The following is a 72,089-nucleotide window of genomic DNA, read 5'->3' as shown; positions in this document are numbered from 1 at the left end:
GGGGGTGTCCGGATGGCCGGACTATACCTTCAGCCGGACTCCTAGACTATGAAGATACAAGATTGAAGACTTCGTCCCGTTTCCGGAAGGGACTTTCCTTGGCGTGGAAGGCAAGCTTGGCGATACGGATATGTAGATCTCCTACCGTTGTAACCGACTTTGTGTAACCCTAACCCTCTCCGGTGTCTATATAAACCAGAGGGTTTTAGTCCGTAGGACAACATACAGAACAACAATCATACCATAGGCTAGCTTCTAGGGTTTAGCCTCTCCGATCTCGTGGTAGATCTACTCTTGTACTACCCATATCATCAATATTAATCAAGCAGGACGTAGGGTTTTACCTCCATCAAGAGGGCCCGAACCTGGGTAAAACTTCGTGTCCCTTGCCTCCTGTTACCATCCGGCCTAGACGCACAGTTCGGGACCCCTACCCGAGATCCGTCGGTTTTGACACCGACATGGTGCTTTCATTGAGAGTTCCTCTGTGTCGTTGCCGTTAGGCTTGATGGCTCCTACGATCATCAATAGCGATGCAGTCCAGGGTGAGACCTTCCTCCCCGGACAGATCTTCGTCTTTGGCGGCTTCGCACTGCGGGCCAATTCACTTGGCCATCTGGAGCAGATCGAAAGCTATGCCCCTGGCCGTCAGGTTAGATTTGGAAGTTTAAACTACACGACTGACATCCGCCGGGACTTGATCTTCGACGGATTCGAGCCACTGCCGAGCGCGCCGCACTGTCACGACGAGCATGATCTAGCTCTGCGGCCGAACAGTACCCTGGAGGCCGCACCCGCATCAGCTTCGACCCTTAATTCGGAGCCAACTGCGCTGATCGAGGATGGGTGGTTGGACGCCGCCTCGGGGGCTGCGATCCCAACGGCGATCGAGCCGAACACCAGCCCCACACTCCGCGAGACTCGTGACTCCAAGGAGCCGGACTCCTCTCCGGACTCCGAACCCTCCACGCCCCTGCCGATCAAATCCGATTGGGCGCTGATCATGGAGTTTACTACCGCGGACATCTTTCAGCACTCGCCTTTTGGCGATATTTTGAAGACACAAAAGTCTCTCTCTTTATCAGGAGAGCCCTGGCCGGAATACGGTCAGCAAGGTTGGGATACGGACGATGAAGAAATTCAAAGCCCACCCACCACCCACTTCGTAGCTACTATCGACGATTTAACCGACATGCTCGACTTCGACTCCGAAGACATCAATGGTATGGACGCCGATGCAGGAGACGATGAAGAACAAGCGACTATTGGGCCCTGGAAAGCCACCTCGTCATACGACATATACATGGTGGACACCCCAAAAGAGGGAGATGGCGATGGAACAGCGGAGGATGACCCCTCCAAGAAACAGCGTAAGCGCCAGTGTCAGCGGCGCCGCTCAAAATCCCGCCAAAGCAAATATGGTGATTCCAGCACAAGAGATAATAATACTCCGCAGAGTGCAGAAGAAAACCCCCTCCAGCAAGATTCAGCACAGGAGGATGGAGAAGCTAGCCCTCATGAGAGAGCGGCAGACAGAGAGGTCGAGGACGATAATTATATGCCTTCCTCCGAAGACGAGGCAAGCCTCAACGACGACGAATTCGTCGTGCCAGAGGATCCCGTCGATCAAGAGCGTTTTCAATGCAGGCTTATGGCCACGGCAAGAAGCCTCAAGAAAAAACAGCAACAGCTTAGAGCTGATCAAGATTTGCTAGTCGACAGATGGACTGAAGTCCTTGCGGCCGAAGAGCATAAACTCGAATGCCCCTCCAAGAGCTACCCAAAGCGCAGGTTGCTACCCCGATTAGAGGAGGAAGCACTTAAACCTACATCACCAGCACTTGATACGGCCGACCGGCCACCTCGTGGCCGTGACAGAGAGTCCTCTCGGCCCTCCACTCAAGCCGCACCCCGTTCCAAGGCATGGGAAAATGCGCCAGACCTACGAGATATGTTGGAGGACAAGGCAAGGAAAACAAGATCGATCTACGGATCGCGTGGGCGCCCCACGACTCGAGACGGTAACCGTCACGCCGGACACAAATCCGGTAGGGTCGAACATAGTAGACAAAGCTCATTGGAGCTACGTCGTGATATAGCCCAGTACAAAGGCACCGCACACCCACTATGCTTCACAAATGAAGTAATGGGTCATCAAATCCCCGAGGGTTTCAAACCCGTAAACATCGGATCATATGATGGCACAACAGATCCTGCGGTATGGATCGAGGATTATCTCCTTCATATCCACATGGCCCGCGGCGATGATCTCCACGCCATCAAATACCTCCCACTCAAGCTTAAAGGACCAGCTCGGCATTGGCTTAACAGCTTGCCAGCAGGATCAATCCGTTGTTGGGAGGACCTGGAAGCCGCATTCCTCGACAATTTCCAGGGCACTTATGTGCGGCCACCAGACGCTGATGACCTAAGCCACGTAATTCAGCAGCCAGAGGAATCAGCCAGGCAATTCTGGACACGGTTTCTAACAAAGAAAAATAAAATAGTCGACTGTCCGGACGCAGAGGCCCTAGCAGCCTTCAAGCACAATATCCGTGACGAGTGGCTTGCCTGGCACCTTGGACAGGAAAAGCCGAAATCTATGGCAGTACTCACGACACTCATGACCCGCTTTTGCGCGGGAGAAGACAGCTGGCTTGCTCGTAGCAACAATATGACCAAGAACCCTGGTAATTCGGATACCAGGGACAGTAGTGGCAGGTCGTGTCACAACAAGCAGAAGCACCGCATTAATGGTGACAATGCTGAGGATACGGGAGTTAATGCCAGATTCAGAGGCTATAAATCCGGTCAGCGGAAAAAGCCATTCAAAAGAAATCCTAGGGGCCCGTCCAGTTTGGACCGAATACTCGACCGCTTGTACCAGATACATGGCACCCCCGAAAAGCCGGCCAATCACACCAACATGGATTGCTGGGTGTTCAAGCAGGCAGGCAAGTTAAATGCCGAAAATACCGACAAGGGGCTGCATAGCGATGACGACGAAGAGCCCCGGCCGCCGAACAACAGTGGACAGAAGGGTTTTCCCCCACAAGTGCGGACGGTGAACATGATATACGCAACCCACATCCCCAAGAGGGAGCGGAAGCGCGCGTTAAGGGACGTATACGCGGTAGAGCCAGTCGCCCCAAAGTTCAACCCATGGTCCTCCTGCCCGATCACCTTTGATCGAAGGGACCATCCCACTAGCACCCGTCATGGCGGATTCGCCGCATTGGTTCTAGACCCAATTATTGATGGATTTCATCTCACTAGAGTCCTTATGGACGGCGGCAGCAGCTTGAACCTGCTTTACTAGGATACAGTGCGGAAAATGGGCATACATCCCTCGAGGATTAAACCCACCAAAATGACCTTTAAAGGCGTAATACCAGGTGTAGAGGCCAACTGTACAGGCTCAGTCACACTTGAAGTGGTCTTCGGATCTCCGGATAATTTCTGAAGCGAGGAGTTAATCTTCGACATAGTCCCATTCCGTAGTGGCTACCACGCACTGCTCGGGCGAACCGCATTCGCCAAGTTCAACGCGGTACCTCACTACGCATACCTTAAGCTCAAGATGCCAGGCCCTCGAGGAGTAATTACGGTCAATGGAAACACCGAACGCTCCCTCCGAACGGAGGAGCACACGGCGGCCCTTGCAGCGGAAGTACAAAGCAGCCTCTCCAGGCAGTTCTCCAGTCCGGCCATTAAACGTCCGGACACCGTCAAGCGCGCCCGGAGTAACCTACAACAAGACCGCCTGGCACGTTCCGAGCAGGCGTAGCAATGCAGCCCCAACCCCAGCCCTCGCAAAAATGCGACGCCAGTGCTTCGCGTACATAACTACGCTCTAGAAATACCATGGGTACAGGGGGAGGGGCACCATCACGGCACGCCCGAAACACGGCTTAAACCGCACCAGGGGCTGCCAATTTTTTAATTTTCTCTTACTTTCAGGACTCCATTCTTCGGAAGGCCTGTTCGGCAGTTCAATTGCCGCACAAACGATGCAAGAACCAGGGAAGCAGACAAGCCATGCCGCATTACGGAACTCCCAAGTGGTCTCTATAACGAGCAGTATACCTGTTTCAAATACCATTCCGCAGCCTGCCCCTGGAACGAACATGTTAAATAGTCCAACATTTTTCTTATCGCATTATTTGTATCATTCTGCTTTGATCGCATCCCTTTTTAATAAACAATGCATAGCTTTTGTCTATTTTGCATTACTCTTTTTTTACAAATATATGTTCCTTAACGACATGTTGCACCTGCACACTTTGGTACGTCCAAAATACGCCAGGGGCTTTAGTACCCCTCAATATGGTGTAAGAAGTCCGAACACTTTAACAAGTGCGGCACCCCGAACTTATAGCATTATATCCATCAGCTCCGAATCATGTCTTGGGTCAATAGTTGGGTTTGCCCGGCTCCTATGTTTTGGTGCCTTACGTTCCGCTATGTCGGCTAAGGTAGCACTAGGAGAACTACTGCGATTGTGCCCCAGTTGAGCTGGGTCGAGCACCTCAGTAGAGAAAGCTAAAACTGACTGTCATGATGAAGCGAGAGCTGGTCGCTGTTCGAGAGGTTTTTCGAGTCCCTAAAGACTTATGCCGCTTAGAGCGAGGAGTCGGCTCTGTCCGGCCAAGGCGTGGATAGCGCCCCGAACTCGGTCTTCCGAATACCAGGGGCTTCGCCGAAATTTAAAATTATAGAATTCTATGGCTAAGTGAGAGTGTTCACGCATTATAGTCCGATTGCCTTGTTCGTTGTGCTGAGCGCCTCCCTCGAAGGACCCAAACATGGAAAAAGAGCGCTCAGGTTTATCCCCGAACACCCCAGCACTAGCGGCACGGGGGCAGAAGCCGACGACTCGCCATCTCTCAGAATTGATAAACAGCCGCACAGAAGGTAATATTTTAAATTCCAACAGCATTGCTTAGCGCATATGAACAAGTTTTCAGCGCACAGGACAAAACGAGCGAGTTTTACTCAAAAATTACATCCCTGGAACATTCATCCACCATAAGGCAGGCACCCTTCAGAATATCCTTATAAAAATTCTCGGGCTTGCGATGCTCCTTCCCCGGCGGCGGCCCGTCCTTCACAAGCTTCTCAGCATCCAGCTTGCCCAGTGCACCTTAGCACGGGCAAGGGCCCTACGGGCACCTTCAATGCAGACGGAGCGCTTGATGACTTCGAGCCTTGGACAGGCCCCCACCAGCCGCCGCACCAGCCTGAAATAGCTCCCAGGCAGAGCCTCTCCAGGCCACAGCCGAACTATGAGGCCCTTCATGGCCTGTTCGGCCGCCTTCTGGAGCTCGACCAGTTGCTTCAGCTGGTCGCTCAGGGGCACGGGGTGTCCGGCCTCAGCATACTGAGACCAGAACACCTTCTCTGTCGAGCTGCCCTCCTCGGCTCGATATAATGCGGCGGCATCGGACACGCTACGGGGAAGATCTGCGAATGCCCCTGGAGAGCTCCGGATTCGGGTAAGTAACAAGTAACTCACGTTTATGTGTTTGCTTTGCATAAAGAATGCCTTACCCGTCGCTATCTTTTTCACCGCATCCAACTCCTGGAGGGTCTTCTGGGATTCGACCTTGGTAGACTTGGCATTTTTAATAGCCACCGCGAGCTCGGACGCTCGCATCTTTGAGTCAAGCTCCAAACTCTCATGTTTTTTCATGAGAGCCTGGAGCTCTTGCCGCACCTTGCCAACCTGGGCCTCATACTTCTCCCACTCGGTGCGCTTCGTGGCCGCCCTCTTCTCAGCCTCGAGCAGCGCTTGCTTAAGGGTCGCCACCTCAGACGTGGCCCCTACAATAGCCACGATAATCCTATCATTTTTTGCAATTGCACCTTTTTTATATATATATTTAAACAAGGTATTTCTTACCTTCCTTGTTCTCGAGCTGCTTCTTGGCATGCCCGAGCTCTTGCTCAGACTGCTCGAGGTTCTGCTTTAGCGTCCACTTCCGCCATCAGTGCGGCAGACGCCAGCAAAGAAGCCTGCATACGCATATTGACTCCTTTTTGTTAGACTCCTACGAATTTTATTTGATCCTCTATTCGGCTTTTCTTCTCGAACGCCAAACAGAGCATCAGGGTCTACTGTCTATGCAGTAATATTATTTACACATTCTTTACTTACCTCAAAGCCTGTTAAAAGGCTAGCACAAGCTTTAGTCATTCCGCTCTTGGCGGACTGAACCTTCTAGACCACCGCACTCATAATGGTGTGGTGCTCCTCATTGATGGAGGCGCCTTTGAGCACCTCCAACAGATTGTTCGGCGCCTCCGGTTGGACGGGGGTCACCGGCACGGTGGGCTTGCTCCTCTTGGAAGGAGGTCGCCCGCCGGACTCTGAAACCTTTGAAGGTTCCGGAGCGGTGTCCGGCCTAGAGCCGGACTTGGAGCCCCGGGGTTTTTTTTCCCCTTTACTCCTGGAGTCCGAGAGGTCGCCTTGCGGCCCCTCCAGGACCACCTCCTCCAGGCTTGGAACCTGTTGGGACAACACTTCGGCATCGTCCGTAGGGCGGGGGGGGGGGGGGGGGGTAGCCGTCGAAAGAGAATTCACATCCGACGAGTCCAGTGAACCGCTCGACGACGCGTCGAGTCGGTCTTTGGGTGGGCAGCATAATCATATTCGACATAAGGGAAAGATGTGCAATAAAGGAATACTATGAATTACTCTGGTATCCAGATACTTACGATTTCGCCAGGGGCTTGGCCCTGAGCGGCCACTCCTCTCTGCCATCGTCGGCGTCGGTGGAGTAGTCCGGAGGAAGGGTTTTCCCCTTCTTGGACCCTTCGGCCTCCCCAGTGAGGGCGGCCTTCCTTTTCTTCCCTCCCCCCGCTGGAGGGGGAGAGGTCTCTTCTTCCTCCTCCTCGTCTTCACGGGAGGAATGCGCCTTGGAGCCGTCGGATGATGAACCCGACACCTCCTAGCGCCGGGCAATTTTTCGAGTCCCCGTGGCCTTCTTTGTGGCCTTATTCTCTGGCACCACATAGGGTGCCGGAACCAGCAGCTTTGCCAAGCGAGCATCGGCTGGGTCTTCGGGCAAAGGAGCCAGACAGTCGATTTGTCCGGACTTTGCCTGCCAATCCTGTCAAAGGTAAGGGAGCTTAGATCCCGCATAGAGTTGAACTATGAAAAACTAATACCCTATAAAAGGTACAAACAACTTACCGCGCTAGCGTGACGCTGCGCCCTGAATCGGCGATCCTCGGTAGCGGATGTGGGAGCCTTGGCGCCGTTGAAAAGCACCTTCCACGCATCTTCGTACGTCATGCCGAAGAGCCTGCTCAGAGTTTCGTGCTACGCCGGGTTGAACTCCCACAGATTGAAGGCCCGTTGTTGACACGGGAGGATCCGGCGGATGAGCATAACCTGGACTACGTTGACAAGCTTGAGCTGCTTGTTCACTAGGGTTTGGATGCATGTTTGCAGTCCAGTCACCTCTTCTTTGCTGCCCCACAACAGGCCCGTCTCTTTCCAGGACGTGAGCCGCGTTGGGGGTCCGGACCGGAACTCGGGGGCTGCGACCCACTCAGGGTCGCGTGGCTCGGTGATGTAAAACCACCCCGATTGCCACCCCTTCAGGGTCTCCACAAAGGAGCCCTCGAGCCATAAGACGTTGGGCATCTTGCCCACCATGGCGCCTCCGCACTCAGCCTGGTTGCCGTGCACCACCTTCGTCTTGACATTGAAAGTCTTGAGCCATAGGCCGAAATGGGGGCGGATGCGGAGGAAAGCCTCGCACACGACGATAAACGTCGAGATGTTGAGGATGAAGTTCGGGGCCAGATCATGGAAATCCAGGCCGTAGTAGAACATGAGTCCCCGGAAGAATTGGTGGATAGGAAAGCCCAGTCCGCGGAGGAAGTGGGGAAGGAACACTACCCTCTCATGGGGCCTTGGGGTGGGGAGGAGCTGCCCCTCTTAGGGAAGTTGGTACACGATGTCGTTAGACAAGTATTCGGCCTTCCTCAGATTTTTTATGTGTCCCTCCGTGACGGAGGAGACCATCCACTTGCCTCCCGCTTCGGACATGGCTGGAGAAGGTTGAGGTGGGGAGTGCAGACTTGGGCGCTGGAGCTCGAGTGCGCGAAAATGGATAGGCAGAGGAGGAAGAAGGTGTAGGTGAAAAGGTGGATCCTTATCCCCTTATATGGGTGGACGCAACTACGTGTCCCCACCAGCCTGGTAAAATTCGCTTATCTCCAAGCGTCGTAATCAATGGCACGGTTGGGTTACCCACGCCCATATTGATGAGAATCCCGGAATAAGGGGACACGATCTCTGCTTCGACAAGACATGCCAAGGAAACCGCCTCGCATGACACGCTGAGGTGGGACAATAAAACGATTCGAATAAAGGCTTGGCCGTGGTGCGATGTCACACTACAAAATACGTCAGCAGATTAGATTTGTGTAAATATTATTCTCTCTATGGCAATATGTGGAAACTTATTTTGCAGAGCCGAACACTATTTTTGTGTTCAAAATCTTCTATGAAGTACTTGGAGGAGCAACCCGCCTTGCAATGCCGAAGACAATCTGCGCGCCGGACTCGTCGTCATTAAAGCCTGGTTCAGGGGCTACTAAGGGAGTCCTGGATTAGGGGGTGTCCGGATGGCCAGACTATACCTTCACCCGGACTCCTGGACTATGAAGATACAAGATTGAAGACTTCTTCCCATGTCCGGAAGGGACTTTCCTTGGCGTGGAAGGCAAGTTGGCGATACGGATATGTAGATCTCCTACCATTGTAACCGACTTTGTGTAACCCTAACCCTCTCCGGTGTCTATATAAACCGGAGGGTTTTAGTCCGTAGGACAACATACAGAACAAAAATCATACCATAGGCTAGCTTCTAGGGTTTAGCCTCTCCGATCTCATGGTAGATCTACTCTTGTACTACCCATATCATCAATATTAATCAAGTAGGACGTAGGGTTTTACCTCCATCAAGAGGGCCCGAACCTGGGTAAAACTTCGTGTCCCTTGCCTCCTGTTACCATCCGGCCTAGACGCATAGTTCGAGACCCCCTACCCGAGATCCGCCGGTTTTGACACCGACAATGAGGCTTATGTGTGATAGAGTGTATCATAGCATGGGGTTTGGATGCACCTGCGAAGTTTGCACCATGTCTCAATGTGAGAAAGGGCAACGCACGGTACCGTAGAGGCTAGAAAATTGCAAAAATTTAAGAGTGTGTATAATCCATGGACTCACATTAGTCATAAAGAACTCATATACTTATTGCAAAAGTTTATTAGCCCTCGAAGCAAAGTACTACTACGCATGCCCCTAGGGGGATAGATTGGTAGGAAAAGACCATCGCTCGTCCCCGACCGCCACTCATAAGGAAGACAATCAAAAATAAATCATGCTCCATCATCATAGCATAACGAGAGACTATATGTGCATGCTTCGGGAATCACAAACCTTAACACTAATATTCCTACTAGAGCATAATTACTCATCAACATAACTCACATATCACATCATCATATCTCAAAACTATTACTAATAATCAAGTTTATTTTGTCCAATGATCTTCATGACATTTTTCTTTCCTTTATCCTTCTTGGATATCTATCACTTTGGGACTATTTTTCATGTGTTGCTTTCATAAGCTCAGAAAAATATAAGTGAAGATCATGAGCATAATATTTCTTTCTCTCTAAATAATTTAAGTGAAGCAAGAGAGAATTTCTTCAAAATTTTACTAACTCTCAAATAAATCTAAGTGAATCAAGAGAGCATTTCTTCAAAAAATACTAAGCACACCATGCTCAAAAAGATATAAGTGAAGCACTAGAGCAAGTCCTAGCTCATAAAAGATTTAAGTGAAGCATAGAGAGCAATTCTAACAAGTCATGACATAATTTTGGCTCTCTTTAATAGGTATGTCCAGCAAGGATTGATGGATTAAAACATAAAATAAAACAAGCAAAGACTCATATCATGCAAGACGCTCCAAGCAAAACACATATCATGTGACAAATATAATATAGTCTCGAGTAAAATACCGATAGTTGTTGGAAGAAAGCGGGGATGCCAGTCAGGGGCATCCCCAAGATTAGTTGGTTGCTCATTTTTGGATAATAGCTTGTGATGCCGGGGCATCCCCAAGCTTAGGCTCTTCCATCCTTCCTTCATCCATCTTAAGATAACCCAAAACTTGAAAACTTCAATCACACAAAACTCAACAAAACCTTCGTGAGATCCATTAGTATAAGAATAATAAACCACTACTATAAGTATTGTATCAAACCAATTCATACTTTTGTTTTTTATTATATCTATTGTATTCCAACTTTTCTATGGCAAAAACTCATCAAAGAAAACCATAGAGCCATCAAAATAAGCACAAAACACAAAGAAAACAGAATCTGTCAAAACAGAATAGTCTATAGCAATCTGACTATTTCGAATACTTATGTAACTCCAAACATTCTAAAAAATTAGGGCGGCCTGAGGAATTTGTATATTGATATACTGCAAGTGGAATGTCTATTTTATCGCTCTCTGGTAAAAAAATGAAAATTAATTTCATGAGTGTAAAGTTTCTGTTTTTTCAGCAAGATCAAACAACTATTACCCAAGAAGATCCTAAAGCTTTACTTGGCACAAAAACTAATTAAAACATAAAAACACAATCATAATAGTAGAATAATTGTGCTAACACACAAGGACAGAAAGCAAAAAGCAAAAATAAATTTTATTCATTGGGTTGCCTCCCAACAAGTGCTATAGTTTTACGCCCTTAGCTAGGCATAAAGCAAGGATCTAAGTTTTGTCTTCCGAAGTTTTGGCAAATTTTGTAAGGGTTTTCTCAAACCCGGGAGGCTCTTTACGCTTCCCTAAATTCTTGGGGAAAGAAACCATCTTAAGATCCAAAATATCCAATCACTTGTTGCAAAGAGTAATCAGGTCATGCCATTGATACTACCATTGAGGTGTTTGAGGGGTTCGTTATATTTATGTATTTCAACCATATGTTTATGCAAATCACTAAGTTTATCCAACATTTGAACTGCCTCAGTGGTAAAAGAAAACCCCTTCTTTTGAGGAGGAATTTCCAAAATCCCTTCCAAAATTTCATAGGCAGCGTTTGCATCAAGTTTAGTAAAATTTCCTTTAGCGGCAAAATCCAGAAGTTGTCTATGATGCAAAGCTAATCCAATGTAAAAATTACAAAGCAAAACCTTAGCATCCCCCTTTAGATTGGAAATACGATATGATTCCACAATCCTATACCAGGCATCTTTTAAATTTTCTCCTTGTCTTTGTTTGAAGTAAAGAACTTCAAAATCTGGTGAGAAAGGAGGAGTAGGGACGCTAGCCATCGGGACTGACAAGAGATCGATGAAAAAGAAAGGCGAATCAAACATCAATTTTTTGTGAAGTGGGGGAGAGGAAAACGAGAGGCAAATTGCAAATAATGTAAATTGCGAGCAGACGAGATTTGTGATTAGGAACCTGGTTGTGTTGAAGATCCTTCCCGGCAACGGTGCTAGAAATTGGCACGTGGCCGGGAGACTATCTTGACTTGATCCTCCGTGGCAATGGCGCCAGAAATTCCTTTTAATTGCTCTCAGACTATAGCGCCAGAAAAGCTCATGTCTGCTAGGACTACGTTAGTATTTACCCAAAGGGGAAGGGACGATGCAGCACAGTGACGGTAGGAATTTCCCTCAGTGAAGAAACCAAGGTTATCGAACTAGTAAGAGAACTAAGCAACACAACATAAACAACACCTACACACAAATAACAACACCTCGCAACCCGACGTGTTAAAGGGGTTGTCAACCCCTTCCGAGTAACGATGCCAGAAAATTGTAGTAGATTCAAATAATAGATCGTAAATAAAATAATGTGCAGCAAAGTATTTTTGTATTTTTGGTTTAATAGATCTAAATAAAAATGCAAAGGAAAAGTAGATCGCAAGCAAATATATTAGGAAGAAGACCCGGGGGTCGTAGGTTTCACTAGTGGCTTCTCTCGAGAAAGATAGCAAATGGTGGGTAAACAAATTACTGTTGGGAAATTGATAGAACCTCAAATAATTATGACGATATCCAGGCAATGATCATTACATAGGCATCACGTCCAAGATTAGTAGACCGACTCCTGCCTACATCTACTACTATTACTCCACACATCGACCGCTATCCAGCATGCATCTAGTGTATTAAGTTCATGGAAAAATAGAGTAATGCAATAAGAACGATGACATGATGTAGACAAGATCTATTTATCTATTGTGTAGATATAGATCCCATATTTTATCCTTAGTAGCAACGATACATACGTGTCGGTTCCCTTTTCTGTCACTGGGATCAAGCACCATAAGATTGAACCCACTACCGGGCACCTCTTCCCATTGCAAGATAAATAGAGAGTAAAATGCATCACAAGTCCTAAAACTATCATAGGTGTGTCAGTTTAGTCCTATAACTTTCAAACTGCACTTTTGGGTCCTAAAACTATCAAAAGTATGTCAGTTTAGTCCTATAACTTCGAAACTGCACTTTTGGGTCCTAAAATTATTGGAGGTGTGTCATATTTAGTCCCATAACTTCAAAATTGCAGTTTTGGGTCTCAAAACTATGTATGTTTGTTCATCTAAGGTCCTAATCTTGCATGGCCACCATCCATGGTGCATTTTTTCAAATGAGCCCTTTGTATGTGTTTATATCCCCCAATGTGGTACATACGCTTCCACGTTGCAGTGTGTCCTGCAACCTGCATGCCCACCACCTCCATGGCCATGAGCTGCACGGTAGCCTCCCTGAGAGGTTTGGCGTGACCGTCGGGGAGACCCCGAGCTAGTCGGCATGGAGGACGACATCCCTCTCCCTCGACGAGGCCGCCGAGGAAATCCCGAGCCAATTGGGATGGAGTACGCCATCCCACCTCTCTCTCTCTCTGTGTGTGTGTGTTTGATGATATCGTCGTTGCCCCGACACCCTTGCCGTAGAGTTGGCCATGCAGGCTGTTGTTTGGGCACGAGCATGGTCATAGGTGGTGAGCTGTCGAGCGACACAGAGGAGTGCGCGGAAACTGCAAAGCTGGCGCAGAGGTCATCGAGAGTGACACAACCCTAGCAGTAGCCATAGGCGGGTAGCAATTGGACATTGTGCGACATGTCGTTCTGCTGCTGTTGGGGGAGGCTGATATGACCGGTCTACTCTCCTCACTGGAGCTCAAACCATCATTCCACTGATGGCCTCTGTATCGTCGCCTCTGAGCATTCTGTGCGTGGGAGAAGATGAGCGCGTGAGAATGAGGCGAGAGAATGCTCTAGTTTTTTTTGCATATTTACCTGGTGGGCCCATTGGGTCAGGTCAATGTGGCTACAATCCAAGCATTTCCAAGTGACTCGTTGGTGGGTCAATGCTAACCATGCAAGCTTAGGACCTAAGAGGAAGAAACTTACATAGTTTTAGGACCCACAACTACTGTTTCAAAGTTATAGGACTAAACTGACACACCTTTGATAGTTTTAGGATCCAAAAGTGTAGTTTCGAAGTTATAGGACTAAACTGACACACCTCTGATAGTTTTAGGACCCAAAAGTGCAGTTTCAAAGTTATAGGACTAAACTGACACACCTCCGATAGTTTTAGGACTTATGATGCATTTTACTCATAAATAGATCAAGTTGGCCAAACAAAACCCAAATATCGGAGAAGAAATACGAGGCTATAAGTGATCATGCATATAAGAGATCAAAGAAACTCAAATAACTTTCATGGATATAAAAAGATATGACTGATCATAAACTCAAAGTTCATCGGATCCCAACAAACACACCACAAAAAGAGTTACATCATCTGGATCTCCAAGAGACCATTCTATTGACAATCAAGAGAGAGAGAGAGAGATGAAGCCATCTAGCTACTAACTATGGACCCGAAGGTCTACCAAGAACTACTCACGCATCATTGGAGTGGCACCAATGGAGGTGGTGAACCCCATCCGAGATGGTGTCTAGATTGGATCTGGTGGTTCTGGACTCTGCGGCGGCTGGATGAATATTTCGTTAACTCCCCTAGGGTTTTTCGAATATTTGGGAATTTATAGAGCAAAGAGGCGGCCCAGGGGGAACCCGAGGTGGGCACAACCCACCAGGGTGCACCTGGGGCTCCTGGCGTGCCCTGCTGGGTTGTCCCCTCCTCGGGACTCCCCCCAGGTGCAACCAGGGCCCAACATGTTCCTTCTGGTCCATAAAAAATCTCCATAAAGTTTCATGGCATTTGGACTCCATCTGATATTGATTTTCTACGATGTAAAAAACACTGAAAAATAGGAACTGGCACTTGGCACTATGTCAATAGGTTAGTACCAAAAATGATATAAAATGACAATAAAATGATTATGAAACATCCAAGATTGATAATATAACAGCATGGAACAATCAAAAAATTTAGATACGTTGGAGACGTATCACACATCTGTCAAGAATCAAGTTCAGGCGCAACCCGCCTTGAGGTAGGGACGCGTGAGTCCCGCGCTAGCTCACGAGTGCCCAGACACACCTCGTCTAGCGCTGCCGTGCAAGCAACATGTCAGGGCGGGGTTGTACACTCCCGGGGGCTCCACTCAGAGGGAGCCCTCACCCACGTACCAGTGGAAGCACCATGCACCGCGCTGGCAGTCGACACGGTCGAGGAGCGGCTATGACCGTGCAAGTGTGGAAGCGCTATGCTCCGCGTTGGTGATAAACAACTGAGGGCGGCCCCATGGTTGCATCAACCTCAGGCAGCCACCCGGCTCAGTGTCTAGCCTCGTCACAATGCTTTCCCCTTGGGAGAGTTGCGCGAGGGGGCTGTGCACGGGGGCTGCGCTCAGGTCACGCCTGGCGTACGCCACCCTGCCAGGTCCCCGGACCTAGTAGTCGCGCCCCCCTCCCAAGCGGGACCTTGGCGACGACAGGTATGGAGGTCCGTTTGTACGTCAAGGGGACTCCTGAGCATCGCGACTCAGGAGCCTAACTGGTCACGTAGCCCCTCACCCCTTGGTCTCGTCCCGGTGATTCGGACAACCCAACGGCGGCTGAGGTACGAGCGGGGCTGGGCCCTGCCGACGCAAAACACTAAGGCCTACCTTCGCATCTCCTTTCAGCAGGTTTTTTGTGCGTCAAGGGGGACTTCTGAGCATCACGACTCCGGAGCCTAACTGGTCATGTAGCCCCTCACCGCTTGGTCTCGTCCTGGTGATCCGGACGACCCAATGGCGGCTAAGGTATGAGCGGGCTGGGCCCTGCTGACGTAGAACATCAAGCAAACGGGAAGGAAATCGTGGAATCCTAACAAATTGTTACAAGACATACTGTTCTTCAAATACCAAACACAAGTTTTAATGCCTCAACGAGGCACGGTGCATGTTGCAGGAAATAAAAACGGAGGGAAGTATCACCAGCGAGCCTTCTCTTCAGCCTTGGGCACCGCCGTCGCCTACAAGGTGTGCCCCCTCGTCGAAAATGTTGCCGTCGCCCGTGCCACCAGCCGGGGCCGTAGGGTAGGCGGCACTGTCAGCCGGAGGCGCGGGGTCGATGGTGAGGAATTTCTCCAACAGGGCCTCCACCCGGTCCTTCACGGCTTCGGCAGCAGCCTTGAAGTGCTCCTCGTCCACGGGCTCAAGCAGGGCATTGAGGTCGATGCTGGGGTCAAGAATATGAAGATGACTGAAGACGCGCATCAGAGCTAAAGCAGAGAGCACACGGGCTTCCCCCCTCCACCATGGGGCTAATCCCACTAATGACGCCCCTCAAGTGTCGTGACGAGTTGAGGGAGTAGCTCGGCGGGGCCTTCCTCGTCGGTCACCAACGGCTTCTTCAAGCCCTTCCCCTAGAGCTCCTGCAATGCTTCACGGGACTTCAGCTCTAGGGATCTGAAGGCCACATGATCTTCAACAAGAACCTTCTCCTTGGCTTCCAGCTGGGCCTTCTCCACCTCCATCTTCTTCTCCAGCTCCTCCAGGCGGCTGCGCTCCACGACCTGCGCTCGTGCCAGCTGCTCCAGCTCAGTGTCACGGCCGGCGACCGCGTCTTCTCGAGCCTTCAGCTTCTCCTCCCGTGCCTCGTGCTAACGAGCCTCGGCAGCACGTTCATTGCACAGGGTCTCCAGCTCGGCCTCCGCCACCCGGTAGCGCTCTTTGGCAGCCTCGGCATCCTTCACTGCCACATCGCGGGCGGCTGTGGCCAGGTCAGCGGCCCTCTTACCCTCCTCAGAAGCTGCCACGGCCTGACCCCACGGCACCCTCACAGACGCGTCGGACCAGAGCCACCCCGAGATCAGCTCCAGGCACCTTGACGCCAGGCGACGGTCGCCCTGAAGGTCTTCCCGAAGCTGGGTCAACCTGGAAAAAGCCTCCTCCAGAGCGTCAGGCGAGGCAGAAGGATCACGGCCCAGCGGCGTGATGGGAAGAGGAGGAGGCAGCATCGGCGCCAAGGCCTGCAGGTCAGCGGCAGCAAAAGAGGCGGGGGGCTCCTGAGCCTTCGGTGCCTCAGCAGGCAAGCTGGGGGCAGGCACCTCCGGAGCTGGCTTGGCCATGGAGATCGCGTTCTCCTAAGGTCGGGCCTCTGAATCTCGCGAGGACGACCCAGACGCTAAGGCTCGGGAGCCATCACCGTCCCTCTGCGTCGGAGGTGGCGCGGCAGCTGCTGGCTGCGGGGCCTCAGGGGTTGTGGTCGCCCCCTTCTTCTTATTCTTCACCACCGACTTTGGCCTATGAGTGCAAACGGAGGCATCAAGAAACTACGGCAAGGAAAGGAATGAAGGATCGGGATGAAGCGCTTACTGGTCTACAACGACGTACTCCCTGGCCCTCTTTTGGAGCACCAAGCCCGAAGGCTTCGCGGCCTAGGGCACTGGCACGCGAGCCCCAGGGGAAGGCAAGGGCGTGGTGGTCGGACCCGCAGCAGCGCCGGCTGGCAATGGAGCAGAAGCGTCGCCTCGAGAGATCAGCACCGATCTGCTCTTCTTCGGAACCCTGGCCGACGGCTTCTTCGGAAGGGTGCCCCTTGACCTTGTCGTGACCCTGGCGAGGTTCGGCGACTCCCTCACCGTATGCTCGTCGGCCTCGCTGTTGTCAGGGAAGGTGCGGAGGAGATCCGCCACGCGAAGAGGAGAAGTCTCCCCAGCTCCATCCCGGGTCGCCTCCGAGTCAGGCCTCTCCTCCTCGCCGGACTCGCCGGAGGACACCATCACCAGGGCTGGCACCATCGGGGCCCCGGTAGGCGTCGGCGGCTCGATTCCGCGCTTGTTGAAGACGGGCATAGCAGCGGCGATCTTTGCCCAATCCGGGTAGCAGTACAGCGGAAGATGGATATCAGGCGGGTACCCATGATCGTCTGCAACTAGGAGGTGGAGAACCTTGTCCAGCTCCTCGTCGGACAAGGCATCCGGGCATAGGCGGAGGTCACGTCCTTTTTCCAGGAGCCTCCACAATGGGCACGAGCGTTCCTGGAGTAGGGCCAGGCGCTGCGACTGGAACTCCTTGATGATCATGGCCCCCGTCAGCTTCTCCGCCTTCGGATCGTCCGGCTTCAGGTCGGCCGCCATCCTCCCCAACATCTAATCCGCCCGCGGGTCGGTGAGCTTCGCGCTATTCCACCCCTCATGAGGCACTGGCCTCCCCGTCGGCAGCACTAGCCGAGGGTAGGGGCTCTTGGCATCCATGAGGACCCATTTGTTTTGGAAGCCCTCTGCCTTCTTCCCAGCTCTCGAGATTGCGTTGCTTCCGTTTGCCGCAACGAAGTTGGCGCACCCCGAGCATGGGCCATCCTTGTTCCGGAGGTAGAAGAAATGGTGAAGCAGCGCCACGGACAGCATCATCCCCACGAATGCTTCGTAGTAGAAGGCAAAGATCCACAGGAGGAGGACATAATTGGGATGAAGATGGAGGGCGTGGAGCTTGTAATGGCGGAGGATGGCATAGAAAAATTCAGAGAAAGGGGGGACCAGCCCTGCGAAGACGTTGTGCATGAAGAAGGGGTAGAAGGTACTACCCGAGGCCTCCAGCTTGTCGGAGCCGGCCCAAAGCGCAATCTCTCCCTCCTCATTGCTATCGCCTGCCGCCATCTGGAGCGCAATGGTGAAGATCTTCTCCGAGACATTGGGCGCGCTTAGGGTGGGCTCGAACCAGGAAGGCAAGCGCATAGCCTTCGCCTTGTCGGATGCCATTGGCTGCAAGCTTGGGAAGGAGTCCTGGCGGATCTAGAGTCTCTTGGGGCAAGAAGAAGGGGATCTGGAGCAAGATGAAGGAAGGCAATGAAGACTTTGTAGCATGCGCTAGCCTTTTGTCAGGCGAGAGCGGTTGCCGAGGCCACATGGGGAAGTGAAGGTGCCCGCGTCCCACCAATCGCCATGCGTCAATCGAGGCCACCGGCGGTTGGGGGCCGCAGCACTCCGCACTTGCCCTTTGGCTTCGCCTCGAAGCCAAGTCCGAGGCGCACCTTGGGCCCGGGGCTACTGTCGGCGTTCTGGGACTAGGGGTACCCAGACATGCCTGCCTGCGTCCCGCGAGCATGGCTCCACCAACGGCCTGGTACGACCCATCTTCAGCAGCAGCAACTCAAGACCCTGGCGAGGGGCCGAGCCTCGTGAGGCGGACGACACCAAGACCTCCTTGGGGGCAGTCTCACTAGGCTCGCTCCCGAGGAGCGGAGATATCTATTCAAGGGGCACCTCGCGAGGTCCGCGTGACGTGAGCTATGACGACCGAAGCTAGGCGGGCGCCAGTAGGCGCAGTGTACCAGTTTCCTCCTTGGTGCTAAGGAGGCAAGCACATGCGCGAGGTCCCGAGAAATCAGGCAAAGGTTTCCATATCGGTGCAACAAGACCAAGACCGCTAGGACCGCAGGAGGGAGGTCATCGCGGAGCCCATAACAGCATCAGCACCAGAGCCTTTGGCAGGCAAAGACCTCCTTTTGTCAGGATAGCTTGTACTGGTTGTCTCCCTTTGAATTTGGTCGTTGTGGGATCCCTTCCCACCTAACATTTGGGAAGAGGACCAAGGCCACTATAAATAGGACTTAGCCACCACCATAGAGGGGGATCAGATCCATACCACCCTGAACATCTTACCAACTCATCGAGCCTAAGAACACCTCACCTCCTGAGGTTTTTCATCCACTGTACTAGTTCATCCTCAGCCCCTCGAGGCAATCCACCACACACTAGAGTAGGGTATTACACCGCAAGGTGGCTCGAACCAGTATAAACCCCTGTGTCTCTTGTTCTTTGGGTCCGTCGAGCTAGGCTGTGGAATCGTAGAGCGAGTGAGCTAGGAAGAGAGTGTTCTTCGTCCGCACCCCAGAGTTTGAACCTCACAAGGGTTTGCTAGAGCCCGTAATCCGACAGCAAGAAACTTGTATTTAGAAGAAAGTGAGTAGGAGCACTACAACATTTCCGATAAGTATATGTGGATGACATATTCTTGATCAGAAATGATGTAGAATTTCTGGAATGCATAAAGGGTTGTTTGATTAGAGTTTTTCAAAGGAAGACCTGGGTAAAGTTTCTTACATATTGGGCATCAAGATCTATAGAGATAGATCAAGATGCCTGATAAGACTTTCAAAGATCACATACCTTGACATGATTTTGAAGGTGTTCAAAATGGATCAGTCAAAGAAGGAGTTCGTGCCTAAGTTGTAAGGTGTGAAGTTGAGTGAGACTCAAAGCTTGATCATGGCAGAACAAAGAGAAAGGACGAAGGTCATCCCCTATGCCTTAGCCATAGGCTTTGTACAGTATGCCATGTTGTGTGCCACACCTGATGTGTGCCTTGCCACGCATCTGGCAAGGGGGTACAAGAGTGATCCAGGAGTGGATCACTGGACAACGATCAAAATTATCCTTGGAGGAATAAGGAAATGTTTCTTGGTTATGGAGGTGATAAAGAATTCAGCGTAAAGGGTTACGTCGATGCAAGCTTTAATACTAATTCGGATGAGTCTCAATAGTAAACCGGATACATATGGTGGAGCAGCCATTTGGAACAGCTCCAAGTGGAGCGTGGTAGCAGCATCTACAATATGACATAGAGATTTGCGAAGTACACACGGATCTAAATGTTGTAGACACATTGACTAAAACCTCTCTCACAAGCATAACGTGATCAAACCCAGAACTCATTGAGTGTTAATCACGTGGTGATGTGAACTAGATTATTGACTCTAGTAAACTCTTTGGGTGTTAGTCACATGGTGATGTGAACTATGAGTGTTAATCACATGGCGATGTGAACTAGATTATTGACTCTAGTGCAAGTGAGAGACGGTTGGAAATATGCCCTAGAGGCAATAATAAATTGGTCATTATAATATTTCCCTGTTCATGGTAATCGTTTATTATCCATGCTAGAATTGTATTGATCGGAAACTCAGATACATGTGTGGATACATAGACAATAACGTGTCCCTAGTGAGCCTGTACTAGACTAGCTCGTTGATCAAAGATGCCTATGGTTTTCCTAGCCATAGACATGAGTTTTCATTTCATAACGGGATCACATCATTAGGAGAATGATGTGATGGACAAGACCCAAACTATAAACATAGCATATTATCGCATCAAGTTTATTGCTATCGTTTTCTGCATGTCAAGTATATGTTCCTATGACCATGGGATCATGCAACTCGCTGACACCGGAGGAATACCTTGTGTGTACCAAACATCACAATGTAACAGGGTGACTATAAAGGTGCTCTACATGTATCTCCGAGGGTGTCCGTTGAGTTAACATGGATCAAGACTGGGATTTGTCACTCCAAATGACAGAGAGGTATCTCTGGGCCCTCTTGGTAATACAACGTCACGAGAAGCTTGCAAGTAATGCGACTAAGGATTTAGTCACGGGATCTTGTATTACGAAACGATTAAAGAGACTTGCCGGTAACGAGATTGAACTAGGTATGGAGATACCGACGAGGGAACTACATACAGGATTAGCCGAATCCTTGACATCGAGGTTTGACCAATAAGATCTTTGTAGAATATGTAGGAACCAATATGGGGGCATCCAGATTCCGCTATTGGTTATTGACCATAGAGGTGTCTTGGTCATGTCTGCATAGTTCTTGAACCCGCAAGGTCTACACACTTAACGTTTGGTGACGATATAAGTATAGTTGAGCCATTATGATGATATAAGTATAGTTGAGTCCTGGATGAGATCCCAGATGTGACGAGGAACTTCGGAATGGTCCGGAGGTGAAGATCGATATATTGGATGAAGGGTATTGGAGTCCAAAATTGTTCTGGGGGTACCGGGTGATGACCAACATGACCGAAAGGGGTTTCGCCCCCCCCCCTCCCCCCCGACAAGTGTTGGAGGGCCTCATGGGCCAAGGGGAGGGGGCAAACCAGCCCACTAAGGAGTTGTGCACCCCCCTCACCCCATCCCATGTAACTAGAAGGGGTGGGAGAGCTTGCCAAGGACATCCCACCCCTTTGCCTTTGGGGCCATGTCTCCTAAGGGGCTGGGGCAAAACCCATCTAGGGTTCCCCTTGTTGGCCGCCGCCCTAGATTGGGTCTAGGGGCGCCCCTCCCCCTATATATAGAGGTGGAGAGAGGGCAGCCGCACCTATACGAATCTATTCGTGCCACGGCGCTGCTCCTCCTCTCCTTCGTAGTCCATCTTCTTCTCCGTAGTGCTTAGCGAAGCCCTGCTGAGATTTCTCCACCACCACCGCCATCACGCCGTCGTGCTGCCGGAGAACTTGAGCTACTACTTCACCGTCGCTCGCTGGGTCGAGGAGGTGAAGGCGTCATCAAGCCGTATGTGTGTTGAACATGGAGGTGCCGTCCGTTCGGCACTAGATCGGGAGTTCACGGGACGGATCATGACTGGATTGCGAAGACGTTCGACAACATCAACCACATTTCTTAACGCTTCCGCTTAGCAACCTACATTGGTATTTAGATGCAATCTCTCCTCTCATAGATGGTCATCTCCTAGATTGATCTTGGTGAGCGTAGGAATTTTTTTTCCCATGCACCGTTCCCCCACACACGTGGCACATTCATGCATGTCAAGAAAGAAGCTAAAAGTATTGCTCAGTGGAAAATGAAACCGGATGTTGGTGAATGACGACATTCATCTCCTCATTGATGGCATCAATATTTTGGTTTCAGTTTCATTTCTTCATTAGTACATTGGTTTCTTCATACCGTGCGTGCTAGCATATTTTATTATGCAAGAACTTGAAACAATTTGCCTAGTAATGGGAGAAGAAATTAACCACTTAATAGGATTTTTAGTGCATGTGTTTCTCCTCTCCTTAATGAGAATTAGTGCATCCTTTTCAGTTTCATCTCATTACTCCTATAAGAGGTCGCTCCTCTTCCCGACGAGACACAACTCCTCGCATTGATCCAGAGCATTGCATTGCCTACCTCTTTCCCATCTTGCTTCCCGGTATGCACCGGAAAGTGAGACAGTAGGCCTCTGAAACCCCGCCTCTTGTGATCCGGTACGGAAGAGGGGCGATCAGGTTCTTGGGGAGTGTCCTTGCACGACTGATGTATTCTTGTTCATCATAGCTGCGAACGGCGACATCACCAACGATGAGTTTCCCAACGACGACTTCTTCCCCGACGTCAACGACCTCTTCAGCGACATGACGATTGGGACATCTGCACCTTCTGCTACTGTGTTGTATGCCATCTTATCCTTAGTGTTAGGGCTAGCATTTGGTTTATTGCTAGTAGTGATTGACATGGATATGATGCATTTTGCTTATGATTTGATTGCATGACTAGTCTCAACGAATTGTTGCTAGTTTCACCACTATATTGCTATTCATGTTTTATCCACTATTTTTTGGATTAAAGTAGGCGGGAAAATGCCTAATTAATCATCAATCCAAAACATGTTGTGTATAGGCAATTTCCTCCAATTGCATTTGCTACTACTTGATACGTCCATTTTGCATCATGCTTTTATATTGATATTTATAGCATTATGGGCTGTTATTACACATTATGGTACAATACTTATGCCTTTTCTTCCTGATTTCACAAGGTTTACATGAAAACAGAGAATGCCGACAACTGGAATTCTGGACTAGAAAAGGAGAAAATCTGAGAGACCTATTCTGCACAACTCCAAAAGTCCTGAAACTTCACGGAGAATTATTTTGGAATATACAAAAAATTGGGCGAAGAAAGCACCTAAGGGGACCCAACAGCTAGCCACAAGGGTGGGGGGCACGCCCTACCCCCCTAGGCGCGCCCACTGCCTTGCCGTCCACCTGGCAAGCCCCCGGTGCCTGTCTTTTGCTATATGAAGGTTTTTACATGAAAAAGTCAAGAGGAAGCTTTCGGGATGAAGCGCCGCCATCTCGAGGTGGAACTTGGGCAGAACCAATCTAGGGCTCCGGTGGAGCTGTTGTGCAGGGGAAACTTCCCTCCCTAAGGGGGAAATCATCGCCATCGTCATCACCAACGATCCTCTCATCGAGAGGGGGGTCAATCTCCATCAACATCTTCAAGAGCACCATCTCCTCTCAAACCCTAGTTCATCTCTTGTATTCGATCTTTCTCTCAAAACCTCAGATTGGTACCTGTGGGTTGCTGATGACCCACAAGTATAGGGGATCTATCGTAGTCCTTTCGATATGTAAGAGTGTCGAACCCAACAAGGAGCAGAAGGAAATGATAAGCGGTTTCCAGCAAGGTATTCTCTACAATTACTGAAATAAGTGGTAATAGATAGTTTTGTGATAGGATAATTTGTAACAAGCAACAAGTAACAAAAGTAAATAAAGTGCAGCAAGGTGGCCCAATCCTTTTTGTAGCAAAGGACAAGCCTGGACAAACTCTTATATAGAGAAAAGCGCTCCCGAGGACACATGGGAATATCGTCAAGCTAGTTTTCATCACGTTCATATGATTCGCGTTCGGTACTTTGATAATTTGGTATGTGGGTGGACCGGTGCTTGGGTACTGTCCTTACTTGGACAAGCATCCCACTTATGATTAACCTCTATTGCAAGCATCCGCAACTACAACAAAAGTATTAAGGTAAACCTAACCATAGCATGAAACATATGGATCCAAATCAGCCCCTTACGAAGCAACGCATAAACTAGGGTTTAAGCTTCTGTCACTCTAGCAACCCATCATCTACTTATTAATTCCCAACGCCTTCCTCTAGGCCCAAATAATGGTGAAGTGTCATGTAGTTGACGTTCACATAACACCACTAGAGGAGAGACAACATACATCTCATCAAAATATCGAATGAATTCCAAATTCACATGACTACTAATAGAAAGACTTCTCCCATGTCCTCAGGAACAAACGTAACTACTCACAAAGCATATTCATGTTCATAATCAGAGGGATATTAATATGCATATAGGATCTGAACATATGATCTTCCACCAAATAAACCAACTAGCATCAACTGCAAGGAGTAATTAACACTACTAGCAACCTACTAGTACCAATCCCAGACTTGGTGACAAGAATTGGTGCAAGAGATGAACTAGGGTTTTGAGAGGAGATGGTGCTGGTGAACATGTAGATGGAGATTGCCCTCTCCCGATGAGAGGAGCGTTGGTGATGACGATGGCGATGATTTCCCCCTCCCGAAGGGAAGTTTCCCCGGCAGAATAGCTCTGCCGGAGCCCTAGATTGGATCCGCCAAGGTTCCGCCTCGTGGCGGCGGAGTTTCGTCCGAGGAGATGGCTTATAATTTTTTCCTCATCGAAAGACACCATATAACAGAAGATTGCCATCCGAGGGTCACCAAGGGGGCCATGAGGTAGGGGGGCGCGCCTAGGGGGGTAGGGCGCGCCCCCCACCCCCGTGGGCAGGGTGTGGCCCCTTGGTGAACTTCTTGCGCTCAGTATTTTTTATATATTCTGAAAATGTCTTCCATGAAATTTCAGGACTTTTGGAGCTGTGCAGAATAGGTCTCTAATACTTGCTCCTTTTCCAGCCCAGAATCCCAACTGCCGGCATTCTCCCTCTTTATGTAAACCTTGTAAAATAAGAGAGAATAGGCATAAGTATTGTGACATAATGTGTAATAACAGCCCATAATGCAATAAATATCGATATAAAAGCATGATGCAAAATAGGCGTATCAGTTGCTAGTAGTGTTGATTACTCCTTGTAGTTGATGCTAGTTGGTTTATTCGGTGGAAGATCATATGTTCAGATCCTTAATGATAATTAATACTCCTCTCATTATGAACATGAATATGCTTTGTGAGTGCCTGGGCACGAACAATAAGTGCCATCGGCGGCAGCTGGGTGAGAGCATCGGCGCCACAGGACCACCTCCACATGGGAAAATAGCAGTGATGTGGGGATGGTGATGGAGTGATGGGAGGAAGAGATGGACAGAGTGCGGGAAGCGTCGCCGAATGCGAGCGTCAACATCGTCGTCGTCGCCGCCTCTCAGATCGGGAGGGGAAAGAGATAAGGGGGAGAGGTAGTGTGTGGGCGAATGGTGTACGAGGAGTTTTCTAGGAAATGAGGAGGTGGGTTGTGATGGCGCGCGGCATGAAAATTTCGGCGTGGGCTTCGCGCTAAGTCGCGTGCATGGCCTAGTTGGCGACCCATGGTCGGTCGGCAATGTTTGCCGACCGACTGTGTGACAGTAGTGCAATTATCACTGACCAACGGATTGATACTATACATTTTAGCATTCCCGACCGACGATTGGTCGCTCTATGTGAGTAATACCAACCAAAAGTCTGATAGAAGTTTTTCCAACAAACAGTCAGTCGGCGAACCTGACTTTTTCCAACAGACGTCCGTAGGGAATGCAGTGTCATGGTGTAGTGTCAAGAGGTAGCAATGTTTGCGAGAGGGGTTAATCATAAGTGGGAGGCTTGTCTAAGGAAAGACAACACCCAAGCGTCGGTCCACCCACATATCAAATTATCAAAGAAACGAATGTGAATCATATGAGCATGATGAAAACTAGCTTGACAGTAATTCCCATGTGTCCTCAAGAGCGCTTTGCTTTATATAAGAGTTCGTCCAGGCTTGTTCTTTGCTACAAAAAGGATTGGTACAACTTGCTGCACCTTAGTTACTTTTGTTACTTGTTACCCATTATGAATTATCTTATCACACAACTATCTGTTACCGATAATTTCAGTGATTTTAGAGAATACCTTGCTGAAAACCGCTTGTCATTTCCTTCTACTCCTCTTGGGTCATCAAGACTCTTTTCTGGCGCCACTGCTGGGGAGTGAAACACCTTTGGTAAGGAAACATTTATATAGTGTGCTCAAATTTACTGTCACTTGTTACTATGGAAAATAATCCTTTGAGGGGTTTGTTCGGGGTATCATCACCCCGACCGGAAGAGCAAAGAGTTTCCTCTCAACCTACTACACCTACTGAAAATTTATGATGAAATTCCTTCAGGTATGATAGAGAAACTGCTAGCTAGTCCTTATACAGGAGATGGAACATTACATCCTGATATGAATCTAATCTATGTGGATGAAGTTTGTGGATATTTAAGCTTGCAGGTTTGCCCGAGGATGAAGTCAAGAAGAAGGTCTTCCCTTTATCTTTGAAGGAGCAGTCATTGACATGGTATAGGCTATGTGATGATATTGGGACTTCAAACTAGAACCTACTGAAATTGGAATTTCATCAGAAGTTTTATCATATGTATCTAGTTCATCGTGATCGGAATTATATTTATAATTTTTGGCTACGTTAAGGAGAAAGTATCGCTTAAGATTGGGGGAGGCTTAACTCAATTCTATATTCATGCCCCAATCATGAGCTCTCAAAAGAAATTATTATTCAGAATGTTTGTGCTCGGCTTTCTCGTAATAATCAATCCATGCTCGATACTTCTTGTACTGGTTCTTTTATGAAGAAGATTATTGAACTCAAATGGGATTTATTGGAAAGAATTAAACGCAACTCTCAAGATTGGGAACTCGACGAAGGTAAGGAGTCAGGTATAAATCTTAAGTTTGATTGTGTTAAATCTTTTCTGGATGCTGATGATTTTCGTGATTTAGCACTAAATATGGACTTGACTCTGAGATACTAGCTTCTTTTTGTGAATCTTTTGCTACTCATGTTGATCTCCCTAAGGAGAAGTGGTTTCAATATCATCCAACCATTGAAGTAAAAGTAGTAGAACCTATTAAAGTTGTGGAAGAAACTATTACTTATAATGTTGATCATGTGTTCCCACTGCTTATATTGAGAAACCACCTTTTCCTGTTAGGATAAAGGATCATTCTAAAGCTTCAACTGTGGTTCGTAAGAGTTATACTAGAACACCAACACCCTCTGAACAAATTAAAGTTGAACCTAGTATTGCTATGGTTAAGGATCTCTTGGTTGTTAATATTGATGGGCATGTTATTTATTCTGTGATGAAGCTGCTAGGATTGCCAAACCTGATGATAAAGATAAGCATAGACATGTTGTTGGCATGCCTATTGTTTTTGTTAAAATAGGAGATCATTGTTATCATGGGTAATGTGATGTGGGTGCTAGTGTGAGTGCAATTCCTTTTACTTTATATCAAGAAATAATGAATGATATTGCACCTGTTGATATAGAAGATATTGATGTTACTGTTAAGATTGCGAATAGAGATACTATATCACCAATTGGGATTGTTAGAGATGTTGAAGTCTTGTTTGGGAAAATAAAATACCCTACTGATTTTCTTGTTCTTGGTTCCCCACAAGATGATTTTTGTCCCATTATATTTGGTAGACCTTTCTTGAACACTATTAATGCTAAGATAGACTACGAGAAAGATATTGTTACTGTCGGTTTTGGGGATGTGTCTCATGATTTTGACTTCTATAAATTTTGTAGACAACCTCATGATAAATAATTACCTAGTAAGGATGAAATTATTGGTCTTGATTCTATTGCCGTGCCTCCTACTGATCCTTTAGAACAATATTTGCTAGACCATGAGAATGATATGTTTATGAATGAAACAAAGGAATTAGACGAAATATTATTTAATCAAGGGCCTTTTTTGAAACACAATTTGCCTGTTGAAATCCTTGGGGATCCTCCTCCACCCAAGGGTGATCCGTGATTGAGCTTAAACAATTACCTGATACTTTGAAATATGATTATCTTGATAAAAAGAAGATATATCCTGTTATTATTAGTGTTAACCTTTCAGAGCATGAAGAAAGGAGATTATTGAAAACTCTGAAGAAGCACCATGCCACTATTGGATATACCCTTGATGATCGTAAGGGTATTAGTCCCACTCTATGTCAGCACAAAATTAATATGGATCCTGATTCTAAACCAGTTGTTGATCACCGACGATGGTTAAATCCAAAAATGAAAGAAGTGGTAAGAAATGAAATACTAAAGCTTCTGGAGGAAGGTATAATTTATCCTATTGCTGATAGTAGGTGGGTAAGTCCCGTTCATTGTGTCCCTATGAAGGGAGGTATTACTGTAATTCCTAATGATAAGAATGAATTGAACCCACAAAGAGTTGGTACAGGTTATAGAATGGTAATTGATTTTTGCAAATTGAACAAAGGTACTACAAAAGATCATTACCCTGTACCTTTTATTGATAAAATGTTAGAAAGACTGTCCAAACATACACATTTTTTCTTTCTAGATGGTTATTTTGGTTTTTTCCAAATACCTGTGTCAAAAGAGGATCAAGAAAAGACCATTTTTACTTGCCCTTTTGGTAATTTTTCTTATAGGCATTTGCCTTTTGGTTTATGCAATGCGCCTGCTACCTTTCAAAGATCTATGACTGCTATATTCTCTAACATTTGTGAAAAGATTGTTGAGGTTTTCATGGATGATTTCTCCATTTATAGAACTTCTTTTGATGATTGCTTAAGCAACCTTGATCGAGTTTTGCAGAGATGTGAAGAAACTAATCTTGTCTTGAATTGGGAGAAGTACCACTTTATGGTTAATGAAGGTATTGTCTTGGGGCATAAAATTTCTAAAAGAGGTATTGAAGTTCATAAACCTAAAGTAGATGCTATTGAAAGGATGTCGTGTCCTAAACATATCAAAGGTATAAGAAGTTTCCTTGGTCATGCAAGTTTCGATAGGAGGTTTATTAAAGACTTCTCTAAAAAATTTAGTCCTCTCACTAATCTCTTGCAAAAAGATGTTCCTTTTGTTTTTAATGATGATTGTGTAGAAGCATTTGAAATACTTAAGAAAGCCTTGATTTCTGCACCTATTGTTCAACCACCTGATTGGAATTTACCCTTTAAAATTATGTGTGATGATAGTGATTATGTTGTTGGTGTTGTTCTAGGACAAAGAGTTATAAGAAATTAAATGTTATTCATTATGCTAGTAAAACTCTAGACAGTGCCCATAGAAATTATGCTACTACTGAAAAAGAATTCTTCGTCATTGTTTTTGCTTGTGATAAGTTGAGATCTTATATCGTTGATTCTAAAGTAACTATTCACACTGATCATGCTGCTATTAAATATCTTATGGAAAAGAAAGATGCTAAACCTATACTTATTAGATGGGTTCTCTTCCTACAAGAATTTGATTTGCATATTATTGATAGAAAGGGAGATGAGAACCCTGTTGCAGACAACTTGTCTAGGTTAGAAAATGTTCTTGATTACCCACTGCCTATTGACGATAGTTTTCCTGATAAGCAATTAGCTGTCATAAATGCCTCTCGTAATACTCCATGGTATGTTGATTATGCTAATTACATTGTTGCTAAATTTATACCACCTAGTTTCACATACCAGCAAAACAAAAAGTTTTGCTATGATTTAAGACAATACTTTTGGGATGACCCACACCTTTATAAAGAAGGAGTAGATGGTGTTATTAGACGTTGTGTACCTCAGTATGAACAGGAACAGATCCTATGCAAGTGCCACTCTAGTAACCCACAAGTATAGGGGATCAATTGTAACCTCTTTCGATAAGTAAGAGTGTCGAACCCAACGAGGAGCTAAAGGCAGAACAAATATTCCCTCAAGTTTTATCCACCACCGATACAACTCTACGCACGCTTGACGTTCGCTTTACCTAGAACAAGTATAAAACTAGAAGTACTTTGTAGGTGTAACGGGATAGGTTTGCAAGAATATAAAGAGCACGTAAATAAAAACTAGGGGCTGTTTTAGATAAAGAAGCAATAAAGTTAGTATAGCGAGTGTGGAAAAGTGGTGGTAGGAGTTGAGAAATTGTCCCTAAGCAATTGACTACTTTACTAGACCGATAGCAAGTTTTATGTTGGAGAGGCCACTGCTAGCATGTCATCCCTGACTTGGAATTCTATGCACTTATGATTGGAAATATTAGCAAGCATCTGCAACTACTAACATTCATTAAGGTAAAACCCAACCATAGCATTAAGATATATTGGTACCCCTTCAATCCTATATGCATCAATTTCTATGCTAGGTTGAAGCTTCTGTCACTCTTGCCCTCCAATACATAGTCCTATCAACATACAACTAACCCTATGGTGTGATCCATGCGCGCCCTCATATGATGGGCACCAAAGGACAGCAACATAACCATAAGCAAATTAAACCAATCATAGCAATTCACCGATTACCGATAGGACAACGAAAATCCACTCAGACATCATAGGATGGCAACACATCATTGGATAATAATATGAAGAATAAAGCACCATGTTCAAGTAGAGGGTACAGCGGGTTGCGGGAGAGTGGACCGCTGTAGATAGATGGGGAAGGTGATGAAGACATTGGTGAAGATGACAGAGGTGTTGGTGTAGATCGTTGTCGCGATGATGGCCCTGGTGGCGTTCCGGCGCCACCGAGAGAGAGGGGGAGAGGTGTCACATCCCTAGTTCTGGCCTGATCTATGCTTGCTTCCATGCGTGCATCGTGTTTAAATTTTTGAAACCTGAACTGAGGAAATTTGGAAGCCTCAAAACCCTAAATAAAAGAAGGGCAAAAACCATAAAAATCTCATTCATTGTTCCAAAATGCTCTTCTTAAATATTTGATAATTTTTGGCAAGGGTTCTGGTCCCAACCAAAATATTGAACATTTTTAAGGATTTATTTTTGGGACTTTGAATTTAAATCATTAGCTATTTGAATTTGAATTATATTCATATAATTAGAATATAATTTCAAATATCCCTGAAATATTTTATGAGCTTTTGGAAAAGTCCATCTAGCAAAATAAAAATATTCAGAGGAGCTTTTGGCATTGTTTGAATTATTTTTAAATTCAAAACAGTGGCAAAATAAATTGAAAAACAAAACAGAAGAAAAATATGAAACAGAACAGAACTTACCTGGCGCCCACTTACCTGGCCCAGCTCCTCCAGCGGCCCAGCCCAGCCCATCTACCTCGCCGCTCGTCGTCTTCCTCTGCCAGTAGGCAGAGGCGAGGCGTGGCGCGCGCCCGAGAGCCCCGGCCACCTCCTGCTTCGCGCTGGAGGCCGCCCTTCGTCCTAATCCACGCCACGGAGCGCCACGCAGCCCCTGGCTCTCTCTCACTCTCTCCCTCGCCTCATCCTCTCCTCTGCTCTCTCTCCCTCTCTGCCCGAGCGGAGCTCGTCGCCACCGACGCCGTTCGCCGCGGCCACAGCCACCCCCTCGCTCCCTCCTCGCATCCCTGAGCTCCGTCCCGACCCCATGAAGCTCTACCACGACGCATGCGACGCCGGGTGCCCTGTAGCCACGCCATCACCGCCATCTTCATCGCCACGGCCGGCGATCGCCGCCGTTCGATTCGCAGCACCGAAGACGCCCCCGAGCTCGCTGACCACCTCATCGTTCTCCCTGTGAGCTCCTGCTGCCTCCTCTTTGCTCGCTCCCTCTGTTCCCGTCCCCTAGCTCCATCTTCCACCACGGCCGAAGCTCGCCGCCGCCGTGCCTCGTCGCCGTCGTGGCCAGAGCCACTGTGGCTCGAAGCCGGGCACACAACCGTGCTCCACACCTCACCAGGAGCACGTAGCACGCACCAACGCCTCCCCTAGCGCCCTGCATCGCCTAACCCGCCGTTGGCCGAACTCCGGCCGCCGCCTCCCTCGCCGCTGCCGACGCCACAGCTAACCCCAACTCCTCTGGCTTGCTCCATTGGATGCGCACGAGCTCGAGCTCCCTGTAGAACCCCTCCGCGCGTCGAATGGGCGCCGGAGCAGCCATCCCGGCGAGCCACCGCCGCGACTGGTCGTTGCCGGCGGCTAGACGCCGGTGGATTAGCCCCGGTTGACCAGGGATTTGACCGCCCTGGGTCACTGACGTGTGGGCCCGTCCCCTGCTAACGTTTGGTTAAGTTAATTAAGCCCCTGACTCACTGACATGCGGGCCCGGCCCGACTAATTAAACTAGGTTAGGTTTAAGTTATATTAGGATTAGCCATAGTCACTGACCAGTGGGCCCCACTGGTCAGGTTTGACCCGGACCAGCCCAGTTGACTCTGCTGACGTCACAGTGACGTGGTGCTGACGCCATAAATCATTACTGGAATTATTATAATTCAGAAATTCCAGAAAATTGTATAAACTTCTAAAATTCATAGAAATTCAACCGTAACTCCAAATTAAATAATTTATATATGAAAAATTATCAGAAAAATTCAAGGAATCCATCTGTACCATTTTCATGCATGTTAGAACAACTTATAATGCTGTTTAGCACAAATCATATTAATGGCATTTAAATATCCACATATGGAGTTTGAGTTTGAATCATGTATTCAAACCAACTTCATTTAAATCATAGCTAAGTGCATTAGCCCAAAACACATTCATATTGCCATGTCATAGCATGCATCATATTGTCGCATTGCATTGATTGTGTTTCTTCCTTGCTTGCCGGTAATTGTCCCCTCTCGATAGACGTGTACCGGCGATGTGATCGATGACACCGATGAAGAGCTATACTATCTTCAGAAGTGCCAGGCAAGCAAAACCCCCTTGTTCATTCCGATAAAATCCCACTCTCTCGCTCCTGCTCTCTTTTACTGCATTAGGACAACAACGATTCATCTGTTACTTGCTGCGGTAGCTGAACCCCTTTATCCTTTGCATGACCTGTCATTGCCACAGTAAATAGATGAAACCCACTAGCATGAGTAGGAGTTGTTTGAGCCCTGATGTGCCTACTCATTCATGCTTGTTTGTCATGCCTGCTACTGCTTAGAGTTGAGTCAGGTCTGATTCATCGGGGATGAATCAGAGGCGTGTGAACATGTCCTACTGTGTGTGAGCTAAGTGTGTGAACACGATTTGGTAAAGGTAGCGGTGAGAGGCCATGTAGGAGTACATGGTGGGTTGTCTCATTGCAGCCGTCCTCAGGAACTGAGTTCTGTGTTTGTGATCCATGACCAGTTACTACCACACATTGGGTTCCGGTAACTCGACCCCTCTCGACTTATTAATCAACATGATCTCTGTCCAGGAGTTGCAACTAGTTTCTGGTGTTTGTAGGTAGTGTTAGTAGTCTACCAAGTGGCACCCGGTACAGGTGGGCTTGGGACAGACTAGGCACAGTGGCACGGTGTACCAAGTGGCACCCGGATGGTGGGCTTGGGAACCCTGCTCACATCGTTTGGGGCCGTGAGCGACACCCCGGCCGGATCTCCTTGCGGATGGAACCCGAATAGGCGATAAACCTGGACTAGAGACTTGTTCGGTTAGTCAGGTCGTGGCCGACTCCCTCGCCCGGCTTCCGCTTGAAGGTTGCCGAGGTACATGACGTGTACAGGGCGGTAAGTGGCGAGAGCGTGTGTGAAGAAGTACACCCCTGCAGGGTTAACATCATCTATTCGAATAGCCGGATTCCTCGGATATGGAAACTTGGACCCCTTGCATAGTTCATAGACAAGTGAAAGTGGATACTCTAAAATACGCAAGATAAGCGTGAGTGCTATGGATGGCGTTCTCGTAGGGAGACGGGAGCGGATCCATAGTGGTGTATTGATATGGTGAATATGTGGACTCGTGTGCGCCACCTCAAAAGAGTTACTTGCAGTCGTAGTTCAGGATAGCCACCGAGTCAAAGCTGGCTTGCTGCAGTTAAACTCCACCACCCCCTTTGTTGATAATGATGCATATGTAGATAGATCTGATGTAAGTCTTGCTGGGTACATTTGTACTCACATTGCTTAATTTATGTTTTTGCAGAGAGACTTCAGTCTCGCTAGTAGTACCGCGTGGACTTCGACGTTTAGCTTGTTACCTCAGCTACGATCTTGTGCCCTCGGCAGGATCTGGTAGATAGTCAGACTTCTCAGCCTTTTTCATTTATAGTTGTCTGTACTCAGACATGTTAAGCTTCCGCTTGTGCTTTGACTTGTATGCTCTGATTGTTGGGTCATGAGACCCATGTTTGTAATATCTCGCTCCTCGGAGCCTATTGAATAAACTACTTGAGTCGTAGAGTCATTTTGTGATGCCATGTTGTATTGCACATATCGAGCATATTGTGTGTATGTTATTGAAATGCTTGGTATGTGTGGGATCTGACTATCTAGTTGTTTATCTTTAGTAGCCTCTCTTACCGGGAAATGTCTCCTAGTGTTTCCACTGAGCCATGGTAGCTTGCTACTGCTCCGGAACACTTAGGCTGGCCGGCATGTGTCCTTCTTCGTTCCTGTGTCTGTCCCTTCGGGGAAATGTCACGCGATGAATACCGGAGTCCTGTTAGCCCGCTACAGCCCGGTTCACCGGAGTCCTGCTAGCCCAGTGCTACAGCCTGGATTCACTCGCTGATGACCGACACGTTCGATGCTGGGTCATGGATGCCTGTCCCTGTAAGTTTGTGCCACTTTGGGTTTACGACTAGCCATGTCAGCCCGGGCTCCTTATCATATGGATGCTAGCGACACTATCATATACGTGTGCCAAAAGGCGCAAACGGTCCCGGGCAAAGGTAAGGCGACACCCGTGGGAATACCGTGCGTGAGGCCGCAAAGTGATATGAGGTGTTACATGCTAGATCGATGTGGCATTGAGTCGGGGTCCTGACAGCGTTGGTATCAGAGCTTGACTGCCTGTAGGATTACCAAGCCAAACTGGTCGAAGTTGAGTCTAGAAATGCTTTAGTTATATAAGGGAATTGATTGTGGGATGGAACGTAAGGCTCTTTTTACTCCTTATACCTTATGCCCTTCTGATCTGAGTCATCTTATCTTTCCTACGGGGATTAAGAACTAGGCTATCTCTTCTTTCTATCAGGATCACGTGTTACTAATCTGTAGACTTATAAGATTGTTGGATTTAAGCTCAGTTCAGTTTCTACTACTTCTGTATGTTAACTGTTGATCTCGAAACCTTGATATTGTGCTTCTGAGTGGTTATGCCACCATTTTGTGAATGTCTCAAATCTTTTCTGAGCATTTACAGCCGTTATGCTGTCCGAGTCATCCCAGGTTTCTAAATAGTCTGATGCATTTGCAAAATCCTTTCCCTCTGGTTTCGATGTTCCTTTATGCCAGCTCAATCACACTAATTGTTGAGTTGAGGTAATTTATTGCCTCGACATTTATGTTGGAGTTATTATTATGACCCTAGGTGTCTCAGGGGATCATCTAGTAGTCTAGCCATGTTTTGTGTCCCAGTGTGATGATTCTGGCCATCATTCTTGTAAGCATCCCGTGATGCCACTTAGTTAGTAGGCATTTCACTTCTGGGTTTTGAACCCGAGATTCACCCTACTTACTTCATGTTGATAGTAATTGCTAGCTCCCTTAGGTTATTAGTAACCTTGCGATAGTCCTTGAAGTCCGTGGTATCTTCTTCTTCCAAATACCATGAACTACTTATGGCAGAAGTTCCTCATTGAACTGAACGATCACAACCAGAGTGCTCTTGATGAGTTCTCCATTATATATTGTGGCTCTGCCAGTTCTACCTTCCTGCATGGGTTATCCGGAAGAAATATGTTGAACTTTGATCGACATGCTAAACCATGCATCCACAACTCAAAAAGTCGTATGTTCCTTGAGTTGTCTCTCTTTAGTTGTCTTCTGACCCTCGTCTATCAATTGATAGTCAAGATTATGTGTGCATTCGTTCATCGATGCCTATTACTCTTGTGGTCTGTCAAGCCATTCTATTCCGGAATGACTAGGAGAAACAAACTCCAGCACCTCATCCATATCTAGGATTTGGTCAAAGCAGTTGTATTCCGCAGATCAAAATGCCAATCCAGCTTTTGATTCTGTTCTACCCTGAAGTATTACCATCTTTATATCAGGAATGTTATAGGAATTGCACACCACCCTATGAACTCTTGGTACAGTGATACTTCTTGCCATCATTGTTCATTCTTCGGTTCCCGTGTTATCGTAACCGGAATGTCGACAAGTGAATCGTGATGTGCGAAATCAATACTCCTAGCAACCTCGTTGCTTGGTAGTTAAATGGACAATAACCTCATTCTTAACGTGTTGGTTCTTGAATCATCATTCTAAGATTGATCGTGCTACCTTGTCCATCTTCCTGGTGCACATTTCGATTGATGAGTTAGGATTTTGTCAAGTCCTCGCTCATTTGATCATATCATTCTGCCCTGAAAAGCAAGATTGTTCTCGAGCTTAGAGACATATCGGTGGTTCGTGATTTTCTGAATATCTTCTCGTAAGTATTACCAGGTTGTCACCTGACTGTTATGTTGAGCTCGTGATCAAGTTGGTTTATCCTGTAACCACCCCTTCTCCAAGAATCTGTGTGGGATACCCCTGAGCTAGTTGGCTAAGCTGAACAACAACTTGGAGAGTTGGAAGATAAAAGCTTGCCTGACTTAGTTCATGTTAAGGGATATCTTTTTGTGTGTGTGTGTGTGTGTTGAAGAAAGATGGTATCTTCATCAATTGGTCCTTGTGAACAATTGTTGGATCTATTATCTTACCCAAACCTTTGATTGAGTATGGGCTATCGTCAAATCAAATCAGAACCAACGATATTCGTAATGTTGTCTTACTCGTGGTTTTTCCTCGAGTATACACCATTATACTCTTTGGTCTGACCAATGCTATCACCGTGTTCACTTAACTATGGAATTACTTTTAAAAGGGAACCCGGATGAATTGTTGTTGAGCCCATTGACAACATCCTTATCTCCTCCATGATTTTGTTGAACATTAAGCTAGTGTTGGAAACTTGTGTAAGCATTTTCTTCATGCCCCGTTTATGAAGTATATGTTTGGATGAAAGAAGTGACTTCCTTTGATTCACGTGCATTTGATGTAAGTTGCCGTCGTGAATTCGAGAAAGTTCGTTTTGCTCCTCTGGAATCATCCCAAGTCAGTCATGCACCTGCAGAGTATTCTATGGCCTGATAGACTGATCATCTTCATTCCATATGTATTCCCTAGCACACCAAGCCACGGATTGGTTTGCTCAAGGATAAGAAGTTCATCGATAAGTGCACAAGGACTTTGATATCCTCGATGATGGTTCCCAACCAGAACTCGGTAGTGTTTTATTATAAGACTACCATGTGGTCATGCTTGTCTGGGACAGCATGTTCACACGTGTGTAGCAGAACCAGCTCATGTTTTGGAGCTTGCTATGTAGTTCATTTCCCGAGAATCTCGCAACGTCATCTCGTCGATTGGTGTTGTAAACTTTCATTTTTCTTCCTAGACTCGATGAGTCTGGAATACCCTGACACCAACCAGATCTGAGTCTCAGGCAAATATGATGGTTGGAACATTTCCCAAGAACTATAATATTGGTCCCTCGATAACCGGTAAAATGGATGTCGTGGCCAACACACCCAGCCGGAAGACCTATTATTATAGTATCTTGTTTGAGGAAGTTGGCCACCTCCCCATAAGGATTTCGTAGGATTTACCTCCGTAACTGTTCCTTATGGATTCTATTGCTCCCGAAGTCCGACCTTTTACTTGATGCCTAGTTACCAAACCATTTCAATGAATGGGTGGATTACGCTAGCACATCAAGGAGAACATTAGAAGCGGAATGCTAAATGTCTCTCGGTCGATCATCCAGATTTTGTTTCCTTGGCCTCGCTAAGGTGAAACCTGAGAAAGTGTTATCTTCCTTTGCATCTGCATCATCCATCGTTGTTCATCATGGTGGTATATTGTGTTGCCAGGATCCTTGACACAGATGTTGGTAAAACCTTGATGAATATGGAAATGCTCAAGTTCTTGAGAGCACGCACAAGCGCTAGGTGTTATCATCGGCACTAACTGGGTTTGCTCTCAGCTTCCTCGGTTATACTATAACTTCTCAAACAGTGGATTCACTCTCTATTGCTAGGTTCTTCCCCAGTTACCAGAATCATTCCTAGCATTTGCATTTTGTTCCTAGCTTGCACCACCAATGTGCCATTCTACCATGGGTCTCTTCCATTTCCTGTGGTAAGCAAATTCATCCATTACGTTGTCTTCAACAAGGTAATCCACATCATCCAAGTTCGAGTATGACATTCTACCGAACCCCTCTAAATGATCGATTATGATTTGCCTTAAGCTGGTATAAAGAGTTTCAATGATCCTTGAATCAAAGGTAATTCTTTTTGCCACTTAAGGTAATAATCTACGAATCACCCTCCTCCAGGATGTTTCATCATGGTATCATGGCAATTCAACTCCTCGCTACGTTGACAATCGTTTACCACCTTCTTAGGTGTGGAATTGTTGTCTACCTAGTGAACCTCGTCATCTGCTCCACTCCATCCCTCTAGAGGTATGCTTCGTCTCTCGGCTCGAGAGATGTTGCTATGTCACATTCCGAGAGTTAATCCTGAGTTGTTCGACCTTTGAGAAGGTCGATTCTTCCGGAGTTGTCCTTTTCCTCTTGCTGTCATGCTAGTTGGAGTTCTCAGAGCTAGACGTCAAGACGAAGATGGTGATCGAATCAACGTTCCTATGAAGTGCAACCTGGATCGTGAAGATTGTGCTAGTTTGCGTTCCCCATCATCTTACCCTACACTTGAATCTCGAGACGAGATTTTTGTTTAGTGGGGGTGAGTTGTCACATCCCTAGTTCTGGCCTGATCTATGCTTGCTTCCATGTGTGCATCATGTTTAAATTTTTGAAACCTGAACTGAGGAAATTTGGAAGCCTCAAAACCCTAAATAAAAGAAGGGCAAAAACCCTAAAAATCTCATTCATTGTTCCAAAATGCTCTTCTTAAATATTTGATAATTTTTGGCAAGGGTTCTGGTCCCAACCAAAATATTGAACATTTTTAAGGATTTATTTTTGGGACTTTGAATTTAAATCATTAGCTATTTGAATTTGAATTATATTCATATAATTAGAATATAATTTCAAATATCCCTGAAATATTTTATGAGCTTTTGGAAAAGTCCATCTAGCAAAATAAAAATATTCAGAGGAGCTTTTGGCATTGTTTGAATTATTTTTAAATTCAAAACAGTGGCAAAATAAATTGAAAAACAAAACAGAAGAAAAATATGAAACAGAACAGAACTTACCTGGCGCCCACTTACCTGGCCCAGCTCCTCCAGCGGCCCAGCCCAGCCCATCTACCTCGCCGCTCGTCGTCTTCCTCTGCTAGTAGGCAGAGGCGAGGCGTGGCGCGCGCCCGAGAGCCCCGGCCACCTCCTACTTCGCGCTGGAGGCCGCCCTTCGTCCTAATCCATGCCACGGAGCGCCACGCAGCCCCTGGCTCTCTCTCACTCTCTCCCTCGCCTCATCCTCTCCTCTGCTCTCTCTCCCTCTCTGCCCGAGCGGAGCTCGTCGCCACCGACGCCGTTCGCCGCGGCCACAGCCACCCCCTCATTCCCTCCTCGCATCCCTGAGCTCCGTCCCGACCCCATGAAGCTCTACCACGACGCATGCGACGCCGGGTGCCCTGTAGCCACGCCATCACCGCCATCTTCATCGCCACGGCCGGCGATCGCCGCCGTTCGATTCGCAGCACCGAAGACGCCCCCGAGCTCGCTGACCACCTCATCGTTCTCCCTGTGAGCTCCTGCTGCCTCCTCTTTGCTCGCTCCCTCTGTTCCCGTCCCCTAGCTCCATCTTCCACCACGGCCGAAGCTCGCCGCCGCCGTGCCTCGTCGCCGTCGTGGCCAGAGCCACTGTGGCTCGAAGCCGGGCACACCACCGTGCTCCACACCTCACCAGGAGCACGTAGCACGCACCAACGCCTCCCCTAGCGCCCTGCATCGCCTAACCCGCCGTTGGCCGAACTCCGGCCGCCGCCTCCCTCGCCGCTGCCGACGCCACAGCTAACCCCAACTCCTCTGGCTTGCTCCATTGGATGCGCACGAGCTCGAGCTCCCTGTAGAACCCCTCCGCGCGTCGAATGGGCGCCGGAGCAGCCATCCCGGCGAGCCACCGCCGCGTCTGGTCGTTGCCGGCGGCTAGACGCCGGTGGATTAGCCCGGTTGACCAGGGATTTGACCCCCCTGGGTCACTGACGTGTGGGCCCGTCCCTGCTAACTTTTGGTTAAGTTAATAACTAAGTTTAATTAAGCCACTGACTCACTGACATGCGGGCCCGGCCCGACTAATTAAACTAGGTTAGGTTTAAGTTATATTAGGATTAGCCGTAGTCACTGACCAGTGGGCCCCACTGGTCAGGTTTGACCCGGACCAGCCCAGTTGACTCTGCTGACGTCACAGTGACGTGGTGCTGACGCCATAAATCATTACTGGAATTATTATAATTCAGAAATTCCAGAAAATTGTATAAACTTCTAAAATTCATAGAAATTCAACCGTAACTCCAAATTAAATAATTTATATATGAAAAATTATCAGAAAAATTCAAGGAATCCATCTGTACCATTTTCATGCATGTTAGAACAACTTATAACTGCTGTTTAGCACAAATCATATTAATGGCATTTAAATATCCACATATGGAGTTTGAGTTTGAATCATGTATTCAAACCAACTTCATTTAAATCATAGCTAAGTGCATTAGCCCAAAACACATTCATATTGCCATGTCATAGCATGCATCATATTGTCGCATTGCATTGATTGTGTTTCTTCCTTGCTTGCCGGTAATTGTCCCCTCTCGATAGACGTGTACCGGCGATGTGATCGATGACACCGATGAAGAGCTATACTATCTTCAGAAGTGCCAGGCAAGCAAAACCCCCTTGTTCATTCCGATACAATCCTACTCTCTCGCTCCTGCTCTCTTTTACTGCATTAGGACAACAACGATTCATCTATTACTTGTTGCGGTAGCTGAACCCCTTTATCCTTTGCATGACCTGTCATTGCCACAGTAAATAGATGAAACCCACTAGCATGAGTAGGAGTTGTTTGAGCCCTGATGTGCCTACTCATTCATGCTTGTTTGTCATGCCTGCTACTGCTTAGAGTTGAGTCAGGTCTGATTCATCGGGGATGAATCAGAGGCGTGTGAACATGTCCTACTGTGTGTGAGCTAAGTGTGTGAACACGATTTGGTAAAGGTAGCGGTGAGAGGCCATGTAGGAGTACATGGTGGGTTGTCTCATTGCAGCCGTCCTCAGGAACTGAGTTCTGTGTTTGTGATCCATGACCAGTTACTACCACACATTGGGTTCCGGTAACTCGACCCCTCTCGACTTATTAATCAACATGATCTCTGTCCAGGAGTTGCAACTAGTTTCTGGTGTTTGTAGGTAGTGTTAGTAGTCTACCAAGTGGCACCCGGTACAGGTGGGCTTGGGACAGACTAGGCACAGTGGCACGGTGTACCAAGTGGCACCCGGATGGTGGGCTTGGGAACCCTGCTCACATCGTTTGGGGCCGTAAGCGACACCCCGGCCGGATCTCCTTGCGGATGGAACCCGAATAGGCGATAAACCTGGACTAGAGACTTGTTCGGTTAGTCAGGTCGTGGCCGACTCCCTCGCCCGGCTTCCGCTTGAAGGTTGCCGAGGTACATGACGTGTACAGGGCGGTAAGTGGCGAGAGCGTGTGTGAAGAAGTACACCCCTGCAGGGTTAACATCATCTATTCGAATAGCCGGATTCCTCGGATATGGAAACTTGGACCCCTTGCATAGTTCATAGACAAGTGAAAGTGGATACTCTAAAATACGCAAGATAAGCGTGAGTGCTATGGATGGCGTTCTCGTAGGGAGACGGGAGCGGATCCATAGTGGTGTATTGATATGGTGAATATGTGGACTCGTGTGCGCCACCTCAAAAGAGTTACTTGCAGTCGTAGTTCAGGTTAGCCACCGAGTCAAAGCTGGCTTGCTGCAGTTAAACTCCACCACCCCCTTTGTTGATAATGATGCATATGTAGATAGATCTGATGTAAGTCTTGCTGGGTACATTTGTACTCACGTTGCTTAATTTATGTTTTTGCAGAGAGACTTCAGTCTCGCTAGTAGTTCCGCGTGGACTTCGACGTTTAGCTTGTTACCTCAGCTACGATCTTGTGCCCTCGGCAGGATCTGGTAGATAGTCAGGCTTCTCAGCCTTTTTCATTTATATTTGTCTGTACTCAGACATGTTAAGCTTCCGCTTGTGCTTTGACTTGTATGCTCTGATTGTTGGGTCATGAGACCCATGTTTGTAATATCTCGCTCCTCGGAGCCTATTGAATGAACTACTTGAGTCGTAGAGTCATTTTGTGATGCCATGTTGTATTGCACATATCGAGCATATTGTGTGTATATTATTGAAATGCTTGGTATGTGTGGGATCTGACTATCTAGTTGTTTATCTTTAGTAGCCTCTCTTACCGGGAAATGTCTCCTAGTGTTTCCACTGAGCCATGGTAGCTTGCTACTGCTCCGGAACACTTAGGCTGGCCGGCATGTGTCCTTCTTCGTTCCTGTGTCTGTCCCTTCGGGGAAATGTCACGCGATGAATACCGGAGTCCTGTTAGCCCGCTACAGCCCGGTTCACCAGAGTCCTGCTAGCCCAGTGCTACAGCCTGGATTCACTCGCTGATGACCGACACGTTCGATGCTGGGTCATGGATGCCTGTCCCTGTAGGTTAGTGCCACTTTGGGTTCACGACTAGCCATGTCAGCCCGGGTTCTTTGTCATATGGATGCTAGCGACACTATCATATACGTGAGCCAAAAGGCGCAAACGGTCCCGGGCCAGGTAAGGTGGCACCCGTGGGAATACCGTGCGTGAGGCCGCAAAGTGATATGAGGTGTTACATGCTAGATCGGTGTGACTTAGGATCGGGGTCCTGACAAGAGGGCCCCCCTCCTTATTCTTCTTCCTTGACCTTCCCCCTAGATGGGAGAAGGGTTTACCCCCTGGTCCATGGCTTCCATGGCGGCGGAGGGGTGAGAGCCCCTCCAAGATTGGATATGTCTCTCTGTCTCTCTCTGTTTCTGCGTTCCAGATTCTAGCATTTCACTGTTTCTTATATTCCTAGAGATCCGTAACTCTGTTTGGGCTGAAATTTTAACACGACTTGTATCCGAATATTGGCTTTCTTTCGACGAAAGAAGGGCACCAACCACCTTACGGGGTGGCCACGAGGGTCAGGGGCGCGCCGACACCCTGGGGCGCACCGACCCCCTGGGGCGCGCCCCTGCTTCGTGGCCCTCTCGGGCATCGTCTCGCGTTGATTCTTCTTCCCAAAAATCACATATATTCCAAAATATATCTCTGTAAATTTTATCTTGTTTGGACTCCGTTTGATACGGATATTCTGTGAAACAAAAAACATGCAACAAACAGGAACTGGCACTAGGCACTGGATCAATATGTTAGTCCCGAAAGTAGTATAAAAAGTTGCCCAAAGTCTATGAAAGTTGTATAATATTGGCATGGAACAATCAAAAATTATAGATACGGCGGAGACGTATTAGCATCCCCAAGCTTAATTCATGCTCGTCCTCGAGTAGGTAAATGATAAAAAAGATAATTTTTGATGTGGAATGCTACCTAGCTGTGACACCCGGATATCAAGGCTACAGTAATCACATACTAATGATGCCATGCACCATTGTCACTGTTGTTAATCTTGCGTTAGTCCAAAACCGATTCAAATTCAAAATTTAATTAAAGGCAAAATCAAAAAAATTCGAACGTTGAAACTAAAATGTTCGGGTTGGGCCAAATAATGCATAGGCAATTATGATGGATAAACCACAATTTTATAAAAGGTTTAAATGCTCTAAAATGATTTAGGAGGTAACTAATATGTTAGTTAAATGCCTTTGGTATTTTATAAAATACTAAATTATTTTATTTTGGGTTAAAACCTTTTGTGGCAAAGGGTTATTTTGAAACACTAATTTAGGTACTACTTTTATATTTTATAAAACAAAATATATAGAAAATAAAATAGAAAACTAATAAACAAAAAAAGATAAAAACAAAAAAACTTACACAAAAAAACACACAAAAGAAGACCCCTTGGCAAACTGGGCCAACAGGCCCAGCTGGCCACCCCCGCAGCCCAGCCGGCCCACCTTGGCTGGATTACCCCACTCTCCACCCAAACCCTAGCGCACATCCCCACTCGCCCCCACTCCTCTCGCTCCCCTGACCATCCCCCGCGCAGCCGCACGCACAAAGGCGAGACGCCTCGTGCCTGAACCCTCCCTCACAGCCTCCCCTCCCTCCGTTTGCTCCTGCCTCCGCCGAGCCGCGCCGCTGCCATGCCCCAGCGCCGCCCAGTGCCTTCGCCGACCTCGCGCCGCCCACTGCCTTCGCTGACCTCGCGTCGCTCCCTCTCCCCACAACCGCCCGACCATGCCCGACGCTGTGTCGCCATGAACCCCATGGCCACCGGCCTCCTTGAGAAGGCCAACGCTTCGAGGGGCTGCCCCTCGACTCCACGTCAACATCAGCGGGCAGAAGCTTCACCAAGTCACCGCCATCGTCTCTTCTTCAACCTCACCGTCTTTCCGATCCCCGTCAAGCCCGCTGCCATCCCTACAGCCTCGGTCCTAAGTGACCTCCCCCCCTTCGCGTCTTGTATCTCCGTCGCCGACGAGGACGTGCCTCGACCGTCGCCCGCCACCGCTGTTATGGCCGACTCCGGTCGTTTTTGCCCGAACAACAGGTGCCATAGCACGTGCCTCACAGCGCCCAGCCTTCTGGTGGGCTTGGTTGCCCGTTTGGTCGCCGAAGTCGCCGCCTCCGTCTGTGCCGTCGTCATCAGCGCTCACCGGTGGGCACACACGTGTGCACGCGCGTTCAGTCCACTGGGTTAACCATCTGACGTGTGGGCCCGCCCGTTCTAACTAATGCCTCACCACTTAATTATAGCCTAATAAAACTGTTTAACTAAAATAGCTGAAACCGACACCCGGGGCCCACCCTTTGTTTTAATCTATGTTAGTTTAGTTAAAATCTAAATTAACCTGGTGTCACTGACATATGGACCCAGACCACTGTTCTAGTGTATAAGGCTGACCAGTCAGCCTGCTGACTGGGCAGCTGGCCCACCAGTCGGCCTCTTCTGACTGGAAGGTTGACTCAGTCAACTAGGCCCACTGGCCAGCCTCTCTGTTGGTTAAATGGGTACAGTTCTGGGTACACTTAGCAATTTTCCTTTTTTTGAGTTAATAAATAATTTTATAAAAACTTTAGAACTTTGAAAAATCATATAAAATAATCTGTAACTCGGATCAAAATACTTTGTACATGAAAGTTGCTCAGAACGACGAGACGAACCCGGATACGCAGCCCGTTCGTCCGCCACGCATCCCTAGCATAGTGAACACGCAACTTTCCCCCTCCGGTTCATCCGTCCGAAAACGCGAAACTCCAGAGATACTTTCTCAGATGTTTCCCCCCTTCACCGGTACCACCTCATACCGCGTTAGGGCACCCCTAACACCGGTGCTTGTCATGTCATGCATCGCTATGCATCTGTTTGCTTGATATTTATTGTTTCTTCCCCCTCTACTCTCGCTAGACACCAAGACCGACGCCGCTGCTACCCAATACGACTACAGTGTTGAGGACCCCTCTCTCTTGCCAGAGCAACCAGGCAAGCCCCCCCTGATCACCAGATATCGCCTACTCTTCTCTATAGTGCTTGCATTAGAGTAGTGTAGCATGTTACTGCTTTGTGTTAATCCTATTCTGATGCATAGCCTGCCCTTGCTACTACTGTTGTTACCTTTACCTGCAATCCTAATGCTTAGTATAGGATGCTAGTTTATCATTAGTGGCCCTACATTCTTGTACGTCTGCCATGCTATACTATCGGGCCGTGATCACTCGGGAGGTGATCACGGGTATATACTTGTACATATATACATGTTATACAGGTGGTGACTAAAGTCGGGTCGGCTCGTTGAATACCTGCAAGTGATTCCGATGTTGGGGGCTGAAGGGGCGGGTGGCTCCATCCCGGTAGAGGTGGGCCTGAGTTCCCAAAGGCCCCCGACTGTTAAACTGTGGCGGAGAGATAGGGCAGGTTGAGATCACCTAGGAGAGAGGTGGGCCTGGCCTTGGTCGACGTCCGTGGTTACTTCAAGATAACACGCTTAACGAGATCTTAGTATTTGATCTGAGTCTGGCCACTGGCCTATACGCACTAACCATCAACGTGGGAACAGTTATGGGCACTCGACGTTGTGGTATCAGCCTAAGCCTTCATGACGTCAGCGACTGAGCGGTGCGCGTCGGGTTGGACTGGAACGCCTGCTCTTGTATAAGGGAGGCTAGGTCTGCTCGCCGACCGCGTTCGCAACATGCAGGTGTGCAATGGGCGATGGGCCCAGACCCCTGCGCCATAGGATTTATACCGGCGTGCTGACCTCTTTGTTGTGCCTAGGTAGGGTTGCGACGTGTTGATCTTCTGAGGCCGGGCATGACCGAGGAAGTGTGTCCGGACAAAGGGGATCAAGCGTGTTGGGAAATGTGGTGCACCCCTGCAGGGAAGTTAATCTATTCGAATAGCCGTGATCTTCGGTAACATGACAACTTGGAGTTGTACCTTGACCTTATGACAACTAGAACCGGATACTTAATAAAACACACCCTTCCAAGTGCCAGATACAACCGTTGATCGCTTTGTCACAGGGCGACGAGGGGAGGAACATCGGTTAGGATTATGCTACATGATGCTACTTGGTTAACTTACCTTCTACTCTCTTCTTCTGCTGCAAGATGGAGGTTACCAAAAGCGTAGTCTTCGATAGGACTAGCTATCCCCCTCTTATTCTGACATATGCAGTTCAGTCCACATATAATACCCCTTTTTCATTTGATACCAATGCATACATATGTAGTGTAGCTCCTTGCTTGCGAGTACTTTGGATGAGTACTCACGGTTGCTTTGCTCCCTCTTTTCCCCTTGCTATACTCGATTGTTGCGACCAGACATTGGAGCCGAGGAGCTAGACGCCACCGTTGACGACGACTACTACTACACTGGAGGTGCCTACTACTACGTGCAGCCCGCTGATGGCGACCAGGAGTAGTTTAGGAGGATCCCAAGCAGGAGGCCTACGCGTCTTTCGATCTGTATCCCCAGTTTGTGCTAGCCATCTTATGGCATCTTGTTTAACTTATGTCTGTACTCAGATATTGTTGCTTCCGCTGACTCGTCTATGATCGAGCTCTTGTATTCGAGCCTTCGAGGCCCCTGGCTTGTAATATGATGCTTGTATGACTTATTTTATTTGTAGAGTTGTGTTGTGATATCTTCCCGTGGGTCCCTGATCTTGATCATACACGTTTGCGTGTATGATTAGTGTACGGTCAAATCGGGGGCGTCACAAGTTGGTATCAGAGCCGACTACCTGTAGGAATCCCCCTTCCACACTCCTTGGCTGAAGTCGAGTCTAGTTAGTGAAAACTGTTTTACTAACATGGTTGTGCGGCCCATGGACCCACGTCGCCATTGGGTGGTATTAGGATCTTTTATTCCTTGACCTATACTCTGGGACTCTGATCTCTCTTCTATTCGGGTTAAATGATTTTGCTAACTCTAACTCTAGTTTCTCGTAATTACTTCCTTCCGGAGAGCCCCTTATTACAGATGATCGCCTAGTGCATCAGAGGATTCAGAAGATACTCTCCGAAGTTATCCCGAGAATGTGTGCTCATTGCATTTGCAATTCCCTTCCACTATCAACCCCTATAGATAGGTACATGCACTTGCCATTCTTACTTTTATTCCCAGTTGATCTTGTTGTTACAAGATACCCCAAAATTCTCTATTGTTCTGAGAATACTTCGTGCCACTGCCGTGCAGTTCTTTGCCACATGAATACCCCTATGGATAATTTCTCACACTTACCGGGGATTCGTTCATCCCCAGTTGTTTATGTGTTTCACTAAGGTCTTCGAAATAATATCCGATCTTCTGAAAGTCCTTGGCAGCTTATTGCCCTTGAAATGCTTGCTTGCATTATGGTTAATCCCATAAGTAAAGTAATATTATTGACATCCTTTGTCACTATCATTTTGAGGTCAATGTTTCAATAAGTTGTGAATGCTCACAATCCTCAACCAGATCCTAGAGTTCATCCTTCTGGCTCAGACGTCATTTTAACAGGTGTTGGATCTCGACCAAACAAATTGCCATCGATTGTACCCCTAAGGCTATTCAACTTATCCATCCCTAATCAGAGCATTGCTTCTGATCCCTTGTCTTAGAATTCACAATTCCTTTGCATTTGAGCCTTGAGTTAGTTAGTTGTTTCTATAGTCTTATCTCCTTGCATCCTTTCTTCCTCTGGTTGAGTGCCGATGCTCACATCAAATCCCTAGTGGACCACCAGACCCTTTGTCAGATTTTATCCGACAGTGTCCTTCATATTCAATAACCTTGTGAGCCTTTCCACAGATATATAAAGCCTTGGTAAATTGTATCTTCTGCTTTCTCAACCATGCTCTGCTTTTGAGCTGGTGGTATTTAATATTGAAGCTTGTGGTATATGTGTCCATGATACCCTGACGGGTTGAACCTATGCCTTCCTTAATATTTCTAAACTTGAAAGTTTTCATGAGTCATACTCTTCTGGTATTTTGCCAGATAAAATTTCAACACTAGAACTTCTTTGAAAGTGAGAGGTGAATGGAAGGTTATACATTGAAGAAGTTGGAGTCGACCTTGAACTTTGTGTTCATGCCCATGGACACGATGTAGATCCTACCATAGAGCTTTTTGTAATAATAACTATTTCGTAGATATAATATCATCTGGTATCTGTGAATTGATCCTTTGCAATTGTGGTTCTGACCTTATTTTCTCCTTGATTCCATTTCTCAGGCAAGTGAAAACACTTGTCTTCTGCAGATCAATACCCCAGTCCAACCCTTACTTTGATCTACCATCAAGTATTATACTCTAGTATCTCAAGTATTATACTCCATTTCTCACTGATTCCAATATTTCATGGGTTCTGAGTTGTTAGTCGCTCAAGAACACCAGTAACTAGACCGATTCCGCACTCTGGTTCGATAACTCTAAGTAATATCCATTGCTTATGAGTTTAATAATCCTTCAAGTCATTCCTAGCCTGGTCGTCTATATCATTATCATACTAAATTCTAACTGTGCTACCAGGTCCTTGTTCCCGAAGCACAACTTTCAACGATGAGCTAAGCCTACATCGATTTTCCTCATCATATCTTTTTGTCTTGAATAGCAAGCTTGATTTCGAGTTTCTATCATACCCGTGGTTCCAATAACCTTTCGCTTCACCATTCATTTGACTCGATGTCATCACTGATCGATTACATCTTGGAATCTCTCGACAAATGTGTCATGATCATCATCAACATTCTGAGCTCTTCCAAGATAACTATTGAATTCTTGATAAGAAATACCAACCTTGCCCCTTGATGATCTATGTTATCATCGACAACATTATTGCCTCCCCTCCGACACAAACTTGATCATGTTATGGAGCTCCTTGCTATCCAGCTTATGTTATGTCCTACCTTGGGTACCACTGTCTTTTATGTCAAGAATGTCGCAAGAATTTCACCACCCCTTAATAATTCTTAATATAAGTGATATTTATTACCATCACCATTGTTTTCTTGGTCCCCGTGTTGTTTCTAACCGGAAAACCGACTATTTAACTATGATGTGCGACTTCAAAAATTCTAGCAACCTATTGCTTTAATGGTCGATATTTCATTCTTAGACCACAAATCACCATTATAAGATTGTTCATGCTACATAAGCCCATATATCGGGTGCACCTTTTAACCAATGTTTAATTGGGTATGTTTTCCTCGAGCATGCCGCATTATATCATTGATCTGACAAATATTATCTCCTTGTCCACCTAAATGTGGAGATCCATCTTTTGAAAATCTCAATGAATTGTAAGTTCATCAGCCACCTTCTCACCCTCTCCTTGATTTAATGATGAACTCTTGTTTTGAAACTCGCTTCCATTGTTCATTTCCTGAGGATATTACAATGTCATCTTTTCAATTTGTGTTGCGCCTTTTCTTCTCAGGCATCTTGAGTCTGAGGTATCCTGACACTAATCAGATCTATATCTCGGTCAGATATGATGGTTGGAATATATTTTCAAGAGTTATAACATTGGTCCTTATATGACCCAGTAAGGTGATGTCATGCCTAGCACACCTGGCCGGAGGACCTATTGTTATAGTTTCCTGTTTTGCAAGGTTAGCTGTTCTTCCATGAGGAAACTGTAAGACCTATTCTACAAGTTGTTCCTGATGGATCCTTTGTGTATCCAAAGTCTGATCTTTACCAAGTGACCATGGCAATGCTATCTCGAAGCATGTCTGTGGTACACTGATTTTCAACAAGAACATTTGAAACCCAATGTTAAATGTTTCCTGCTCAATTATCCAAACACCGCTGTATGGGTAATGTCATGAAATTTCTCTCCCCTTACCTAAAGAGTTTTCTATATTATATCCTGTCATGGATATCATTCTCTGCTTTCCCTTGGAAAGGATATACCCCTGAAATATGTGTTTAAACACATTTTCCTTTCCATTGCTCTGTTGAAACTAATAATCATATTTTTCTTTCCATTGTTTTGTTTAACCTTTCTTGTGATCTATATGATCCAAGCAAAAATATTATCCTGTTTATGTAAACATCTCGGTGTACAATTCTGTCAGCATGACCCTGTTACTATTGTTGATGACATTCCGGCAGCCATCGATGGACGAGAACTTTTCCTATTGGTCCGCCTCATTCAACGAGCAGGAAAATGGTTCTCTTCGTCCCTCGCCCTTGGTACCGATGTTGTTGCCAACATAACCGACAGGCTACCCTCTCACATGTCTTGCTATCATGACCGTGTAAGATGTCAACGGCCTTTCTACTTTTAACCCACCTGGTGGGCCCATAACCCACAGCCCCACAGGATCGAAACCTAACTCTTCTGTACACCCATGTTGCCAAAGTTATTCCTCGCGCTTGATTTCGTATGTAATTCACGGGTCATCCCCCTAGTAATCTACTTTGGTATGATACGCAATACTTATTCTTGTTGGTCTGGACCCCTTTCACACCTTGTTCAGGCATCGAACGATTGCATACCCGCTTAAACTTCTCATGGTACCTCCTTACTTTGCTCTCGAATTTTTCTTAAGTTTCAGTTCGAGAGTTACTTTCCGCCACCTTCCCCCGATGTTATCGACCAGATAGTCAACCTTACAGAGGTCCGTTCTTCTGGAATACCCACCCTTTATTCTTTTGTAAGTACGATGGAGTTCCCGAAGGAATGATGACGACTTCATCAGGATGACCTGAATCAGAGAAATGAAGGGATCAACGAAGGAGATCAACGTCTTCGGGAAAAGCAACCAAGACCGACAACACTCGTTAGAATTCGTAACCAATTCTTACCCCTTAACTCTACCTCTTAAATCTCGGGACAAGATTTCTTGTAGTGGAGGACAATTGTGATGCTCGGATATCAAGGCTACAGTAATCACATACTAATGATGCCATGCACCATTGTCACTGTTGTTAATCTTGCGTTAGTCCAAAACCGATTCAAATTCAAAATTGAATTAAAGGCAAAATAAATAAAAAATCGAACTTTGAAACTAAAATGTCCGGGTTGTGCCAAATAACGCATATGCAATTATGATGGATAAACCACACTTTTATAAAAGGTTTAAATGCTCTAAAATGATTTAAGCGGTAACTAATACGTTAGTTAAATGCCTTTGGTATTTTATAAAATACTAAATTATTTTATTTTGGGTTAAAACCTTTTGTGGCACATGGTTATTTTGGAACACTAATTTAGGTACTACTTTTATATTTTATAAAACAAAATATATAGAAAATAAAATAGAAAACTAATAAACAAAAAATAAATAAAAACAAAAAAACTTAAATAAAACACACACAAAAGAAGACCCCTTGGCAAACTGGGCCAACAGGCCCAGCTGGCCACCCACGCAGCCCAGTCGGCCCACCCTGGCTGGATAACCCCACTCCCCACCCAAACCCTAGCGCACATCCCCACTCGCCCCACTCCTCTTGCTCCCCTGACCACCCCTCGCGCCACCGCACGCACAGAGGCGAGACGCCTCATGCATGAACCCTCCCTCACAGCCTCTCCTCCCTCTGTTTGCTCCTGCTTCTGTCGAGCCGCGCCGCTGCCATGCCCCAGCGCCGCCCACTGCCTTCGCTGACATCGCGCCTCCCACTGCCTTTGCCGACCTCATGCCGCTCCCTCTCCCTGCAACCGCCCGACCGTGCCCGACGCTGCGTCACCGTGAACCCCATGGCCACCGGCCTCCTTGAGAAGGCCAACGCTTCGAGGGGCTGCCCCTCGACTCCACGTCAACGCCAGCGGGAAGAGGGTTCACCAAGTCACCGCCGTCGTCTCTTCTTCAGCCTCACCGTCTCTCCAGTCCCCGTCAAACCCGATGCCATCCCTACAGCTCCCTGTGAGCTATTGGTCCTCAGTGACCTCCCCCCCTTCGCATCTTGTATCTCCGTCGCCGACGAGGACGTGCCTCGGCCGTCGCCCGCCACCGCTGTTATGGCCTACTCTGGTCGTTTTTCCCGAACAACAGGCGCCATAGCACGTGCCTCACAGCGCCCGGTCTTTTGGTGGGCTCGGTTGCCCATTTGGTCGCTGAAGCCACCGCCTCCATGCATGTCGTCGTCATCAGCGCTCACCGGCGGGCACACACGTGCGCACGTGCGTTCAGTCCACTCGGTTAACCATCTGACATGTGGGCCCGCCCGTTCTAACTAATGCATCACCACTTAATTAAAGCCTAATAAAACTGTTTAACTAAAATAGCTGAAACTGACACCCGGGGCCCACCCTTTGTTTTAATCTATGTTAGTCTAGTTAAACTCTAAATTAGCCTGGTGTCATTGACATATGGACCCAGACCACTGTTCCAGTGGATAAGGCTGACCAGTCAGCCTGCTGACTGGGCAGCTGGCCCACCAGTCGGTCTCTACTGACTGGGCGGTTGACTCGGTCAACTAGGCACACTGGCCAACCTCTCTGCTGGTTAAATGGGTACAGTTCTGGGTACACTTAGCAATTTTCCTTTATTTTGAATTAATAAATAATTTTAGAAAAACTTTAAAATTTGAAAAATCATATAAAATAATCTGTAACTCGGATCAAAATACTTTGTACATGAAAGTTGCTCAGAACGACGAGACGAACCCGGATACACGGCCCGTTTGTCCGCCACGCATCCCTAGCATAGCAAACACGCAACTTTCCCCCTCTGGTTCATCCGTACGAAAACGCGAAAATCCAGAGATACTTTCTCAGATGTTTCCCCCCTTCACCGGTACCACCTCATACCGCGTTAGGGCACCCCTAACACCGATACTTGTCATGTCATGCATCGCTATGCATCTGTTTGCTTGATATTTATTGTTTCTTCCCCCTCTACTCTTGCTAGACACCGAGACCGACGCCGCTACTACCCAGTACGACTACAGTGTTGATGACCCCTCTCTCTTGCCAGAGCAACCAGGCAAGCCCCCCCCCCTTGGTCACCATATATCGCCTACTCTCTCTATACTGCTTGCATTAGAGTAGTGTAGCATGTTACTGCTTTGCGTTAATCCTATTCTGATGCATAGCCTGTCCTTGCTACTACTGTTGTTACCTTTACCTGCAATCCTAATGCTTAGTATAGGATGCTAGTTTATCATCAGTGGCCCTACATTCTTGTCCGTCTGCCATGCTATACTATCGGGTCGTCATCACTCGGGAGGTGATCACGGGTATATACTTGTACATATATACATGCTATACAGGTGGTGACTAAAGTCGGCTCGGCTCGTTGAGTACCCGCGAGTGATTCCGATGTTGGAGGATGAAGGGGCAGGTGGCTCCATCCCGGTAGAGGTGGGCCTGAGTTCCCGAAGGCCCCCGACTGTTACACTGTGGCAGAGCGAGAGGGCAGGTTAAGACCACCTAGGAGAGAGGTGGGCCTGGCCTTGGTCGGCATCCGCGGTTACTTTAAGATAACACGCTTAACGATATCTTGGTATTTGATCTGAGTCTGGCCACTGGCCTATACGCACTAACCAACTACGCGGGAACAATTATGGGCACTCGACGTCGTGGTATCAGCCGAATCCTTCGTGACGTCAGCGACTGAGTGGCGCGCACCGGGTTGGACTGGAACGCCTGCTCTTGTATAAGGGAGGCTAGGTCTGCTCGCCGGCCGCGTTCGCAACGTGTAGGTGTGCAATGGGCCCAGACCCCTGCGTCATAGGATTTAGACCGGCGTGCTGACCTCTCTGTTGTGCCTAGCTAGGGCTGCGACATGTTGATCTTCCGAGGCCGGGCATGAGCTAGGAAAGTGTGCCCGGACAAAGGGGATCGAGCGTGTTGGGAAATGTGGTGCACCCCTGCAGGGAAGTTAATCTATTCGAATAGTTGTGATCTTCGGTAACAGGACGACTTGGAGTTGTACCTTGACCTTATGACAACTAGAACCGAATACTTAATAAAACACACCCTTCCAAGTGCCAGATACAACCGGTGATCGCTCTCTCATAGGGCGACGAGGGGAGGATCATCGGTTAGGATTATGCTACACGATGCTACTTGGTTAACTTACCTTCTACTCTCTTCTTCTGCTGCAAGATGGAGGTTACCAGAAGCGTAGTCTTCCATAGGACTAGCTATCCCCCTCTTATTCTGACATTCTGCAGTTCAGTCCACATATAATACCCCTTTTTCATTTGATACCAATGCATACATATGTAGTGTAGCTCCTTGCTTGCGAGTACTTTGGATTAGTACTCACGGTTGCTTTGCTCCCTCTTTTCCCCTTTCTATACTAAATTGCTGCGACCTGACGTTGGAGCCGAGGAGCCAGACGCCATCGTCGACGATGACTCCTACTACACTGGAGGTGCCTACTACTATGTGCAGCCCGCTGACGGCGACCAGGAGTAGTTTACGAGGATCCCAGGCAGGAGGCATGCGCCTCTTTCGATCTGTATCCCCAGTTTGTGCTAGCCATCTTATGGCATCTTGTTTATCTTATGTCTGTACTCAGATATTGTTGCTTCCGATGACTCGTCTATGATCGAGCTCTTGTATTCGAGCCTTCGAGGCCCCTGGCGTGTAATATGATGCTTGTATGACTTATTTATTTGTAGAGTTGTGTTGTGATATCTTCCGTGAGTCCCTGATCTTGATCGTACCCGTTTGCGTGTATGATTAGTGTACAGTCAAATCAGGGGCGTCACACTAGCATAATCTTGATCATGTAATCTAATCATGGCATGAATATTAGGACACGGGTGATTCAAAGCAATAGTCTATCATTTGACATTAAGACAATAATACTTCAAGCATACTAATAAAGCAATCATGTCTTTTCAAAAGAATATGGAAAGTTATCCCTACAAAATCATATGGTCTGGCTATGCTCCATCTTCACCACACAAAGTATTCAAATCATGCACAACCCCGATGACAAGCCAAGCAATTGTTTCATACTTTTGATGTTCTCAAACCTTTTCAACTTTCACACAATACATGAGTATGAGCCTTGGATATAGCACTATAGGTGGAATAGAATATGATGGTGGAGGTTGTGTGGAGAAGACAAAAAGGGAGAAAGTCTCACATCAACGCAGCTAATCAACGGGCTATGGAGATGCCCATCAATTGATGTCAATGCGAGGAGTAGGGATTGCCATGCAACAGATGCACTAGAGCTATAAGTGTATGAAAGCTCAAACTGAAACTAAGTGGGTGTGCATCCAACTTGCTTGCTCATGAAGACCTAGGGCACTTGAGGAAGCCCATCGTTGGAATATACAAGCCAAGTTTTATAATGAAAATTCCCACTAGTATATAAAAGTGATAACTCAAGGGACTCTCTATATGAAGAACATGGTGCTACTCTAAAGCACAAGTGTGGCAAAAGGGTAGTAACATTGTCCGTTCTCTCTTTTCTCTCATTTTTTGTGTTTTTTGTGGACTTCTTTGGCCTATTTTTTTGTAAAGTCCGGAGACTCATCCCAACTTGTGAGGGAATCATAGCTTCCATCATCCTTTCCTCACATGGGACAATGCTCTAATAATGATGATCATCCCACTTTTATTTACTTACAACTCAATATTGCAACGATACTAGAACAAAATATGACTCTATATGAATGCCTCCGGCGGTGTAGCGTGATGTGCAATGATCTAGCGTAGCAAAGATATCAAAAAATGGACAAGCCATGAAAATATCATGCTAGCTATCTTACGATCATGCAAAGAAATATGACAATGAATGCTCAAGTCATGTATATGATGATGATGGAACTTGCATGGCAATATATCTCGGAATGGCTATGGAAATGCCATAATAGGTAGGTATGGTGGTTGTTTTGAGGAAGATATAAGAAGGATTATGTGTGATCGATTGTATCGTATCACGGGGTTTGGATGCACCGGCAAAGTTTGCACCAACTCTCGAGGTGAGAAAGGGCAATGCACGGTACCGAAGAGGCTAGCAATGATGGAAGGGTGAGAGTGCGTATGGTCTATGGACTCAACATTAGTCATAAAGAACTCATATACTTATTGCAAAAGTCTATTAGTCATCAAAACAAAGTACTACGCGCATGCTCCTAGGGGGATAGATTGGTAGGAAAAGACCATTGCTCGTCCCCAACCGCCACTCATAAGGAAGACAATCAATAAATACCTCATGCTCCAACTTTGTTACATAACGGTTCACCATACGTGCATGCTACGGGAATCACAAACTTCAACACAAGTATTTCTACAATCCACAACTACCCACTATCATGACTCTAATATCACCATCTTTATACCGCAAAACTATTGCAAGGAAACAAACATATCATATTCAGTGATCTACAAGTTTTATGTAGGATTTTATGACTAACCATGTGAATGACCAATTCCTGTCAACTCTCTAAATAGATATAAGTGAAGCAAGAGAGTTTAACTCATTCTACAAAAGATATGCCCACGCTCTAACAAATATAAGTGAAGCAAAAGAGCATTCTACAAATGGCGGTTTTCTATGTGTAGGGAAACAGGCAATCCAAACTTCAAATGATACAAGTGAAGCACATGAAGCATTCTATAAGCCATACTCAAAAGATATAAGTGAAGTGCAAATAGAATTCTATAAATCAAACATGGACTATCTCATACCAGCATGGTGCATCAAAGAAAAGTGAAAACTAAATGCAAAAGACGCTCCAAGATTTGCACATATCACATGAACGAAACAAAGACGAAAACATACCGATACTTGTTGAAGCAAGATGGGATGTCATCTGAGGAATCCGCAAGCTTAGACGCTTGAGTCTCCTTAAATATTTACTTGGGTTGCCTTGGGCATCCCCAAGCTTGAGCTCTTGCCTCTCCACCTTCTCCTCATATCGACACCTCCTTGATCTTTGATCACTTCATCCACACAAAACTCAACAGAAAGCTCGGTAAGATCCATTAGTATAATAAAGCAAATCACTACTCTAAGTATTGTTGCAAACCAATTCGTATTTTGTTTTTGCATTGTAGCTACTGTAATATAACTTTTCCATGGCTTAATCCACTGATAGAAATTGATAGTTTCATCAAAACAAGCAAACAATGCATCAAAAATAGAATATGTCTTAAACAGGACAGGCTGTAGTAATCTGAACATTCACCATACTTCTGTTACACCAAAAATTCTGAAAAATAGAAAAAATAAACAATTTGTATAGAAAGACAGTGCAAAAAGTTTCATAACCGTTTGACGTTCCAGTAAAAAATGTAAAATCGCTCACTACAGCCAAACTTTCTGTTTTGCACCGCACAAACCAACAAGCAATGTAAACATCCTAAAGGCAAATCTTGGCACATTATTTTTATGATACAATGGATATGTACAAGGTGTTGAGGATATGACTACCAGGAATGACCCGCCCAGGAGGGGCCGGGTGAATTACAAGGGAGGTTTAAAAGAATAAAGCCCAAGAGTATACAAGATGACGGTTTACGATTAGGCTTATAATAGGCCCAAGCCCAGAGGCGGCTTAAGGCTCGTAAGTATAAACCGCCATGTATGAATAAGACTTGTAAAGTAAGGCACGTAAGAGATGTCACCGAGCCGGACACGTTGTATGAGCCGGCCGGACTCTGTAGGCCGCAGGGCGTCAACCCGTGTATATAAGGGGACGACTCGGCGGCGGCTTAGGGGGAGAAAACAACAGATTGAGAGCCAAGCTAGCGTATTTCGCTCCTTGGTCGTCAAAACCTAGCAATACCACATCAACTGGACTAGGCTTTACCTTCACCGCAAGGGGCCAAACCAGTATAAACCTCTCGTGTCCTTTGTCCTGATTAACCCCTTTAAGCTTCCTAGTTGCGATGGCCCCACAACTAAGTCCTTTCACTAGGACATCTACCGTGACAATTCCACGGCAGTTGGCGCCCACCATGGGGCCAGCGCACGGTGGATTGGAGTTCTTGAAGGGCAGCTTCGAAGGGCTCAAGGGATACGTTGTGGGCCGGATGACCAAGAGTCGTTGCGGCAAGCTCTACATCGACAATGTAGGCTGGGGCCCCGACGCCGGGTCAATTGAGTACGGGTACCGGGTCCCCTTCGGCGGAATCCATGTCTTCATCGACCGGATCAGCGAGCCGGGCCCTGAGCCAGACATCTGCACCGACCTCATCGAGACCGCTCAGCGCGCGACACCCGCCCGGACTCAGCCCGCCGTGAGGCGTGCCTTCGTGGGTTGCGTCCATGGAGGGGTGTTTTCTGAAGGATCCGTGGATGGCGGTAAGACGGCCGTCCACTCTGACAGCGAGTCGTCCATAGGTGAGACGGATTCATTGTATTAACTACAAGACGGCGGGCTTGGGGGCTGTTCCGATGGAAGCAGTATTCCAGACCCCTTTGAGCTGCCGAACAGAGCGGGAATCTTCATGATTGGTACGCACCCGCTCAAAACTCTACGGCTGCGGTAGCGATAACCACAGGGTCGCAGCGACCGGGTCAGGAGACCCTGTGCGACCACCGGCTCAGGTGCTGATGGATCTCATGGATAGGATGACGACCCTATTGACCATTGTGGTCGAACCGGCGGATAAGGCTCAGCATGATGCGGAGGTGGCACGGTTACGTGGGGAGGTAGCTCAAGCCAAGGAAAATTTGGCGGCGGAGGACGTCCGGATGGCTGCAGAGTAGGCGGCTTTGGACGCTCGGGCTCAGCAGCTTCAATCAGAGGCTTTTCATCTCTCGATGAATCTGAATGCATCAAACGAGGTCATCAGGAGAAGGCACCAGAAGACTCAATCACGTCTGCCCCTGACTTACGATCCTAGGAATCTCTTCGACACACCCGGGGCCGGTCCCAGTAACCCGCCGGAGGCAAACCGGATCGCAACACCCGGGGCTGGGGCACCGGTTCAGCTGCGGGCTATGGAACCCCCTCATATGAATACTGCTCCGCCTCATTATACACCAACACCACCGGGTCATTTTTATAACCCTTTGGAGAATCTGATCGCTGCATCGGCACGTTTGGTGGCTCTGCCGATGGAAGGCGACTCTCCGACGGCAATCGAAACGTGAAGGGTCTGAGAACTAATTCAGACAGCTCTTGCGCAATAGGAGTCATACTCTTATAGTCGAGACAGGATTCATTCAACCCCTTGACCAACCCGGAGCCCAAGCTATAGTAGGCATATGGATTCAGCGGCCATGTCAAGCAACGCCCATCGCCGTAACCAGCCGCGCAGGCATGACCCAGTGCGTGATGGAGCTCTTAACTTGGTTGACCATGATAGGGTCCGCCAAGAGGCTGAGCGGGCGGTTCAATAGGCAGCTGGGCAGGCGGCTCACCAAGCATTTCCGGTTTATCCAATGACCTCTGTTGAAGCAGGTGTGACCACGAGGACTGGAGGTGTCCCTTGCTTGGTGCCGGCTCTGCGTAATGAGCGCTTGCCAAAGGATTTTAAGGGGCATCGTAAGGTGCCAAATTACGCAGCTGACTTACAACCCGGGGCATGGATTGAAAGTTACGAGATGGCCATGGAGTTATTGGAGGTCAGTGACGCAACGATGGCCAAGTACTTCACCATGATGTTGGATGGAACAGCTCGCACTTGGTTGAAGGGGTTGCCACCCAATTCCATCGGCTCATGGGCAGAGTTAAAAGCCCGGTTTATTCAGAACTTCAAAGATACATGCAAGCAACCCATGTCGATTGTGGACTTGACTAATTGCAAACAAGAGGAAGGTGAGTCCATGACCCATTGGGTGAGCTGGGTGAAGGAAATAATACATTCATCTAATAAGATGGATGCCGACTCCGCAGTCTTAATGTTGGAGAAAATTTGCCATTTTGAACCTCTGAAACAGAAGCTGGGGCAGCTCAAGCATGATTGCAATGACATGGGCCAGCTGATGGCGGCTCTGGTCAAATACGCCGACTCTGATAGTTCCAAGGATCCCGCACCTGACAAAGAGAAGACAGGGAAGGGAAAGAAGAACGGCAACAGCAAAGGTCACCAGCCTAACCCAGCAAGTCAAGGAGGTAATAATAAATGTAAGGCTGATGGTAGTTTGGAGTTTGTGGCTAACACCAACACACAGGGCAACAATCAGCGGCGTAAGGGGAGGCCACCTCCTCGGTTAGGCGGGTCAGGTCCCACCCTCGAGCAGTTGCTAAATGAACCTTGTCCAAGACACGTCACCCAGGAGAAGCCGGCCACCCATCTATGGAAAGACTGTACAATCATGAAGGCTTTCAAGAATTCTAACATGTTCGACGGTAATCATGGACATGGCAGCGGCTCAGGTGGTGGCGGCTTTCATGGCCCGGGCAGCAATTCAGGTGGTGGCGGCTTTCATGGCCAAGGCCCTCAAGGCGATCAAGGTGGCTCTAATCAGCAGTCTGGCCAAGGTAGTCAGCAGCAGCAGCAATCCGGGTATCAGAGTAACCCAAAGCAGCTGAACAGTGGGCAGTATCACGTATTCACCACCAGTTTATGCAAATGGGACCAAAAACTTCATAAGAGAGCGGTCAACGCTGTTGAGCCAATGGTTCCTCGTTATCTGAGATGGTCTGAGTAGCCTATTCTGTGGAGTAGGGAGGATCACCCTCCCCGATTTGACAATCCGGGTCATTTGGCTTTGGTGGTGGTGCCTTAGGTTGGTGGGTATAAATTCACTAAAGTGCTCATGGATGGAGGCAGTAGCATCAACATCCTCTATTATGAGACATTCCATCGCATGGGGTTGACTGACAAAAGTCTTAAGACGTCCAACACTATTTTTCATGGAGTGGTGCCTAGTAAGTCGGCATATCCAGTGGGTAAGATTGAGCTGGAGGTAGCTTTTGGAGATGAGCATGATTCTAGGGCTGAGAAATTAACCTTTGAGGTGGTCAAAATCAAGAGCCCGTATCACGCCTTGTTTGGACGACCGGCTTATGCAAAATTCATGGTGCGGTCGTGTTATGTTTATCTGCAGCTCAAGATGTCGGGTTATAAAGGTACTATCACAGTACATGGAAGCCGGAAGATAGCTTTAGAGTGTGAGGAAGGTGATGCTGCTTACACAGAATCTGTTTGTGTGACGGAGGAGTTAAAATTCTACAAAGACAATGTTGACCCGACAGACATGACATCTTTAGAGAAGCCAACTACAGAGCATGAGCCGGCGCTGAAGTTTAAGTTAGCTGACGATACCAAGATGATTGATTTTGTGCCTGGTGACTCATCCAAACAATTCAATATCAGTGCTAACTTGGATCCCAAATAGGAAAGCGCGCTCATCGAGTTCATCCATGAGAACCGGGACATCTCGCATGGAAGCCTTCTGACATGCCGGGTGTACCGAGAGAACTCGCTGAGCACACTCTCAATATTGATCCAAAGTTTAAACCGGTCAGGCAGTTTCTTCGGCGGTTCAACGAGGAAAGGCGCAAGGCTATTGGAGAAGAGGTGGCCCGGCTCTTGGCGGACGGGTTATTGTTGAAGTTTTTCACCCAGAGTGGTTGGCTAACCCGGTGCTTGTGCTAAAAAAGAACGACACTTGGCGTATGTGTGTGGATTACACAGATTTAAACAAGGCTTGTCCGGCTGATCCTTTTGCTCTCCCTCGTATTGATCAAATCATTTATGCTACAACGGGTTGTGAGCGTTTGAGTTTTCTAGACGCTTATTCTGGCTATCATCAGATCAAGATGGCAGTTAAGGACCAGGAGAACACGGCTTTCATTACCCCATTTGGAGCCTTCTGCTATGTATCTATGCCTTTTGGGCTTAACAGTGCCCAGGCGACTTATCAGCGGTGTGTGCAGAACTGTCTTCATAATCAGATTGGGCATAATGTTCATGCTTATGTGGAAAATATAGTGGTGAAATCCAGAGAGAAGGAAACTCTGGTAGATGATCTGAAGGAAAGCTTTGATAACCTCCGGGTCTACGAGATGATGCTTAACCCGGCCAAGTGCGTTTTTGGAGTCCCAGCTGGCAAGCTTTTGGGTTTTTTGGTGTCTAATAGAGGCATTGAGGCTAACCCAGAGAAAATTAAGGCGATTACGTCTTTGGCTAAGCCAGTGTGCATCAATGATGTTCAGTGGCTGGCGGGTCGTGTCGTAGCTTTAAGCCGGTTCATAAGCCGGTTAGGTGAGAAGGCTATGCCGTTGTATCAAATGATGAAGAAGACGGATAATTTTGTCTGGAGTGACGCTTCTAGCTCTGCCTTTGAAGATCTGAAAAGACAGCTCATCGAGCCACCGGTTCTTGCTGCTCCTGTTGAGAAAGAGCCACTGTTGTTATATGTGGTTGCTAACACACAAGCTGTCAGTGTGGCCATTGTTGTAGAGCGCAAGGAGGCTGGCAAGGAACATCCGGTTCAATGACCGGTTTATTATGTCAGTGAGGTGCTCATTGAGTCCAAGGATAGATATCCACATTGGCAGAAGCTTTTTTATGGGTTGTTCATGGCAAGTCGGAAGCTTAAGCATTACTTTCAGGGTCATCGTATCATTGTGGTTAGCTCTGCTCCTTTAGGAGATATTATTCAAAATAGAGAAGCCACGGGACGAGTCGCCAAGTGGGACATTGAACTTGGGTCTCATGGTTTAAAGTACGTTCCACGTACTGCCATCAAATCTCAAGCACTGGTGGACTTCATTAACGATTGCACGGAGTTGAAAATACCTGAAGAGAAGCTAGACAACACATATTGGACGATTCATTTTGATGGGTCCAGATAATTGGAAGCCTTGGGGGCTGGAGTCGTTTTAACTTCTCCTCGAGGTGACAAGTTTTGTTATGTGTTGTGATTGATGTTTCCTTGTACTAACAACGCAGCTGAGTATGAGGCCTTACTCCATGGTCTTTGAATGGCTAAAGAAATGAGTTTAAGCCAGGTACGGTGCCTTGGCGACTCAGATTTGGTGGCTCAGCAAGTGTCAGTCAAGTGGGATTCCAAGGATCCTCTCATGGCGGCTTATCGCCGTGAGGTTGACGTTGTTGCTGGACACTTCAAGGGTTATCAAGTGGAGCACATCGACCACAGAAAGAATGAAGTGGCTGATGCTTTAAGCCGGTTGGGATCTCAGTGTAAGCCGATTCCGCCTAACACTTTTTAGATGTTCTGCATAACCCTTCTGTCAAGTTGCCTACAGAGGAAGACTTTGTCGTTCCAGAACCGGAGGCACAATTGGTGGTGGCTCTTCATGTCATTCCAGATTGGACAGTAACGTATTTGGCTTATATGACCCGGGGCGAGTTGGCAGAGGATGAGACCTTGGCTAGACAGATAATCCGGCGGTCTAAGTCAATGACAATTTCCAATGGTGAGCTGTATCATCGCAGTGTCACCGGAGCGTTCCAACATTGTGTCTCTCCTGAAGAAGGTCAAGAAATTCTTCGTGATATCCATGAAGGAGATTGTGGCCATCATGCCGATTCAAAATCTCTTGTGGCCAAGTCTTTTCGTCATGGTTTTTACTGGCTAATGGATCATGCCGATGCGGAGGATCTGGTTAGTAGGTGCGATGGGTGTCAAAATTTTGCACGACGAGCGCATGTGCCGGCTCAGGAATTGCGGATGATTCCAATTACTTGGTCGTTTGCAGTCTGGGGGCTTGACAAGGTTGGACCTTTCAAAAGATCCAAAGATAAAAAGACGCACCTTTTGGTGGTAGTGGACAAGTTCATGAAGTGGGTTGGGGCAGAGCCGGTCAGTAAGTGTGATGCAGCCACAGCGGTTCAATTCATGAAGAAAGTGATCTTTCATTTTGGTTTTCCACACAGCATTATTACTGACAATGGTACCAACCTGTCCCAAGGAGCTATGGAAGACTTCTGCCAACGGGAACATATCCGGCTTGATGTTTCATCAGTAGCTCACCCCCAATCCAATGGTCAAGCTGAAAGAGCCAATCAGGAGATCCTGAAAGGTATAAAACCCTGGCTTATGGTCCCTTTACAGCGAACGCCGGGTTGTTGGGTGGAAGAGTTACCCTCTGTGACATGGAGCATCAATGCTACCCCTAACAGATCTATGGGTTATACACCTTTCTTCATGGTTTATGGAGCAGAGGCAATTCTGCCCAGTGACATCCGTCATGACTCACCCCGCGTGGCGGCTTACGTTGAAGCTAATAACGAACAAGCCCGTCGGGATGCACTTGACTTATTGGATGAAGAGCATGACTTAGCGGCAGCGCACTCAGCGATTTACCAACAGGACCTGCGTCGTTACCACAGTCGCCGGGTTAAGTCAAGAACCTTTCAAGAAGGTGACCTAGTGCTCCGGCTCATCCAGGATTAGTCTGATGCGCAGAAGCTATCCCCACCTTGGGAAGGACCCTTCATGGTCAGCAAGAACTTGAATAATGGGTCATACTACCTTATCGATGTTCGAGAACATAAAGACTCACGTAAGTCGGAGGAGGAGACCCGCCGGCCGTGGAATATTGCTCATCTCCGGCCTTACTACACTTGAGCCACCGGCTCTCATAATGTACGTACTTTGATGTTGTATATATCATGATAAGTAATAAAGCAGGACCTCTGTCCTTTTTTCCTTAATGATCACATATCTTTGTTATCTTAAGTATGAGATGACCAATTGGAGGCTGATCGTATTCGAATCTAGTTTAAACCTCTTGGTCCGACTCATGATCGTATTCGAATCTAGCCGTTAAAACCTCATGGTAATTTGGGGGCTTCCTGTGCAAACATAGGTCATATTCAAACCAAAGAGAACATAGCTGTCGTAACCCTCTTGATCGGCGCAAAGCCAAACTCACTAGGGGGCTTCTTGATCGTATCTGAATCATAGCTTAACCCCTTTTGGGTCCGACTTGGATCATATTTGAATCAGGGTCGTTAAAAACCTCTCAAGGTCATTTGGGGGGCTTCCTGTTCAAACATAGGTCGTATTCGAACCAAAGAGAACATAGCTGTCAGTACCCTCTTGATCGGCGCAATGCCAAAGCCACTTGGGGCTACATGATCGTATTCGAATCCTAGCTGAACCCCTTTGGTCCGATTTACTTATCATATTTGAATCAGTAGCCTCCAAATTTTTTGATGCTTGATTTACATTATATGAAAGATACTCTTTTGTTTTACTGGTTTTTGTTGTCTAGAATCTAACTGTAAGTATGGTTTCAATTTGAACCGGCTTGGTTCTTTGACAAATAAGTTGCCAATGTATAACAGTCATCAGGCATAAGGAAGTATTGACTTCTAAAAATATTGGGTTGTGACCCTTACTGTCCGGGTCACATAAGCCAGCAATCCAGAATCAAAGAGCACAGGTATGACATTATCGTTCATAAACAGACTTATCTGTGTTTTCTCTTTAATCAAAGGATTTCCAGCCTTATTTATCTTTACATCTAGCCTAATTATTCCATTATGGTAATTTCATAGCTATGTATTGGGTATTTTGACCTGTCCAACGACAAACCGCCAGGACAGTTTCTCATCTTTTACATACAGGAATAGTTTGAAACACTACATATATGATAAAGGATATAAAGCATATATTGACATGACGAATAAAAGCAGTCGTACGCAATATGATATGCACGACGGCATGGGCAGAACATGCAATTTCAAGCTATCCTATTACAAGGCGTTGGGAGCCCAAAAGGTTAAAATTGTTTTTTTCTCCTCAGCAGATGTTAAGCTAAGGTCGGTTCATTAAGTCTTAGCCGGATTATTTGGATGGTTACGACCCCTCCCTCGCCATTTCATCTTCATTGATTGATTGGAAACAAGGCTTGGACCAATCAAAGCCATGAAGAGCAACGAACTCAGATTCATCATCAATTAGACCAGACGGGTCAATTTCTGGAGCAAAAGTGTGTTGGTGAACTAACGGGATGAGATTTGTCACTTTATACGAAGGAGTCGCCATATTTTTAGTTTCAACATCAAAACCCGGTTGATACTTTTCAATGTTGGTCTCGTCGCCAAGGATATTAGCCTGAGGACGAACTCCCCTCACACAAGCAGCAAAATCATCTTGATCAAACGGAGTCCCGTCTTCCTTAAGGCTGGGATACCCGTTGGCTACGTCCGTCGGGTCTAGCTCCGGCACCCAGGCTTTGGAGCGGCTTAGAGCAGTTAGAGCTCCGGCTCTTGCACAAGACCGCTTGACCTCTTGGAATCTCGCGGGTAGGATAGATAACTTCTTCAGGACATGACTCAAGAGGTTTGGTCCTTCGTTGGCTGGGGAAATAATGGCAAGCGCCCGTTGAGCTCCACTGTACAGTTGTTCCACCAGGGTGTAAACCGCCTTGAGTTTTATCAAGCTATTTGGGCTCAGATTGCTGCTCCGTGGACCTATGAATATTTTAAAAGGTTAAGCAGGTGGCTTATATTTATGGAAAAAATAGAGTTCAAGTAAATAATACAATGACTCACCAAAGATTGCAGAGACCATCTGAGACACACGGTTCTTTAAACCGGTGAGCTCCGTGGTAACCTCCTTGAGAGCTGCCTCGATTGTCTCAGCACGCTGTATCAGCAAGGTTTTTTCATCAGCCCAGGATTTTTTTCTCCACAACAAAACTGGTCTTTAGTTTCTATTCTTCAGATAGGCTCAACTGGAGTTTTGAGTCAGCATTCTTTATCTCAGTCTCTTGAGCTGCCAACCGGGTTTTTGCATCAGTCAGTTGAGAACCCAATTCAGTTATGGCGGTCTACAGACATGTACAGGTGTGTTAAAAATTTATTCCAATAATGGTCATAATGATTAAAGTCCCAAGTGCTTTGCAATGCAACACCACTCGTCACTTGGGGGCTAATGTCTGCCAAAGCAATTTTTAAATGCAAAAATGACTCTTCTATGATTAAAGTCCCAAGTGTTTTACAAGTAACAATGCTTGGCACTTGGGGGATAATGCATGATATTAAGAAAGTTTTTCAACTTGAGCTGGATAACAACATTTGTTTGGACTAATTCAAGGCAGCTATGAAGTCAAGTAGCAGCTCATTCATGATGAATTAAGCCGGCCCTTGGGGACTACAGGTGAAATTTATGCTAATCCACTTGACTTAGGGAAAATCTAAGACAAAGCATCAATCTATATCACAAGTCTACAGATCATTCAGGTCCATCATAATCTGGAGACTTGGGGGCTAGTAGAGCATATGTAAACTAATGAAAGCTGGAGAGCATACTCATATTTCAGTTGCAGCTGTTTGACCATCTCAATTTCAGAGTCACGGCTGGAATGCACATGACTGAGGTATCCGGATAGCACTTCACCAATACTCAGGTGAGCATAGTGAGAGACGTCAAACCGCACTTTCTGCCTTTCCAAAGCCTCTTGCTTGGCAGAGTGCCTGGCTAGTATAGTTGGATTGCCCGGCTCAACGAATCTACTACCAGTGATTAGAACGTCATTATCAGAAGTTGTCGGCGGGTTAGCTGACCTGGACGGCCCAACGGTAGATGGATTGAGAATGGTTTCATCAGCTGACGGCTTAGGAAGGTCTGATTGAACATTGACAGCAGGGTCTTCTGATGCTTTAGATTGTTCAGGAGCAGGAGTTGGTATTGCCGGTTCAGGAGCAGGGTCTTTTGGGTCTTCCACCGGCTTAGTCACCCTGGCTTTCTTGGGCTTTGCTCGACTGCTAAGAAGAATTTCATGAGTCGGTATAATGATACAGACTTAAAGATGCAGAAAAAAGATAATTTTCTTTACCCAGGGGCAGTCTTGAATGCCGGAAGTTGAGTTTGTGAAGAATCGCCAAAAGAACGAGAAACCTCCTGCAAAAGTGACATCACAGTTAAGAGAGCAAGGAAATAGATACATTGACAAAAGCAAAGTCAAAAGTGAAAGAAACCTCATTCTGGCATTTCCGAGGAGTTTTCGGTAAGTCGAAGGGCAGTTCATTATCTTCACTAGTCCGGGCCTGACGGCGGCTTTCATGTTGCTATTTTTTCAAAAGAAAATGGGGATCCAAATAAGCCAAAGGGTGTGAAAACCTTACTTTCCAGGTTACCAGTCAAGGTTTCTGTCTTGGCAAAGGGGCTGAGTCGGAGGAAATAGTTACGTCTTCTTCTACTGCCTGGCTAGCCCCCGTGTCATCCTGGCAATAGTCAGTGTCAATAAGGTTGTTAAAAAGCAGGCCAAGAGAGTCAAGGGCTACCTCCGACTCAGGAACATCATCCAGCTTGAACATATCAGAAGTAGTTCTTTTCTTCTTGGATTTTCGGGTTGTTTTCTTGGCGGCTATGGCGGCGGCTCTGGCCTTCTTGGCAGCTTCATGATCATATTTGACCTTCCAAAAGTCAGATTTGGCCTGTAGGCAAATAACAGTTTTAAAGTCATGCAAGTACTTAACTACTGAAGAAAAAAGGGGGTCAAGGGGATTTACCTCTGGTGCCAGATTAAGTTTGCAGAAAGGATTCAATCCAACTTTACTGCAGTCCTCGTATTTACTGTTTACGAGGGTGGTTGACATTTCAACAATGGCCTCTTCAGTTAGTTGTACAGAACTGTGACACAAAGGGTCATCTGGTCCTCCGACATACTTATACATCAAGTCAGAGCGACGGCTCAGAGGGATGACCCGCCATGCGATCCAACAACGGATCAAGTCAAATCCAGTTAAGTTGTTTCCCAACAAGGCTTGAATCCTTTTGATGCTTGGGATGAGCTTCTTACGTTCAGCAGCAATAAGCTTGTCAGGGAGTAAAAACTTAGAGTCAAGATGCTCCGCGCGATAACCCAGCATTGGTTTTTCATCAGCTGGCGACGTGTCTTTGCATTAAAACCAAGTTTGGTTCCAATCCTTGGGATGGCTTGGTAAGACTACTAAGGGAAAAACAGCACCATGTCGGCGCTGAATCGAAATTCCACCAAGTTCCAGGCTGGGGCCGTTGGTGTATTCATTCTGGCGGTTCAAATAGAAATACTCTCTGAAGAGTTCAACAGTGGGTTCTTCTTGAAGATAAACCTCGCAGAGAACTTGAAAATTGCAGATGTTTGATATGGAATTGGGTCCAAGGTCTTGTGGAGGAAGCTTGAAGAACTGCAGAACATCTCTGAAGAATTTTGAGCCGGGAGGTGAAAAACCCCGGTTCATATGATTAGTAAAAACGATGACTTCACCGTCCTTGGGCCGGGTCAGGAGTGCGATAAGACATAATGTTCTTCTCTGGCAAAAATCCAATGGTAACGAAATCCTTCGGAGTGGCGTTCGTGACTGTGGAAGGGACCCAATTGCAAATTGTCGTCGTCTTTGGCGGCATGGTGAGAAGACAAGCTAAAAAGGAAGTAATTTGCCGGCTTAAATTAATGGTGGAATCACAGGTTAATGTTTGCAATACAGATGTGTAATGGCGGCTTAAATAAGGGCTAATGATATATGAAGGGAAAATGAGCCGGCATGAAAAGCCGCCATGACTAAAGATATTCAAAAGAGGCCAATGACAAAAAATTGGCTAAGTACTGAGATAAACAAGTTTCACAGGCTGCTGCTATTATTTTGGATCAAGATTGTTCAAAAAAGGAAAATAAATCTAGACCTAAAAAACTAGTGCAGAGGAGTTCATCAGTTCTAAGGAGGCCTTTGTGCGAGAAAAGGGGATCTACTAGCATCCGAAATGGATGCGAAATAGTTACCGCAGGAGTTCCATACTTCTTTTGGATCAATAGAGGATGCGGTGGAGAAACTATGAAGGGTCTGTGATGAACAGTGAAGAACACAGAAGAACTTGCAAACCCTAATGCGGATCTACGGTGTGGAAAAGCAAAGACTTACGGATGCAGTTCTTCTATGGAGGATCGCCGACGTTCTTTGGACAAGCTCGGGGTGATGCAGCGGCCAAGGTTGAGGACGACGGTGAGCGCTGCGGTGGCGGCAGAGTTCGAGCGACAGAGGGGTTGCGAGAGAAGGAAGAAGAAGAAGGAGAAGAACCAGTCGTGCCTCTTTATAAGGAGATAGGCGAATAGGCAGGCGCGAAAAACGAGGAAGGCAAATGAAAGCTATCCAGCTAGATGGACGCCTCGATTTTCGGAAGGACATTAAGATAAAGATCCATTGAGATGACATCGTGGCGGGGTTCCAAAAATTCTGGAGATGACGTCATGGAGGGTTACAAGGTTTTCACAGCAGTGATAGATGGATTTTTTCTAAGTGTTGAAGATTGACATGAACCAAGTTCAAATCAACCTGGGGCCTAATGTTGAGGATATGACTACCAGGAATGACCCGCCGAGGAGGGGTCGGGTCAACTACAAGGGTGGTTTAAAAGAATAAAGCCCAAGAGTATACAAGATGATGGTTTACGATTAGGCTTATAATAGGCCCAAGCCCAGAGGCGGCTTAAGGCCCGTAAGTATAAATCGCCATGTATGAATAAGAGTTGTGAAGTAAGGCATGTAAGAGATGTCACCGAGCCAAACACGTTGTATGAGACGGCCGGGACTCTGTAGGCCGCAGGGCATCAACCCGTGTATATAAGGGGACGACCCGGCGGCGGCTTAGGGGGGGAGGGACAACAGATCGAGAGCCAAGCTAGCGTATTTTCCTCCTTGGTTGTCGAAACCTAGCAATACCACATCAACTGGACTAGGCTCTACCTTCACCGCAAGGGGCCGAACCAGTATAAACCTCTCATGTCCTTTATCTCGATTAACCCCTTTAAGCTTCCTAGTTGGGATGGCCCCACGACTAAGTCCTTTCACTAGGACATCTGCCGTGACAATTCCATGACACAAGGGGATAATTATTTTTGTTGAAAAGCTTCTGTAATCAAGCGTCACAAAGTTTCCATGGGCATGAACAAAGTTCAAGGCTAGCTCCCACTTTAACAATGCTCGTCTTTCTCACTTTCACTTTTCTTTTTGAAAAAGTTTTAGGTTCCCCTCTTTATTTTTTTGTTTTTAAACTTTAAAAGAGCACACAACAGAAATAAATGACTCTCTAAAACTTCCAGGTTGTCTCCCTGGCAGCGGTTTCTTTAAAGCCATTAAGCTAGGCATGTAGTGCTCAAGTAATGGATCCACCCGGATCCCAAGGTATATCAAAGCCAATTTTAATTAACAATGATTTGTGATTTAGTAGTGAGCACAATGTAAAATATATCATGCAAAAACAAAGTCTAACTCTCTTCCTATGCATCGGCATGTCATAAAAGAACAATTCATGCACACATAGTAAAGGCCAATTCATAGTATAAACTGTTTCTTGCAATTTTATTATATTGGAAACATGGAGAGGCGGAGATGTAGTTCCTCTCTCATAATAATTGCAAGTAGGAGCAGCAAGCA

This window comes from Triticum aestivum, chromosome 4A (assembly GCF_018294505.1).
Source record: "Triticum aestivum cultivar Chinese Spring chromosome 4A, IWGSC CS RefSeq v2.1, whole genome shotgun sequence".
Taxonomy (NCBI): domain Eukaryota; kingdom Viridiplantae; phylum Streptophyta; class Magnoliopsida; order Poales; family Poaceae; genus Triticum; species Triticum aestivum.
This window is presented reverse-complemented; position numbering follows the sequence as displayed.